Below are 72,089 nucleotides of genomic sequence, written 5' to 3'. Positions count from 1 at the left end.
GGCTGTTGTTCGCTGTGTCTCCTAGGTCTGTCCTGGGCGAAGTCTCTTCTTCCGGGAAGAGGTGCCAGGCTATGTGGGAAGATGGTGCACGTGTTCTCTCCGCTGGCGGACAGCTCTCAGACGGCGTCGTAAATCTACGCAGCTGGTTGAGATGTCGGCGTGCTACTGTGCCATGTATGTTGACGAGCCAAGAGCGCAGGCCTATGCGTCTGACAATTGTAGCTTCCTCCCAGCGTGGCTTTTTCAGAAACTGTCGGGCGAGGACGCGCTGCCCCTCATTAAGCGTGCCGCAGCGCGGAATTGCTTTTTCTTCCCGGAACGTCTCTGCCTTTGGCTCGGGGAGGATGGCTGTGAGCTGGGTTCGCATTTCACGCTCGAACATCATTTTCGAGGGGGTCTCGCCTGTTGTGCTCTGAACCGTCGTGTGCTGCTTGAAGAGAAAGCGCGCAAGGCGGCGCTGCAGCGAGCCTGCCTGATCTCTTTCAAGGGCGCGTTTTAGCTCGGCTACGTAGCGCTCGGCTTGTCCGTTTGTCGCTGGGTGGTAGGGGGCCGATGTAACTGATGAGATCCCGTTGTCGCGATAAAACTTGAGGATCTCCGCAGACACAAACGGTGTTCCGTTGTCCGACACTACCTTGCGCGGCAGGCCGAACGTTGCAAATAGTGATCGGAGGTTGTCAATGACTGCTGCCGAAGTCGTCTGTCCCATTTGCCTTATCTCAAGCCACTTTGTGTAGGCATCTACGACCACAAGGAAAGTGCAGCCCTCAATTGGTCCTGCAAAATCAATGTGCAGTGTGTGCCATGGTGTGTCTGACTTTTGCCATTCTGGGACAGGAGCTTTCGGCGGGGCGCTCCGGCTGCTCTGGCAAGGCTTGCATTCTCGCACCACTGTTTCGATGTCGTTGTCAATGCCAGGCCACCACATGTAGCTTCTGGCACACTTTTTCATTGCAACGATGCCCCGATGTCCGGCGTGGATGAGAGACATAGCTTGTGCGCGTAGTTCTCTCGGCATCACAACTCGGGACCCAAATATGATGCAGCCGCGATGGGCGCTCAACTCTGTAGCTCGCCTGCGGTAAGCGTCGAAGTTGTCCCCTTTGAGTTTATGCACGTTGCCTTGTTGAACAGCTGTGTAAACTAGCCGGAGAGCTGCGCACTTCTGCGTAGATGCTGCAACTGTGCCTGCTGTAAGCGGAGGTTCTGGCAGTGCTTCGAACATCAGAACGTCTCCTGGTGGAAATGGTTCGTCAAAAGTTGCGTCTAGTGGCAGACGGCTTAGCGCATCGGCGTTTTGATGTTTACCAACCATGTTCTGGCTCGGCGTCTGGTGTATGCCGCATATCATCACGCCTAGTGGAGAAAACCAGTTTCTCCCTAGAAGGCTTGATCCTGTGCCCTTCACAACAAGCAGAGGTAGCGTATGGGTCTGGCCGTTGTAGTTAACCTGCACGTTGGCAGAGCCCAATAGTGGCAGATTCTGTCCTGACCACGTTCGCAGGTGCGTGTCGTCTTGTTGCAGGGCGGGTGCGTCAGATGGCCATGAAGTTCGGAACGTGTCCTCACTGATCAGAGTACAGGCTGCGCCGGAGTCCACCTCGAACTTAATCAGCTGGTGATGTACGCTTACTTCTGTAAAAATCTTCGGTCGCGTGCCGAGATTCATGGTGTTCAGGTCGTACAACACAGATGGTGTTGCTGATGTTGTTCCATGGAGATCAGATAGCGGCGTATTCTCTGAGGCGTTGACGCTGTGATTAGGCTGGGAAGGTGACTTTATCTTGGCAAGTCTCCGTTTCGTAATGCATGCTCTTTCGATATGCCCTCGCTTGTGGCAAAAATTACACGTGGCTGACTGGAATCGACATCCCTGGGGGTTGTGTTGGTCGTCACACCGCCAGCAGCGTTGTGCCTTTTTGACCGATTTTACAACAACAGAAGGCTTGCGCACCTGGTTGCTTGTCTGGTGTACCGGCTCGGTGTTCCGGCGAATCCCTCTCTGCTGGTGACCGGCGCTCTCCGCTCGAACGGCGATGTCGTAAGCTTTGCTGAATGTGAGGTCCTTCTCAGCGAACAGGCGCTGCTGCAGTGACTCGTCACTCAGTCCGCACACAAATCTGTCGCGTAACATCACGTCCAAGGGAAGCATGGTGGTGTTAGCAGAAGAAGCTGCGTCTCCCTCCTGCCCGGTAGCTGTTGTCGACAGCGTTCCAAAATTGCAGTCGGCAGCGAGCTTCTTGAGCGCGGCTACGTAGGCGCTCACAGTTTCTCCTCCCAGTTGATCTCGTCGTTGGAAGCGAGCCCGGCTGTAGACCTCGGATGGCCTTGGGTCGTAGTGCTTTTGCAGCGCTTTTACGATGTCGTCGTAAGACACTGCCGCTGGTGTGCTTGGCTGAATAAGGGCGCAGACAGTATCGTAGGTCTGCTCCCCGCACAGCGTCAGCAGGTTGGCCCTCTTCAAGGCTGGGTCTGTGATGTTGTTAGCTTCAAAGTAGAACTGAAGGCGTCCAACCCACGATGACCACGATGAGCCGTTGAATTCTGGTATCTGATTGGGAAACCCTCGCGTAGCCATGGCTTGTCAATAGCGTTGCGTAGCGCGGGTCGAATCCACTTTCTCGTCGCCACTGTCGTGTCCGGTCGCTGTGTTGAATGCAGCGAAGACGCACACGGTACTTTAAGACTTCGTTTATTTAAAGCCGATGAGGGTGCGACCAGCGTCGACCGAGGCTGGAGCCGAACTGGCCGCCCGAAGAAAGGGGGGAGCGGAGAAGCGTCCACGGCAGGGAGTGGCTTCCCAGAACAGGAGGAGGGTGCGGGGGCGCACCGTGGGGGGGCATCCGGCGACAGCGTGCGACGAGGGGCAAGCGGTCGTTAGGAGGAGGATGCGAGTGGTCGTTAGGAGGAGGATTGAGTGGTCGTTAGGAGGGGAATGCGAGTGGTCGTTAGGAGGGGGCGCACACACACAAAAGCAATAAGGGGACGCAACAATAACTTCTTGTGGCTTTTTGCTATTGTTCGATTTGTTGCTTTCAATTCAGCGAGCGCCATATTGTTAAATCTACATAATGATAGAACAAATGATCAACAATATACGAAGGTATCGCATTTATTCGCATTACCTCCGAGGGGGACGCACCACACGAAGTGTTTGTGGAAAGCGTTACACTATATACAAATCTATTTACATATATATATTGAGGGCGTCATTGACAATCATTTCTATCAAAGTTGTTGTCCTACGCCAGTTTCCACATGTCTTTAGCGAATAGTTAACACTGCAGTCTCCGCCTCAATGGTGCACTTTGACGGTGCGCAGACGCCTGTTATTGGGAGCCTCTTGAAGTAACTGTGGGACACAACTCGCACAAATGCTTGATGTTTCGCACAGTCTAAATCCTTACAGTGTTGACATTTTCTTCTTTTATTTTGCTGTTTTCTCATGATGCCGTGTTTCCCCAATGCAATGTTGCCTCATAAGCTTTGCGACGTAGTAGTAGTGCAGAATCTTCCCGATAGCCTCATTTTTATGTTCATGGCAAGGGAACGTTACGTGAAAGGTGTCCGGAACATAGTCGAATGTGCACGAGAACACATCGCAGTAGTCCATACTCTTAAAAAGTCTCCTGTGCAGCGAAGCAGGTTAAACAGTTTGGTGTTCGAGTGCAGTAGTCCACCCCTTATTTTGCAAAGTGTCAAAGAGGCTTCTTTCATCGTTGGCACTGCAACAGAAAGAGATGCTCTATATTTACAGCGGGGAAATATAATATATATAATATAAAACTGTCATATAATATAAAACTGCGTTCACGACTTCCGCATCGTTGTGGTCGCTGCGTAGCACCTCATCGCACTCCCATTCTTTATTTTCAATCATGCCGTCCAACTTCTCTTTTAGCGTATCAAGCAACGATCGTTCCCAATTCCTCTTAAAAATGTCTCGGAAAGCAGAAAAATACAGCACCGGTCCTTCTCCGGCTTCGCAGTTGTAGAAACTTGGGCGGTTTCAGCAAGCTATAGAAGCTTAGCATCCGGTACAACTGCAAAAATGTAGGCATATCAAGATGGTCGTTTCTCACCTGGAGCTTGACGAGTTATTCAGAAGATTCGTTCAAGTTGATCTTGATTGAACTTCGCAGTGAGCACGTATCTGAACCTGCATTGACTGAGCAAATATTATGTGAGGGCTAATGTTGACAACATGGTAATTCGAAAACCTTCAGCAGTTGACTGAGTGAGGAACATATCTTTTGTTATCACTCCACTTCGGAGGTCACTTCCCACGCGTTCAGCCATTGCAACCAGCCCGTAATCAGAGAGAGGTCGCGACTTCCATTGCACACTCCTTCACTTGGATGCCGCCTATTCATTGCATCGAATTAGTTGTTCATTCCCTCTGTGAAGGCGATGGTCCCAGCAGCTTTAACAGCAATTAGCACTTTCATTTCGCTGTAATATTTCATCGCCGAGGCCATAGATCGGCTGAAGACTTGCGTTGTAAATTTTAGACGCATCAAATTGATGTGTGGTGGGTATATATGATGGTTTGTTATCTTAGCGCACACCTTGAGACCACCACTAGCATTCTTGCTGTCTTCCTTAAATACGGCCGTGTATTAGGTCCAGTATATCCACTCTTCACTGCCTTCCAATAGTCGCTGCTTCAGCAGCCTGTTTCTGACGCACTTGAAAAGGTGAGGCACGTCAGAAAAGACGTAGACTTTCCTCTGCTTATTTAATGGATGCTCAAAGAAGTGCTTGGGTGCCACAAGTTTTCCGTTTACAAAAAACTGGCTTCACATTTTCCTACTGGTGCTCGCTCCGTCGCATAGAATGCCGTCGACGATGGCGCCAGCCTCTTCCAGCATTACAATGGCTTGGGTAACCAGCTTGGTCAGAACTGTGCCTTTTGTCGCTTCTTTCAAGGGAAACGCGCCCACTGGCTGCGCATAGCTTTCTCCTAACGGACAAAACATGAAAACAAGCTCATGATTCGCCATCGCAGAACTCTTCCAACAATTTTCTCCATTGTCAACGAGGGCAGCTTACGTCAGGGTTGTGGAATTTACACATTTGTTTCTCACCTGTATTTCGTCAAAGAGGAGCATTCCATGTCTATAAAATTCTGACTGTCACGGCTCCGAAAGGAGCGCGAGGCACCTTCCCGAACCGAGGCAAAGGGTTGGAGCTTTGACGCCCAGCGGTAGCCGGTTTATGTTCAGCGTAGCGAATGAAGACAGAACCACGAAGTCAGCCTCCGAAAATAAGATATATTCCCTGTATCACTCGGAGGAGAATCAGACGCAAGCATTTACAAACAGTTAAGATAGCACAGCACAGGCTACTACTTGGTACACGTATCTATAAGTAACGGACAGGAAAGCTAGTAATTACCAATACAACAGTCAAATATGAACTATCGGGTTACATGCAGATTGCACACAGATATTTAAAATTAGAGAATAGGAGTGGAGGGAAAGTTCACAGTGAATTAGGAAACGGTCCAGCGAGCGCGGCGGCAGTCCATCACAAAGGCGACGCAGAAGGGGAGCTCTCGATGGTGACGGTCCTTCCGTATTCCTGTGGCGTTCTTCGTAGTCGATACACACAGGACGGGGCACGTAGGCTCCACTCCTTCCACTCTGCATGGCCGCCATGTTGAGGGTGAAAAAAAAAGTAGGACAACCAAAAAAAATGGTCACGTACCCCAACATCTTCGGTCCTGCAAGGGGGCACCTTGCAGGCGAGAAAAGTTACAATGATGAAAAGGAAGCCCAAAGCTTTGGGCCTGTTAGGGGTGAATTTGAGCTCGAAAACCTAACACATATAGGCAACAAGCCGGACTTCCCCGCCCGCGCACTGCGGGGGGTATGCCTAACTGGACGGAAACTAACACGCGAAGACAACGTGCACGTACTCGCGCGCTTGCAACGATCGACCAAGGCACAGACATACAGGATACATTGATATGCGATATCAACCAACTCTAGAAACTTACCGATGTAATTACCCGACATTCAGAACATATAAATGCGTACCACTTTTGTGAGACCATAGGAGAAAAGTTGCAAGAAACCTGTAAATGAAAGGAACATTGAAGCTTTTGAAGTCATGTTCAAAACCAGAACCCATTACCTCTCTTCCTTGAAGGAGACTGCACATGGGAGAAGAATCGGAACAAACTGAAAGACAGGTTTCTTAGGTTTTGTCATCTGCATGCAAAGCCCTCTTTTTCATTTTCTCGTTACTCAAGGACGACTACTGAAGTACATTCCGGCCGCAAAATTTACCAGGACCACTTGGAACTGTTTCTGGCCTTATTCGAGCACTTGGTGGGCATAACGACTACACCACTACTGAACAGTTTCGTGCTGCCTTCAAAGAAGTGATGGTGCAAAGCGAACTGGCTTATGTGTCAACAGGCAATTGTCTCAGCATGGACAGCGTCTCCATATTGTCATGTAACAGTGCCGCAGTTATTTCTGCTGAGCTCTTGAATATATCTGCACCAAATAGGCCTGTGTCCGGGCCTGTGTCAGCAGCTCGATCTCGTCGCATACGGAACTTGTAATCGTATGGAAGGAACTCCTCCCTGAACAAGCGTCGAAAATCAGCCATGTTGCCCGCTGTGTGGTGAACCAACCGGGCGGCTTGATCAACGAGTGCGACGGGGAGACCTCCTCAGAATCTCGCTCTCGCTCAGGTCACTCACTAGCTCGTACCGGCGCAGGGCCAGCAGAAAGTCATTTGCACTTTGCTTGTCGCTGTAGCCACTGTAATTCGGTATCGGCACTCCGATCCAAGGGCCGGGCGACGCGCCAGTGCAGCATCTGTTGGAGAGCGTTTGCGATGCTCTCTCCCTCCGCCGGACACACTGCGCGCTCTTCAGCCACCTGCCTGAGTGCGTGAGACGCATTTCCGGGCGTTGATAGAGCGGGGCCAACTGGCCGGCTTTTGTCTGAGGCGGAGAAAGGGTTGTCTTCACCAATTGGCGGTGGCTTGTAGTGCCGCTCGGGACCTCCCGGAGCAATGTGCGCTGCGTCACCCTCTGCCAACTAGCGGGGAGCGCTTGCCGCATCTGCGAGCGTTGACGCAGTTAGACCACCTGGCCTGAATGCGTGCGCACGAGTCGAAAGGAGCGAGTAGCCGGTGCCAACTGCCAATGGCTCGACGAGCAGTCCAGGATTTCCTGGGTGGAAACTAGGTTGGCGAACCGCATGTACGGACGCGCCTCAGACGTAGCGGAGCGTTTGGAAGCCATTGCCACCTGGCTTGGGCTTTCCTTGCTGGGGGGAGCTCCCGGCACGTAACCAGTTGCGCGATCCGCAACTGCAGGAGCGCTTGGGGACACGTTCAGCAGAATGGAACTCCTGTAGCCACAGCCATCTGGCTGCTCCAGCTCGGAGTGTTCACCAGGAACTCCTGGCGCAATATTTCGGACGCCAGCCGCGCCTGCGGCTTCACGCATAGCCCCCGACGGACCTTGCGCTACCGCTTTCGCGGTAGGTTCAGATGTGGCCGAGGAAACGATGCTCGACATCTTCCGAGCTTCGGGGCACACATCAGCCAACATCATTAGGTCCGGAAGCCCGTAGCGCGGGCTGGTCATGTTGTTCTTCGTGAACTAACACCCTACCTGGAACTCCAGAGGGGCCCCACGTTGGTGTGCCAAAATATGGGGTTTCTAGCTCGGTTTGGACCCTGCACTCGGGACCAACGCCACTCCGCTAGCTCGACCACACCTGTGGCCGCGAAGAACACCACCGAGGAATAGCCCGCAGGCAAAACCATTTATTGAGATTTCCCAGTTCTCACGGCCTCCCTCGGTCGCGCGCAAGCAGCAACGGCAGGCAACAGGCACAGGAAACAGGCACAGGAGAACTATTCGGGTCACCTGTGCCGCCGCTGGTGTCGCGTCCGCTGTCTCCGACGTGTCGCTCTCAACTCCCTTCTCTGTGTCCCGTGCGCGCGCCCCGCCGAAACCGAGATGGCGGGAAAGGGGGGGCTGCCCACGTGATGATGCGTAGACGCGGGCGCCTCCGCTCCACTCCCTCCGCTGCCGCGCCGAGGTCGGGCCGGCAGGGGAAGAGCCGCGGTAGGCCACGAGAGAGAGAAGGGTGCATCCGGCGGGTGAGGGGCAACATGGATGCCCACCAGTCTTATTAGAAAAAGTTGTTTCATAAAAGGTGTTGAACACACATTACACTAGTCATTAGAACAACTGCTTATGTAAATTTTCTGTGGATGATTTGTGGATGCAAACTAAAGCAATAAATCTGTGAACTTTGTGCTCGAAATACGTGTCACGTAAATGCCCTTTTCGAGAAAGTAATTTAAGATAATCGGCAATGTGTCTCGCAGCATTTGGTCTCCATAATTAGTGCGGCTACGTTGCACTGCCCAGTACCCACAATGTATAGCTGTATAATAGTGCTTGTTGGTTCGCAACTTTGCCAGAGTAATTAGCAGGTTTTTGTTTTGTTTCTTTTCATCTCTTAACTTTTTACAAAGGTGATAGTTATACATATTCTCCATGTTAATTAGATTCAATCTCTTGAGTAAGATATCTGCTGAGCAGTCTGGGGATAAATTCGTAATAATCCTGATTACTTTATTCTGCACTGCTGCCAGTTTCCTAACGTTGGTTGATGTTGTGTTGCCCCTTACTAAAAAACAGAAGTAAAAAAGCAATACTCCCCAGAAATGAGAACTTCTGCCGTAACTGTAAATTTTTATTCCCCACGGGCCTATCAGTACATCAGGAAAGTGTTTGATACGTGCCTCCCGCATCCCAGAGCTCTGTGAAAATGGTATCAGACTGTTAATGGCCAGGCGGGACTCTCAACAGAAGCTTTCAGTGTGCTAAAAATGAAGTGTGCAGAACGAGACAGTAAGCAAAGGGCATCAAAAAGTTTGCAGCCTCACGGTGAAAGGGCGATTTGGCAAAACATCCAGTAGAAGAAACGCAACTTTGAAGGATTTGTTCACTTCGGCAGTGGAACTGACAGTGATTCCTTGCCGCAAGCAAAGGCTGCATTTGTTGTAATGCCTGTTGCCCCTAGGGTACTTCATAGTTTGCCTAATTGGAACACAGAGAAGAGGAGGAATAAAAAGAACAGGAAACAGTAGCAGCATTTTTAGAACCCTGCCATATGCTAAAGCTTGTCACGAATGCACTGGCACACAAGAACGTTTAGTGATCAGCAAGGAAGGACGGTGTCCTGGGAGCACATTGAGCGGCTGCATACTGTGCAGCAGAAAGAAGGCCTACATTTGGCTAACAAGTTGCGCAGAGCTCATACTGAGGGGCAGCGGCAGCCCGTGAAAGTTACTTTCTGCACAAGTTATGGGCACTTCTGTTGCGACAGCACTAGCCTAGTGCAGGGAACTTCACCTAGAAGGTTCTTTTGGCGCACAGGCAAAAAATAATTTTTTGGCGAAAATAATGACACATTTGATGCCCTAAATTCTAGAAGCCCATATCAGAAAAGTTGCAAGAAACCTATGAATGAAAGGAACATTGAAGCTTTTGAAGTCATGTTCAAAACCACAACCCATTACCTCTCTTCCTTGAAGGAGACTGCTAATGGGAGAAGGATCGAAACAAACTGAAAGACAGGTTTGTTAGGTTTTATCATCTGCATGCAGAGCCTTATTACTCTTTTTCATTTTCTCGTTACTCAAAAACGACTACTGAAGTACATTCCGGCCACAAAATTTACCAGGACCACTTGGAACTGTTTCTGGCCTGATTCGAGTACTTGGTGGGCATAACGCCTACACCACTACTGAACAGTTTCGGGCTGCCTTCAAATAAGTGATTGTGCAAAGCGAACTGGCTCATGTGTCAACAGGCAATTGTCTCAGTATAGACAGCGTCTCCATATTGTCATGCAACAGTGCAGCAGTTATTTCTACTGAGCTCTTGGATATATATGCACCGAAGAGGCAAGCTCTAGACGGTGATGCTGTTTAGCAGTCTCAGATAGCAGCTGCCGACCATGATTACATCATAGCTAGAGGCTGCATCGGTGAAAGTAGAGGCCTAATTGTGACTTGGCCGCCTCTGTAGCTCATAAATCAGCACTGCACAAGTGCGGCACTCACAAACGAGGAAACGTTTTCTCACTAATTAAGAGGAAAAGCAGAGGAGGACTGAAATACGCATTGGAAAATGTGTTAGAGATCAGTTAAAAATTGGAGGCGCTGATCATCAGGACGGCAGTAAAGTTTCAGGTTCTTTTGACTTCTTTCCGTCCTTTGCCCTGCACCAGGGGTGCCCCGTCCGAGACGGCTTTTGTTGACTTGAAGGCTGAATGAAGTTCGAGCGGACAATACTTGGCAACAACTGAGACCTTGCAGGGGATATAAACTGAAGCTTTATGTACAAGTATTTACATATATATAAAAGTTGAGCAGTGAGCACAACCGCATGGAACTAGCAAACATTTAGGGGAGGCCCCTACTCGGCATAGCCGAAGATGCGTTACATCTCTCTACGTAGCCCAGAACCCTTTTCCCGGGCTCCGGGAACCTGTTTTAAAGACACATGGGCCCAGCCCACATTCATCGGCATCCAATCGTGTCAAATTCTTAATACGATTGGTAATTAGCCGTGTGGCCCGACCTCCAGTTTCCATAAGGCACATAATCCCCCCTCAAATGTACATAGTGCAAAAAGGACATCATTTTCCCTTAAAACATCGTACATTCCGAGAATGGACACGCATACGGATTAGCTGCCTGGGTTACGTGCCACGCCTCACACTTCCACTGTATTAGACAAACTCTCTCCCCAATGGAAAGAAAGGCAAAATACTTAAACACAACATAGCAAAACACTTCCAGTGTATTGGACCAACTCTCTCCCCTATGGAAGAAAAAGCAAAACACGTAAAAACAGCATAGCAAGACACTTCCGCGGGCGCTGTTCTCCCCAGAACCCGTGGCCTTGACGGTTCTCGGAATTAGGGCAATTATCGGACCCAAACGCGAGCCAAGACTGTCGCGCACAACAGGGAACACCGAGCCGCGTCCTGCGAGTCCGATTACCCTGGACTGCCGACCCAGCAGCCGTCCCCCGCCATCCGGGCGGCGCCATAACTCAACTGGCCGTCAATGTCCTTAATTAAGCAGGTGGCTGCGCCCGCTCTGTCCGGTGGCGTCTTCTGCGCAGTCTGAAGGACCTCTGCACGCCGGGACTTGGGCAGTAAAAGCTGCATTACCGGCTGCCCCACTATCCTATCCGTGTGGTAGAGAAGCCCATCGACTACCGTCATACCTCCCTTGCCGGCCTGCGCATCTTTCCATGCCTTCTGTAAAGTCTCATCTGGCCAATTGCTCCTCCCTGAACACCCCTGCCATGCTTATCGCATTCCCTGGCGTTACTGTGGGTCCAGCAACTTCACTTTCCTCAGAGCCCACTCCCTCATCGCGTAGAGAAGTCTGGGCGATTAGCTTACCGCCTGTCTCTCCCGCGGCTTGCTCTGTATCACCTGGCTGTATGAAGTCTGCGGTTCCCCTTTCATCTGAAGCTATAATCCCTTGGGATTTTCCTTCCAGCTGGAGGGACTCCCATGCCTACTCCGACAGCAGGCAATCGGTTTGCGTGACCAACTTTTCAGTGAGGGCGCAGAGCACAGGTACGGCTTCCATTAGGTCAGCGAAAACTCCAGTGTTCTTGTGCATAGTCATTGGCAATACCGCCAGCTTGACTTCCACTTTTTCTCCGAATGCGGAAATCAAATTTATTTTCCCCTGGGGCTTCGTCAGCCCGGTTGGTACGACACTTTCCCTCACAACCGTAATTTCGGCGCCTGTGTCAAGGATAGCGTTTATTTCCTTACCCTTGCAACGGAGTGCCACGGCTGTCAGCTCACTACGCCCGCCTCCTACACACCCCATAGAAACCCGAGGGGACAGGCTATTTGCGTTCTCACTTAGTGCCTTCGGGGTAGTCTGGCTTGAGCTATGCGACAGTTCGATTTCAGATCTCCTGTTGAGCCGCACCTCAAGCAGCTGATGAAGCGCGACTTCGCGTTCGGCACCTGATCCTTTAGCGTCAACGGTTTACCCCCCTTCTTGACTGGCGCGATACCTCGAGCGCTGGGACCCTCGAAATTTTTCTGCTCGGACTTTTTGCCGGCGCTGTTCTTACCCTTCGCCTCCACAAACGTTTGAAGGAGCGCGGCCATCTCGGGCGCCTTCACCAACTTCTTCCCTTCTTGAAGGATTATGTACTTTAGGGCTTCCTCCGACCGGTTGCTCTTTACCTGATCCGCCACATGTAACGCGGTTAGTCCCTCTAGGGTTTTGACTCCTCTCGACTTAAGATACAAGGGGAGGTAACTCTGGATGCGCGTTACAAACGTCCGTCACCCTTCGTTCGCTCTCTTGTGCGAGCCTCGGAAGCGGCGGAGGTATTCTCAAGCGGAAAGCCTCAGCTCTTCCAGCACCGCCCTTTTTAGCGCGGCGTAATCTTCTTCGTCGCAATCTTTGTGCTGAGATGGCGTCAGCCGAGTTGAGAGAAACTGGACTTTTTCCACTATTAGCGGGAAGATGATCTGCCCCTATCGGTCTCTTGGGACGTCGTACGCCTGGAGCGTGTTCTCCGTGAACTCAAACCACACTGGAACCTCGGCGTCCGCCGGAAATTTTGGGAGGGCTCCTGCGAGTAGCTTCGAGAAGCGCCTCAACTTCCCGTGCGCGTCCCATGCCTCTGGCGAGCCCGAGCTCTCTCCGCTGCATAGCCTGCAGTTTTGCAAGCTCAATTAATTGCTCTACGAGCAGTAACTGTCTATCCAACGTCTGGTCCCTCGACACAACCAGCTCCACCGGAACATCTCTCGTTCCGGCGCCCTCATCGTACTCTTCGTCACTCATTTCATGGGGTTTTTGTCTATCGGGATTTAAGTGACCGAAGCTTGTTTCCATGCACGCTGGAAGCCTTACTCGGACAGCGGCGTTCGCACCAATGCGAAGAACGAAGAGTACTCACCCCTTTGAAGCAGAGCACTGCTGTCCCCCGTAGATCGTTGCTGTCCCTCCAGGAGTTGGCCGCCTGCGAACAGCTGTCCCTTGCCGCCTGGTGGCGTCAACTGTTGCCCCTCAACTGGTGCCTTCGTCAGTTGACTTCCGATGACCAGACCTGGCTTCCTCGACGGCTGCCGTTTCTCTCCGCCTGCACCTTGTCCTCCCGAACCGCCTACGTTCGACTGGTTGATGCCTGGACGTCTCCCCTTCCTTGCGTTCTCTTTTTCCTCTGCTTCCTTCTGATTGCAACAGTATCCTGTCGACTGCGCCAGTAAAGCTTCAGGTTCTTTTGACTTCTTTCCTTCCTTGGCTCTGCACCAGGGGCGCCCGGTTGAAGACGGCTTTTGTTGACTTGAAGGCTGAATGAAGTTCTAGCGGACAATACTTGGCAACAACTGAGAACTTGCAGGGGATATAAACTGAAGCTTTATGTACAAGTATTTACATATATATACAAGTTCAGCAGTGAGCACAACATGGAACTGGCTAACATTTAGAAGAGGCCCGTACTCGGCATAGCCGAAGACGCATTGCATCTATCTCCGTAGCCCAGAACCCTTTTCCCGGGCCTTCCTTGCCTTCTCTTTATCCTGTGCTTCTTTCTGATAGCAGCAGTATGCCACCGACTGCGCCAGTAAACTTTCAGCTTCTGTAACTCTACCTTCCCTTGCAGCAGGGGTGCTCCGTGGGAGACGGCTTTTGATGACTTGAAGGGTGAATGAAGTTCTAGCAGACAATGCATGGCAACAACTGAGACCTCGCAGGGGATATATACTGGAGCTTTATGTACAAGTATATATATGTTGTGAAGAAGAAGATGGACCCCTTCTGCTTCAGATAGTGCCAGAAGGAATCTGACACTGAAGCCACCTTCACTGGGGACAGTGGAGGGTACGTTTTTGTAAGCCCTTTCGAAAGGGCATTATTTGACAGAGTGCCTGTCAGGCTCCTCTGTGCCAGTGTTTCGCTGCCCCACAGGGACACCGCCAACTGCTTACAAAAGGTGGAGTCCATGGCAGACCCCAGCAGCCGCTCTCATGTGCAGCTACTTAATTGCCGTGGCCAACATGTACCTCTCCTGCTTCATTTAGGACCCCAACAGTTGGGTCAATCTCTTGTGCTGCCGGCCCAAGAGCTTTTGACCGTCTTGCCACCGGCTGTAGGCTGGAGCCGGCAGCAAAAGGCGCCTCTCATCCAGGGTCGCTTACAGCTGGCTGCGGCAGAGGTGAAGCTGTGCCGGCATGCTGGCTCGGAGTCCCAGGAGCAAGACTAGGGACTGCTGCCTGTAGCGGAGGTGAAGCAGACACAGTCTGTGGAGGACTGCTGCTGCTGCTGGCACACTGGCTAAGGGTCTCAGAAGCACGGTCGGGGACTGCTGCTTCAGGTAGCCTTGGCTGCACACAGTTCGCACTTAGTTGCCCATGGCCGGATTCCAATACGCCAGAATCCTTATCAAAAATTTTGGCACAGAGGGCCTTCTGTAGCTCCTTGTTGAGGCTCTCGAGCTCTTTAACTCGTGCCTCCAACTCTGCAACCTTGGACTGAAGGTTCATTTTCCTTGTGCCCTCAGTACCTTCGTTGTCGTTTGTGTCCTCCATCAGTTCATCTTCAGCCCTTCTTTTTGCCAGGGCCCTAGCCCTGGACTGAAGGTTCATCTTGGTCTTTTTCCGCGGCGGGCCTTCCTTGGAGGAACACTTGCGCCAGGCCATGCGCTTGTTCTGGCTCCACGTCCTCATTCCTTCTGCAGAGTCTGTCATGTGTACAATGGTGGCCTTGTAAAACCCGCCCCGGGTGGTGCTGTCGCCTTCCCAAAAAAGCTCATACGGCTTCTCTCTTTCGAAGTCGTCTATGTCATTGGGAGAGAAATTCCTAACATCGGCGTCCGATACGACGTACCGCTTATTCTCCCCTTCGTACTGTACAAGCACGAACATCGTGTTGCTTCAACAAAGTGCGTGCTCACCTCAGTACCTCTGGCCTACGCTAAGGAGCCATTTCCGTCCAGTTGAATTGTAGTTGCGCCGGTAAAGGAGGTGAATCCGAATCATGTAGTGGGAAGCTTGGCGGCGAACGGCGCGTGAAGGGGTAACTTGCGAATGGTTGGAGAGGTAGTCAATAAGAGAGGCGATCCATGGGTCCTTTCGGTGTTCGGCGGGCATGTCACTGACGTCGAGCGTAAACACCACGGGGTCCAAGGCAGAGAGGCTGGCAAGGTCGGCTGGAAGCGGCGAGCGAGACAAAGCGTCGGCGTCGGTATGCTTGCGACCAGATCGGTAAACGACACGGATATCATATTCTTGGAGGCGAAGAGCCCATCGTGCCAACCGGCCGGATGGATCTTTGAGCGATGAAAGCCAGCAGAGCGCATGATGGTCAGTGACTACATCAAAAGGACGGCCGTAAAGGTAAGGTCGAAACTTTGTGAGTGCCCAGACAACGGCCAAGCACTCCTTTTCCGTTACTGAGTAGTTAGTTTCAGCTTTCGTGAGAGTACGGCTGGCATAAGCGACCACGTATTCGCCGAAGCCAGAGGGGCGCTGAGCAAGCACAGCGCCGAGGCCGACACCACTGGCGTCTACGTGCACTTCGGTGGGCGCCTGGGGGTCAAAATGGCGCAGGATGGGTGGAGCTGTGAGGAGGCGGCGCAAGGTATTGTAGGCGGTGTCGTATGCTGGTGACCACAGCGAAAAGTCTGAGTTATGGCCAACGAGCTGAGTCAGCGGGGCGGCAATGGAAGCAAAGTTCCGTATAAAACGCCGGAAGTATGAACACAAGCCCAAGAAGCTCCTGAGTTGCTTAATGGTAGTAGGTTTCGGGAAGGCAGTCACAGCTCGAAGTTTGGCGGGATCAGGGTGGATACCCTCCTTGGACACAACGTGGCCTAAAATATTCAGCTCACGAGCAGCGAAACGACACTTCTTCAAGTTGAGATGCAGACCGGCATTCGCAAGACATGTCAAGACCTGCTTCAGGCGAGAGAGGTGGGTCGCAAAGTCCGGCGAGAACACCACGATGTCGTCAAGGTAACACAGGCACGTCTTCCACTTCAGGCCACGCAGAATAGTGTCCATCATACGCTCGAATGTAGCAGGAGCATTACACAGACCGAAAGGCATGACGGTAAATTCAAAGAGGCCTTCGGGGGTGACAAATGCGGTTTTAGGGCGATCTTCCGCAGCCATGGGTACCTGCCAGTAACCGGAGCGTAAATCGAGCGAAGAAAAGAGTTCAGCGCCTTGTAAACAGTCCAATGCATCATCTATACGCGGTAGAGGGTACACATCTTTCCGCGTGACTTTATTAGGCGACGGTAGTCAACGCAGAAGCGAATAGAACCGTCTTTCTTCCTCACCAGGACTACAGGAGAGGCCCACGGACTGCTAGAAGGCTCGATCACGCCATTCTGAAGCATAGTATCAACTTGGTCTTCAATAACTCGGCGCTCGATGGCAGAGACACGATATGGGCGCTGACGCAGAGGAGCATGAGAACCGGTGTCAATGTGGTGGGCGACAGTTGATGTGCGGCTCAAAGCAGGCTGATGAAAGTCGAATGAAGAACGGAACTGATGAAGCAGTGCGACAAGTTCAGTGCGTTGAGGACCAGGAAGATTGGCGTCGATGGAGCGGAGGAAAACGTCAGGAGACGACTGGTCCGGCGCAAGAACAGGTGGTGTGAGCGCAGCCAAGTCACCAGGCTGCGAAGCGGTGGTTGCGTCAGCGGTGAGAATGGAATCAATGAGCTGTACGGTGCCGAGGCATTCGCCACGACGCAGGGAGACGGGAAAGGAGAACGTATTAGAAAGCCAGAGCGCGGTGAGGCCAGCCGATATAGAAAGTACGGCATAAGGCAGGGGAAGACTTTTGCGGTTTAGAAAGATGGGCGAGGGTGTGAAAAGGACATCGGCACTGCGGGGAAAATCGCAAGCGGTGGGCACAAGGACGAAAGAGCACGCAGGGAGGTCAATATCTTCGGCAACGACGACTTTCGGAGAAGGAACGTTCGGCAACGGTACGTCAAGCGCAAAAAACTCCAGTTCGGCACGAGCACAGTTGATCACCGCATTATTTCGCGACAGAAAATCCCAGCCCAAGATAAGATCATGAGAGCAGGAAGACAAAAAGAGGAACTCTATTGCGTACACAACTTCCTGAATGACGACTCGTGCTGTGCACACCGCTATAGGGTTGACAGGCTGGGCACTTGCCGTGCAAAGTGAGAATCCGGAAATAGGTGTCGTTACTTTGCGCAATGAACGGCAAAGACTGGCAGCCATGGCAGAAACAGCAGCGCAGGTGTCGACCAGAGCCAGTACTATAACGCCGTCAACAGAAACTTCAAGTAGATTCGCGGGAGATACGTGAGGCCTTTGACAGTTCGCTCGTTGCGCAGTTCTCGCCTCAGGAACTGCGGCAATCAGTTTTCCTCTTGTGCCAGATTGGGACGCCGTCGCAGAGGAGATAGGGAGCGGCGACACGGCGAGGGTGAGCGGCGAGGAGAAAAGGAGCGGTCATTCGCGACGGAACTTGCAGATGTATCGGCGGCTGCGTACTGATTTCGGGGCGGCTGCCAGGAAGCTGACATGCGGCGCGGTACAAAAACGTCGTGAGTGCGATTTCTGCAGTACCTGGCAACATGGCCAGCAAACCCACAGGAATAACAGATGGGACGGTTGTCACTTGTTCGCCATGGATTGCGGCGCTGCGGAGGAGGTGGAATAACAGGCTGTGGCGCCGGAAGAAATTGCTGTACAGGTCCTGGAGGTGTAGCGTAGACCAAAGGGTAGCTAGCTGGCTGTGGTCGGGCAGCGACGGCAGCGTAGGTCAGCGGGGCGACAGGAGCGGGCGTCATTGGTGAAGCGGCAGGGACGTCGGCGTATGCGAGGGGCTCAACGGCTGGTGCGGGCTGAGGCATTGGAGCTGGTGGAGCGACAGAGGGAAGGGCCTCTGCCACGCGGTCGGCAATGACCTGTCGAAGGGGCGCCAAATTTTGGGACAGCTCGCAGTTCGTCGGAAGTAAAGATATCTGGCGAGCAACTTCGTCCCGGATGATGTCTGAGCTGCTGCAGCAGCGTGGAGCTCCCAGATGTAGAGAGACCAGAAAGTGGTTCCACAGGCCCGGAAGGTGGTGGAGTGATGAGGCGCTGCTTGCGCAACTCATTGTAGCTCTGGCAAAGGTTGACAACTTGGGAAACAGTCGTCAAATCCCGGGACGTTAACATTTGAAAGGCGTCATGTTCGATGCCCTTCAGGATGTCCTTGATCTTGTCTTTTTCGGACATCTGTGCGTTGACGCGACTGCAGAGATGGATCACATCTTCAATATAACTTGTGAATGTTTCGCCGAGCCGCTGTGATCGATCGTGCAGGCGTTGTTCGGCGCGGAGCTTGCGTACAGCGGAACGACCACACACGGTGATAAGGTTATCCTTGAATGTGTCCCATGTCGTGATATCGGCTTCGTGGTTACGATACCACAAGTTGGCAACGCCGGTCAAATAAAAGATGACATTTGTTAGCTTAGTGACGTCGTCCCACTTATTGTAGGAACTCATTCGCTCGTATGAAGCAAGCCAGTCATCGCAGTCTGTGTCGTCGGTGCCGCTAAAGAGCGCAGGGTCGCGCAGGCGTAAGGAGCCAGAGCAGAAAACCGGCTGGGGCATCGGGGCGGCCGGTGGGTGTTCGTCTACGGCCATACGAGCTCGTCTTGCCATACGTGAGGCAAGGAGATCAGGCAGCACCTCCACCAAATGTAGAAGAAGGACGTCGGGGACGGCGTCGAGGTCGGCGATGGAGCGGGGCGACCAAGACCGACGCGATCTGCGCGATGTCAATCCCACAACCGCTTCTTCTTCATCGGCGTCCAGCGAAGGGGTCCATCTTCTTCACAATATATATATATATATTGTTACGGCTATAATCTTTATAGCCGGGGTGTTCTAGCTGGTTCAACAGGCCAGCGGCGAGAGGTTCGATCGGCGAGCGGGAATCAGCGTCCAGCGGGGCACAACACTCTCAACTTCTTCTTCCTTTGTTCTCCGGCCTTGCCCTTCCTGCGTTTCTCCAATCCCGTAACACTTCCCCCGTCGCAGGCGAAGCCCGCTGGGCGAGTCAGGCATCGGCACGTGGATGACAAAGTTTCAGCCGCGCGACATGGGTGAGTTCTGTGCGGGCAGAACGTCGGCCGCTTGCGGTGACGCGCGCAATCCTATAAGTGAGGTCACTGAGTCGCTCCAAGATGACATAGGGACCGGTATAGTTCGCGAGCAGTTTCTGGCTTAAGCCACGCTTCCTGAGTGGACGCCAAACCCAGACCAACTCGCCAGGGAGGTAGGTGACTCGGCGATGATGGTCGTCGTAGCGGGCTTTGGAGCGGTCCTGTGAGGCGAGAGTTCTCAGGCGGGCTAGTTGGCGGGCTTCTTCAGCATTGCAGAGGATCTCAGCGATGCCAGGGTCATCGTCGGTGGAGAACGGAAGTATAGTGTCCAGGGTGTGTCGTGGAGAGCGGGCATAGAGGAGGAAGAACGGACTGTAACCCGTAGTTTCGTGTTGAGCGGTGTTGTATGCGTATGTGATAAAAGGTAGGATGGAGTCCCAGTCTTTGTGGTCAGGAGCGACGTACATGGAAAGCATGTTGGTGAGTGTCCGGTTGGTTCGCTCCGTTAAACCATTGGTTTGTGGATGATAGGGGGTAGAATGTCTGAACTGCACTGTGCACAATCGAAGGAGTGCTTCAACAATATCGGCGGTGAACTGGCGGCCACGGTCGCTGATTACGACTCGCGGGGGTCCATGGCGCAGGACCACAGAATGCAGCAGAAAGACAGAGACGTTAAATGCAGTAGCCGAGGGGAGAGCAGCTGTCTCACAGTAACGAGTGTGGTAATCTGTACAGACGACAATCCAACGGTTGCAGCCATGGGACTTGGGAAAAGGTCCCAAGAGGTCTATCCCAACCTTCTCAAAAGGAAATCTGGGAGGCGTCACCGGGTGAAGAAGACCAGGAGGAGGACCGGTGGAACGTTTGTGACTCGCACACTGTGCACAACTAGCCACATACTTCTCAGTCGTATCGCGCATACGTGGCCAGTAAAAGCGCTCTTGGATGCGGTGGAGTGTCCTCGCAGAACCCAGGTGTCCCGAAGTGGGATCGTCATGCATGACACGCAAAACAGATGAGCGTAGACTTTCAGGCACAACCAGAAGGAAACGGAGACCAGTTGCGGAGTAGACCTTCTTGTAGAGAAGACCATCGCGTACACAGAATGCACAGGAGGTTGTAGGGTCCTGCGCAGCGGTAAAGAATGACGTGAGATGCTGATCCTTCCGTTGCTCCTCGCGGAATGTACGGGCATCGGGGAATTTAGGTTCTACGGATGCGATGTAGTGGTCAAAGTCGTCGGCGTCACATTCCGTCGTTGCAAGCGGCAACCGAGAGAGACAGTCTGTGTCAGCGTGTCGGCGTCCACTCTTGTACGACACTGTATAATCAAACTCTTGCAAACGGATTGCCCACCGTGCAAGACGGCCAGATGGGTCACGGAGGTTGATCAGCCAACAGAGGGAATGGTGGTCGGTAACCACTGTGAAAGGTCGCCCATAGAGGTAGCAGCGAAACCGCTGAACGGCAAAAACTACCGCAAGGCACTCCTGTTCAGTAATGGTATAGTTACGCTCAGATTTGCTCAGGCAACGGCTGGCATAAGCAATGACGTGTTCCTTGTCGCCATAACGCTGAATTAACACGGCACCAATGCCAACACCACTGGCATCAGTATGCACTTCTGTTGGGGCAGAAGGATTGAAATGGCGGAGAATTGGATGCGATGTGAGGAGAAGCTTAAGCTGACGAAAAGAAGAATCGCACTCAGATGTCAAATCATAGGGAGCGTCTTTGTGGAGCAAGCTCGTGAGCGGGTGAGCGATGTCAGCGAAACGGGGAATAAAGCGGCGAAAATACGAACAAAGTCCGAGGAAGCTGCGAAGTTCCTTTGCAGTCTGAGGTGTTGGAAATGATGCTACAGCCGCGGTCTTCTGCGGGTCAGGGCGGACACCTTCACTGTCGACGAGGTGTCCGAGCACCAACGTCTGACGTTCACCGAAACGACATTTCTTCGAATTAAGCACCAGACCAGCGCGTTTCAGGCAATCCAGCACAAGGGCGAGGCGTTCGTTGTGCTCATTGAATGTCCGGCCAAAAATGACGACATCATCGAGATAGCACATACAAATATGCCATTTCAAGCCCCGTAAGATCGCGTCCATAAATCGCTCAAACGTTGCAGGAGCATTGCAGAGCCCAAAAGGCATTACGTTAAATTCAAAAAGGCCGTCCGGTGTGATAAAAGCGGTCTTCTCTTTGTCCTCGGGATGCATAGGGATCTGCCAGTAGCCCGACCGTAGGTCAACGGATGAGAAGTACGATGCAGAGAACAGGCAGTCAATGGCATCATCAATCCGAGGAAGCGGGTACACGTCTTTCTTTGTTACAGCATTCAGGCGGCGATAGTCCACACAAAAGCGCCATGTACCATCTTTCTTTTTGACCAGAATGACAGGAGCGGCCCAAGGACTGCAGGACTCTTGTATAACACCCTTTTGCAGCATATCCCGAACTTCTTGATTGATGACCTGTCGTTCTGTTGGGGACACTCTGTACGGCTTCTGTCGTACAGAGTGTACGACAGAAGCCGTACAGCCAGCTGTCTGTTGAACCAGCTAGAACACCCCGGCTATAAAGATTATAGCCGTAACAATATATATATATATATATATATATATATATATATATATATATATATATATATATATATATATATATATATATATATATATGCGAAATTAAGAAACGCTTCTTTTAAGTAAACATTTATTGGGAGTCGACGTTTCGGACCGAGCCTGTCGTTTTTCAAGACTGAAGTTACATGGTTCTTGCTTCTCTTCTTAAAGGGTCTTCATATGTACAGGTGTTCGACACATGAGCCAAAACAAGCAGACGATGCAGGAGGAAAAATGGCTCAAGGGACAGAAAAAAAGAAAAAAATAACAAAAATACACCAACGGAACAGGGAGGGGGAAGAGTAAATGTCGTCGCCCGCCACCCACGTATGCGGTCGCGGGGAGATAAGACGAAAATATAGGAGAAGAAAAGAGAGAAAAAAAAAGCCGGAGGGGAGAATGCACCGCGAACCTGAGTCCCAATACAGCGGGCACCTAGTAAAATGTATGGAGAGACAGTGCCCGAAGCACAGCATAGATTTGAGATGCACTCAAATGTTGTCCAATTAAGCGAGTAAACAAAATACAAAGAAACAAAGAGGGGGGGGGGGGGGCGGGGAACTTCCGCCAGGTGTAACTCCTTTGGCAGGATGAGTCAAGGCGGGCAGAGTGGATTTTAACTAGACACACGTGGGGTGTAGATACGCTCACATGCGGACACGCACAGAAGCAACAACAACAAAAAAAAGGAAAGGAAAAGAAAAGGCCGGAAACGGAGGCGACTTTGGGGAAGAATTGTCGCGTGGGGCCACTGCGAATGGCGGGAGTGCTTAAGGTTCTTTGCGCCGCTCTCGTCAAGATGGTCGAACGGGGGAAGGTAAGAGCGCTGTGTGCGATGAAGACATCGGTGTAAGCGTATGGGGGAAAGGAACGGCCGAGGTTTGTCAAGCCGGCACTGCAAGGTTAGTGCTGGATTTGCAAGGGGCGTATTGAAGACAAAGCGCCCAGGTTCTCATTAATGCCTTGGGCGATTGTTACAAACTTATAAATAAAGTACGACTCGCGTTGCTCCCGTTCCCGGGTGTTGTTGAACCGACCCCGCAAGACTGTTAATTTAAATACTTCAAATGGGTGTTTTTTTGTCATTAATGTGTTTTCACAAAGGGAGGTTAGGTAGAGACAGGGCATGAGCGCGGTGGTCATTAAAGCGAATTCGTAGAGGGTTAACCGTTTGTCCAATGTACTGCATACTGCACACACCACATTCTAGGAGATGGATAACGTTGGAGGAGTCACAATTAAAGTCGCCGTTGATTTCCCATTTAAAGAGTGAGGCTGTGCTTATTGCACAGCTTGTTGTTTGCATATGTTTGCAGACCTGGGATCTACTTTTGGCGCAGGGTCGGCAACCCAACCCCAAGTGGTTACGTGTTTTTGAGTGTACGAGAATGTTTTGAATGTTTTTCGGTCGCTGTAGACTACGTGAGGGGGAGTAGTGAAAATTTTGGCGAGGCGCTCGCTTTGTTCGAGAATGTTGAAATGTTTTTTTAAGGATTTTGTTTATGTTGGGGGATTATTTGTGAAGGTGAGTACCAAGTTTGCCCGGTGATCTGTTTCTTCACTGCGTCGACGTCCATCTAGTATTTCCTCTCGGTTGAGTTTAGATGCCCTTTGAATTGCATCGTCGACAATGGCGGGGGGATATCTTTGCTTGGTGAGGACTTCTCGCATGCGATTGGAACTCGTCACGAAGTCTTGATCTTGTGAACAGATTCTTTTAAATAGATGTGCCTGAGAGTATGGGATACTTGTTTTGGAGTGACGAGGATGACAACTTTTAAAGTGTAAGTATTGTTGACGGTCCGTCGGTTTTCTATATACGCTGGTGTTAAGTGAGCCTTCCTTTACCAAAATCTCGACATCTAGGAAGTTAATTGTGGTGTGGGAGTATGCGTGAGTGAACGATATGTTGGGGTCGACAAGGTTGAATTGTTCAACAAAGTGTAGGAGTTCTTGCTCTGTGTCAGTCCAAATTAAAAAAATGCCATCCAAATAGCGTTTATATAGGATGGACTTGATGAGAGAATTTTGCAAAAATTTAGATTCAATACTATGCATGAAGATGATGGCGTAGGTGGGGGCCATCCTTGTACCCATGGCTGTGCCATTAATTTGTAAGTAGTGTTGATCGTTAAATTCAAAGTTGTATTCGAGTACGATTTTCGCAAGTATTTCTAGAACACGTGGGGCAGGGGACTCCTCTTTTCTATCTTGCTTGTATGCTTCGGTCAGAGATCTGATGCCACCGGAATGGGGAATGTTAGTGTAGACTGAGATTACATCTAATGTTACCAGAAAGGCTCCTTCCGGAAGTTTAAGGCCTGCTATTTCGCGAAGGAAATGGTTTGTGTCTCGTATGTAGGATGGGTGTGTTGTTGGAATACGCCTGATTAATGTGTCAATGTAGCTGGAAAATGGTTCTGTAATCGTGCCAATGCCAGATACTATAGGAAGGCCAGGGTTATCCTTTTTGTGGATTTTCGGTAGTAAGTAGAATCGACCTGGCGACGGGTGTGGTGCGGTGAGGGCTTTAGATAACCTTAGGGTTATGTCCCCTTTTTGCGCAAGCTGATCCAGAGTCTCTGCTATATATTGTTGGTATTGTGGGGTTGGGTCTTCTTCATGGGTCTTCTTCAGCCGCTCCCTCATCTCTTAAGGTTATACTCTATAAAACACTTATACGTCCTAAACTAGAATACGCAACATCAATATGGGACCCTACACATGATAACCTTGTATATTCCTTGGAACTAGTCCAAAATAATTCCGTTCGCTTCATTCTTTCAAATTACAACCGTACGGCAACATCGCAGCCATGAAATCTAACGTGTCACTCCCACCGTTACAATATCGCCGTAAAGTTGCATATCATCACGTCACGCTTCACGACTATTTCATATCACCCCCAGAATACATTTCACGTCGCATCGATCACCGCCACAAGGTTGGCATCCCAACATGCCACACCAAATCTTCTTTTCAGTCATATCTTCCTCGCACATCTGTGGAATGGAACCGCCTTCCCCCCGATATTGCAGCCATTGCAGATAACAAAACCTTTCACGACGCAATAGCTAACATTGTTTATTCTGAAAGAAGTTTATTCATGTGTTATATCTGTTTCCACTGTGTTATGTACATTCATTTGATGTTATTTACGCTTTGTGAATGTTGTTTGTTTTAATTTGGAGAAAATTTATTCTGTACTACCTGTTTTCACTGTATTGTATTCATTGTTCTTTATCCTAATTAACTCACTCCCCTCTGTAATGCCTATGGCCCTGAGGGTACAATAAATAAATAAATAAAGAAGTTGATACAAGCAAGTGTTAGAGAGCTGTCTCAAGCCTTCCTCAATGTATGCTTCACTATCCATGACTACTATACCGCCTGCTTTATCTGCTGGCTTTATGGTTACATCTGTTCATGTGCTGAGAGCCTTCAATGCTCCCGTTCTTTTTTGGACAGGTTCGGTCTCCCTGGAGGGTGGCTTTTGTAAGCGCGAATTATGTCGTTCTGGACCGCATTAATATACATGTCCAAGTGTTTGTTTCTTCCCATGTTAGGAGTCCAGTGTTGGTTTGTAACGCAGAATTTTCTGCTGTCCGCACTGAAACTGGCCTCACAGATTGAAACTGGCCTCACAGTCTGCCAAGCTAGCTGCCTATTTAACTTATGTACGACCAACATTAGAATATGTCTGCATTATATGGGATCCTGTAGAAAGTGGCTTAATAAAAAAACTTGAAAGTGTGCAAAGAGCACCAGCTCGATTCATAATGTCCAGATATGCGCGTACTGATGCTGTAACAAAGATGTTGTGTCTTCTCAATTTGCCACCTCTAGCCGAACGTCGCCGAGTAACCAGACTGAAATTTTTATTTCAGCTCTCAAGAAATTCCTTCAATATCAATAGCTCCCATTACTTGGTCCGAAAACAACTTAAACATCTCAGAGCAAGCAATGAATACTGTTACCAAACCCCGAACCCACGCATTAATGTGTACGCTAATTCTTATTTTCCGAGGACGATAACAGAATGGAATAATTTACCAGAATCTCTCTTACAGTCCAGTACATTAACAACTTTCGAAAAATCTATATCCATTTCGCACTAAAAAAGTTTTTTTTCGTGTCATACGCCTAATCAACTCGCCTAAGGTGCAGGCCGAGATTGTAGATTTTTTTGTTATTTTTCCTTTTCTGTGTGAAATAACTGGTTTTCAAGTGAATATTTACTAACACTGCTTCTGTATAAAAAGTGAAACATTACGCGGTAAGAAATGATTGTATAGAAGATTCACTTTGTATTTTTGTATAATCGACAAAACCTTTTTGCTTTTCAAGTGTCACGCCCCACCACTGTAACGGCCCCACGGCCAACAGTATTTTCAAATAAATAAATAAATAAAAAGTTGGGGCCTATCACAAAAGTATTCTTTGAGTCGCAACATTCGTGCCAAATTGTCCAAATCTTTTAAAACTGAGAATTCATTGTATTTACTTGTGGTGGGGCAGAACGTAAGGCCTCGAGAAAGAACTGATCTCTCGTCAATTGTTAAGGCGCTGGATGATAGATTAATAATGCTATCCTGGAAACCAGAGCTTGTAGCAGCGGGTTCATCATTAGTGGCTGCTCCCGTTCCAAAGCGTTCTGCTTGTGTTGTCGGTATTAATGTCGTTTGTGTCGTTGCGTTGAATTTGTTGTTGGGGCTTGGCATAACAATGGGATGATTATTAGTAGCTACCTCCGTTCCGGATTCTTCGCGTGCTGCTGGGTTCGTCCACGCGAGGTGTGGAATCCCGTCCCTAATGAATTTTTTCCGTTTTATTTCGCGTACCTTGCTGGTTCTCTTTTCCTGAAAGAGTGTAAGTTCGGTGGCCTCAGGCGCGGTTAGGGGAATGTGTTGACGAGCTCGACTCTCTATTTTTCTTCAGAGCCCCCAAAACCCTCTCAAAATGGCCAACCGTAACTCCAAGCAAATCCAAAGAGGCACATTCTAGTACACGATTCCAATTATCCTTTTCCGCATCACGCAGGTTACCCATTGATGGTGTTATTGAAATTTGTAAACCTTTTGGTGCGATTTTGGTTTGCATATAGATCTTTAGGCTATGGATATGGAGTTCGTGCCTTATTCGTTTATCCACGATTTTTCTCAACTTTAAAAATTTGGAATTATTTGAGGAAGGCTGTCGGTAGGCTGAGAAAGAGAGAGTCGGCGTACTCACGAGGCCTGGTTGTCAGTGTTGACCAACGCGTTGTGCGGAACCACAGCGCTTTCGGAGATCGTAACGAGACAGAGCGGTGCTTGGGATTTCCGGTTTCGAGCTGATGGCGGCACCCATGTGGCCTCCCACCGTGGAAGGCGTTTGTCGCTGTGCCTGGTCTGGATGGCCTGAGGCTGCGCCGGGGCTTGCTGGAGTCCTCGTGCTGTTTTCGGTGGGTTTCTGTGCTGTGCTTCGGGAGGTTGGTGGATCCAGGTGGTTAGCCTTGGATGGAGGTTGCTGCTGGTGGGGTCCGGTGCGTAGGACTCTTGTTAACTCCGGTCTCTCGGTGGTTCTGTTTCGTCTCGGTTCCCTGGAGGAGGTAGAGGTTATCATGTTGCTATCCACATTGGGAAAAGGTGGTGGCCGCGTTGGTGTTGGGAGTAGGGCTCGGCGGTGGGTCACGGATGATGTCGTACTCTCTCCATCGCGCGAAAGCCTTGGGTGCTGTAGTGGTATCTTGGCCCGACACCCAGGTGTTCGATGCTCCTCCACCTGTCGATGCATCTGAGGTGTGGTTGGGGAGTTTTCACCTTGTCTGTCCTTTTTCTGGCCGCTGGTGAGGATCTCCGAGTAGCTAGGAGCAGCTCGAGTGGGATACTCCATGGTGGGGTCGGTATACTCATCTGTTGTCATTAGATGGTCCTGCCACTCTGTCAGGCGATGCCGATGGTAGTCGAGGAGCAGGTTGTAAATCTGCCACGCCTACACCGAAACTCCACGGAAACTTGGATGCACTCCATCTGCAGCGAGTACACTGGTTGGGGGGAAAACCTCCAGAGAGTGGTTAAGAAAAAACACATTGTGTTCTCGATGACAAAGTTCAACCAGTTGGCGATTGAAGCTCTCTGCCCGGCGATTGAATCTGTCCACTGACCGTCAGTTGCTAGAGCGTCGCCGGCGGTTTGGGACGCGTGGCAGAACCAACGTTGCGTAGATAACGTGCACTTGAGGCCGTTCCGTGCGGATGATGTTAAAGGCCTCGGCGTACCGCTCAATTGCAGTCCGGATGTCGTCGCTGTTTAGGTCATTGGGCCCCAAATATAGTATAAATCCGCTCACCGATGGAGGCATTAAGTCCAGCAGGTTCCGAATGTCGTTGATCTTCGCACCAGGCTGAGTGATGAATGCCGGGGAGCACCGATTCGAGGGGTCGAAATGGTTAAAGAGGTGTTTAGTCTGGGAATCTCCAATTACTGCCCATGTTGGCGGATGAAGGGGATATTTCCAAAAAACTGTTTTAGAAGGGTTGCTAGCAGCCATCGAGGAGATGTAGCACAATAAGATAAACGTACTTGGTTGCTAAAAATAAGATGCGAAATTAAGAAACGCTTCTTTTAAGTAAACATTTATTGGGAGTCGACGTTTCGGAGAGAGCCTGTCCTTTTTCAAGACTGAAGTTACATGGTTGTTGCTTCTCTTCTTAAAGGGTCATCATCTGTACAGGTGTTCGACACATGAGCCAAAACAAGCAGACGATGCAGGAGGAAGAATGGCTCAAGGGACATAAAAAAAAATTAACAAAAATACACAAACGGAACAGGGAGGGGAAAGAGTAAATGTCGTCGCCCGCCACCCACGTATGCGGTCGCGGGGAGAAAAGACGAAAAAAAAAGAAGAAAAGAGAGAGAAAAAAAAGCGGGAGGGGAGAATGGACGGCGAACCTGAGTCCCAATACAGCGGGCAGCTAGTGAAATGTATGGAGAGAGACAATGCCCGAAGCACAGAAGAGATTTCAGATGCACTCATATGTTGTCCACTTAAGCGAGTAAATATGTCGTGCTCTTTTACTTTAGCGACCCCGGGTTTCTCGTCGAAGAGTCTCTCGGTACCTCTTAAATATGTCCCGAATGGCACTTTGGTCCCTCTACCGCATGTGCGCGGTCATGTCAGCAGAGAGTATCTCTGTTCCTGGCTGGGAACTCGTTTGGCGAGGTGCACATCCAACTTCCCCGAACGCTTCGTCCTCCTCAAACATGACGATAAGCGCCATTACCCTACTCTGATATGCGCGGAGTTTCCCGGCATGAACGAGCCTTTTATCCCCTTCAGGCAATTGTACAAAGTAGGAATGGTCGCGGTACTTGCCGGTGACCGTACCTGGCCCCTTTCATCTTATGAACATTTTCCTTACGCGCTGGTCGTCAAACACGAGCATCGCTTCCCCAACCTCGAAGCTTTTGATGGAAGCACGCTGGTTATACTGGCGGGCATACAGCTTCTGCTGCTTTTCACTGATCAGCTCCGCCGCTTCCGCCGCTTGCCGTAAGTGCGCTTGCCGCTGTCTCAAGTATTCTGCGGGGGACGCAGCTAATGCTGGTGGCAAGTTCGTATCGCCTGTCGAAGAGCGCTTCAATATAGATAACGGGCCCGTCGGTTGCCGCCCGTAGAGCAGCTGGAAAGGGGCTACCCCCGTCGTGTCATTGGGCACCTCCCTATAGCCCACAGGAGGAAAGGGATGTACAGGGTCCGTCAAAAGTTCCAAGGCCACAGAGTTTGCTTTTGAGCAGCATAGTCGGGCTGTTCAGATACCCTCGAAGCTCAAAATATCTGTAGAGAATAGAAGAAGGATCGTTCTACCATCTGAGAACCTCGATAGCTCTATCGGAATCTTAAGTGGCAGGATATACCGATGAAAAGCGGACCCTGTGGCCTGGGAACTTTTGACGGACCCTGTACCTGTCCCAATTCCTGCCCTCCTTCTGTATAACATGATACAACATGCTCTTAAAAGTCCTATTGAAGAACTCCACTGCCCCGTTACTTTCCGGGTGGCCCGGGGTTGAAAATCTCGGCGAATAGCCCAATTTTGCCAAAAACCCTTTCGTGAGCTCCGCGGTTTAATTCGTGCCGCAGTCCGACGCGACTACTTCCGGCACACCGGTCATGCTGAACACCGTCAGGAGGGCGTCGCAGGCCGCCCTGGCTCTGAGGGAGCGTAGACAAATTACTTCAGGCCAGCGAGTGCACAGATCGATGACGCACAACGCGTACCTATGAACTCTCCCTGACGGAGGTCCAAGCGGTCCGATTACATTATTATTCACCTGCTCGAAGCGATAGGGGGGCCTTACCAACGGTTGAATGGGCACGTTGTCCGCCCTGCGTAGGTCTGATCGCGTCTAACTGTGTCAACTATCGCAGTGTAGCCTTACGTCTTCGTGCAGCCTCTGCCAGAAAAAGGCATACTTCATTCCAGCCTTTGTTTTCCGAAACCCCAAGTGGCCTCCCCAGCTTGACTCATTGGCAGTCTGAAGGACATCTGCACGCCGGGACTTGGGCAGTAAAAGCTGCATTACCGGCTGCCCCACAATCCTATCCGTGTTGTAGAGAAGCCCGTCGACTACCGTCATACCTCCCTTGCCGGCCTGCGCATCTTTCCATGCCTTTTGCAAAGTCTCATCTTGCCTTTGCTCCTCCCTGAACACCTCCGCCATGATTTTCGCATTCCCTGGCGTTACTGTGGGTCCAGCGACTTCACTCTCCTCAGAGCCTACTCTCTCATCGCGTAGAGAAGTCTGGGCGATCAGCTTACCACCTGTATCTCCAGCGGCTTGCTCTGTATCACGCGACTGTGAAGTCTGCGGTTCCCTTCACCTGAAGCTATAATCCCTTGGGATTTTCCTTCCAACTGGAGGAACTCACATGCCTCCTGCGACAGTAGGCAATCGGTTTGCGTGTCCAACTTTTCAGTGAGGGCGCAGAGCACAGGTACGGCTTCCATTACGTCAACGAAAACTCCTGTGTCCTTCTGCATAGTCATTGGCAATACCGCCAGCTTGGCTTCCACCTTTTCTCCGAGTGGGGAAATCAAATTTATTTTCCCGTCAGGCTCCGTCAGCCCGGGTGGTACGACACTTTCCCTCACAACCGTAATTTCCGCGCCTGCGCCTAGGATAGCGTTTATTTCCTTACCCTTGCAACGGAGTGCCACGGCTGTCAGCTCACTACGCCCGCCTCCTACACACCCCATAGCTACACGAGCGGACAGGCTATTTGCGTTCTCACAGAGTGCCTTCGGGATGGTCTGGCTTGAGCTGTGCGGACAGTTCGATTTCACATGTCCTGCTGAGCCGCACCTGAAGCAGCTGATGGAGCGCGGCTTAGCGTTCGGCACCTGATCCTTTAGCCTCAACGGTTTACCCCTTTCCTTGACTGGCGCGATACCTCGAGCGCTGGGACCCTCGAAATTGTTCTGCTCGGACTTTCTGCCGGCGCTGTTCTTACCCTCCGCCTCCACAAACGTTTGAAGGAGCGCGGCCATCGCGGGCACCTTCACCCACTTTTTCTCATCTTGAAGGATTATGTACTTTAGCGCTTCCTCCGACAGGTGGCCCTTTACCTGATCCGCCACCAGTGACGCTGTTAGTCCGTCTAGGGTTTTGACTCTCGGTTCAAGATACAAGTGGAGGGAACTCTGGATGCGCGTTACAAACATCCGCCACCCTTCGTTCGCTCTCTTGTGCGAGCCTCGGATGCGGCTGAGGTATTCTCCCACCGGAAGCCTCAGAATGATAGTGGGACCTCAGTGAACGCTAGTATTCGGTTCGCCACCGGTTCCACAGGCCTTTAGTCAGGCGTTGTCTGTGCCTCCAACGACGAGTTAGTACGTTGGAGCTGGCAGCCGTGGGATGTGCACCGCAGGTTGGTAAAGCGGTCAAGCGCTTTCCGACAACAAAGTGTGCCGGCGTCAGTGGCTCCGGTTCTTCCGCGTCAGAGGGGATCGCAGTGAGAGGCCGAGAGTTTATCATGGCTTCGATATCCGCCAGAATGGTGCAGAGCTCTTCGAAGTTCACGTAGCTGCACCCCAGCACCTTCTTCAATGCAGTTTTCACCGAGCGCACTAAAAGCCTCCCCGCCAAGCTGCCGTTTCCACATTGAATTTCCGTTCAATCTCTTGCTGGGACAAATAGTCTAGTACTTCTTGATGGCGTCCAAAGTTTCTTCAGCTCCGCTGCAGCGCGGTGGAAAGTCTTAGCATTGTCGGAATACAGCGTGCAGCAGATGCCGCGTCTCGCTACGAAGCGACGGAACGCCATGAGGAAACTGCCAGTTGAGAGATCGCTCACAATCTCTAGATGTACTGCTCTTGTCACTGCGCAGGCCAGAAGCAAAATGTACGACTTTCTGATCTTGTCTTCCGTCTTTTTAAATGTGGTCCCGCGGAGTCAAGACCTGTGACCGCAAATGGAGCTGCTTCTGACACCCTGTCTCGTGACAGTGGCGCTACAGGCTCCGTGGCACTTTTGCGGCTCATTTTTCTGCAGGTCATACAATGGCTCAGGACTTTCTTTACGACTTGTCGCCCAGATATTATCCAAAACTTCTCTCACAGCTGAGTCAAGGTGTCAAGGCATCCCGCATGTAGCAGCCATTGATGAGTGCTTTGGATCAGGAGGTCGACGAGAGGGTGACAAGCAGGCAGAACTACGGAATGAGCGGTATCATAGCTGACGTTGGAGTGTTGCAAACGCCCCTGCAGTCGCAGCAGTCCAGTGTCATCCAGAAACACGTTTAAACTCCTCAGTTCTGGACGTCCTTGAAACCGACTGCTCTTGTCTGTTAGGCCTTTCGCTTCGCCAAAAGCTTCTCTTTGAACTGCCTGGAGCAAGAAATGCTGTGCCTGCCTGATTTCGTCAGCGCTGAGCGGGCCCTCCAGACGTACTTTCCGAGCGCAGTTGTGCACAAACCTACGCACCTAAGCTGTGACTCGTTGCAAGCGCTTCAAATTACTGAAGCGCTTGATTTCAATTAATGGTGGCGGGGCTTGTGCTGCAACAAGGCTGACCGCTAACTTTGTGTGTCTTCTTTCGTCGTCGACTGCCTCCGTAGGGATATCAGCCGGTGTGTCAAGCCAGGTTGCCGGTGACTGCGTAGGCCACTTGGGTCCTTTCCACCATTTTTCACAGCTTTTGAGTGCATCTGGAGAAATTCTTCGAGTTAGGAAACCTGCTGGGTTGTGGATTCCAGGGCAGTGTCTCCAGTCGATTGGGCTTGTCTTTTCTTGGATTTCTCCAACTCGGCTAGCCGCAAAGGGCTTCCACTGAGCGGCTGATCCTTTTATCCAAATAGTGCAATCATGGAGCCTGTCCACAAAGTCACTTCGTCGAGGTTCAAACCCAGAGATTCCTTCAGACATGCGCACATCCTCGCACCTATCAAAGCACCAAGAAGCTCTAACCGTGGCAGGGACAGCGTCCTGATCGGTGCGACGCGCGTTTTGGCCATGACCAGAGAAACCATTGTTTTCCCATTGCTCTCGCTTCTCAGGTAGGCGACTGCTCCATAGACTTGAGGGCTTCCATCCATGAATATGCGAAGTTGAGGGGTGCCGTTGGCACTGCTGTCATACCGTCGAGGTGGGGAAATGTCCTTAAGGTGATGCACCGAATCGATCCAATTCTTCCATTTTTCACTCACGCCGTGCGGCAATGCCTCATCCCAGCCCAACCCAAGCATCCAAAGTTCTTGAAACAGCATTTTCGCCGTTATTGTCACTGAACTTAAGAGCCGAGTGGATCAAATATTCTCGCTGAGGATTGCAGCACGAAGCGTTTGGTGTTTCTATTGACCGTGAGAAGCCCCAGCGCTGCTTTTGAGGGAATACTTCAGCTCGTCGTTTTCTCTGTTCCACTCGAGCCCCAGTACTCTTGGTTGGGACGCTTTCTTTGACAAGTAGCTCGGAATATTGGGAAGAAACTTCGGCACAGCGTCGGGCGTCAAATCTGGTTTCCCGCATGGTATATCGACTTCTTCTCCCTTCATAACGTGTACGTAATCTCTGAGAATGCACGATGGCTCGAAGTGCAGTTGATGTACCGAGCACGTTTCATCCAGGGCCCTGTCTCTCCGGTGCAAATTCCGCTCCCAGACCTTCCTGCGCGCTTCATCTTTTGGAACAGCGAAAAGCGACGGCTGCTCACCCTTATTGCAAAGGTAGCCTATTGTGCACCCAGGTGCAAAGCATTGCCGTTGCCGCCGACGATTCGGCATTTCTTCACTGCCGGACGGCCAGCGACAATTATAGCACGAGAAAGGGATCACATGAAAAACTATATACGAGCCGCGTAGCACGCAACCGTATCAATGCACGCGTACGCGTCACTGACTAGCAGCCGACAAAGAAAAGCGCGCCTTTTCCCCGCCAGCCCATGCTGCAGCAGCGCCGCCGCACGACTCCAGTTTCTTTCGACGCGCGCCGCGACACGCCAATGCATGGTGAGTGACGGCGCCTGAACACACTACCTCATATTCTAGAATACTATAGGTGTGGTTGTGGCTTTCGCGTGCCGCCGCCGAGCGTTGCAGTTTTAGCACGGCTGGTAGCTAGCTCTCGAACACGGCAAGCGTGCGGCGGGCAGGAAATTCGACATGACCGAGAAGTGCGCCCCATGATGGTGCAACCAAAAGGATGCATTGAGGAACACAAGCTGCAAAAAGTGCGCTTTCCGAGGCAAGCCGTGCGAGTTTCCCGAACTGGAAGAAGAGCTGCTCTACAACATGATGGAAGTGCGGAACAACGGCTACGCGTTGACAGCGGACCTGCTGCGCGCCTTCTTTCGGCATTGGCGTGCACCAGAGCACAGCACCAGCTCAGAGTCAAAATACTCCGCGAGTCACAAATGAACCTAGAATAAATGCCGCTTGTTCTTTGATTGGTGCTTTTACTTTATAAAGAACATTTTTTTTCGCACATCGCGCGTATGGGCCGCATCCTCAAAATTGGCCCTCGAATCTGGGAAAAAAAGTGCGGCCCTTACACACTTTTATGCGGTACCTTCTGCAGTGTGGTATTTATCTTTTCCTCGGTGGCGCTTACATGTGTTGGGGTGAGGAAATACGCGTCACCCCATTTAGCTGTTAAATACTGCCAGCTTTACAAATCCGCTTTACAAATCAGCCAACCCTTGCATTGAAATTCGTTTTTATGTCTTTTGTATTTCGGTTGATTCATCGAACTAGTGCTGTAGCGTCAGACGGGAGAATAAACAGAATGCAACCTGCTCTAAATGTGTATGTTCTCGCAGAAGTCTTCAAAACACGGAAAAAGAGAAGCTTAATTTTTTTTTCTAAGTGGAGGCGTGGACTGCACTGAGAACGACACTGTGCAGGTCTCTCCGTCGACAGCAGAATGCACATCACCTCAGGGCTACAAGTTTAGACCGCTAAGAGATAAGCTTTTCGTGGTTTCCATGTTCGCAAATTATTTGTGTACACCTCCAGCTATGAGTGAAGCGCATTTTTCTATCTACTTAAAGGCCTACTTGACCGAAATTTTTCAAACCGTAAAAAGGTTGTTTTTTCATAGTCTACTAGGCATAGTATTATTATAGGCATAGTATTATGCTACCCACAAAACATTACTCTCCAGTTTCAAGCAGTTACGGTGAAAAAGGCACGCAAAAATCGGAGTTTTCAATACCGAAACTGGCAAAACGGGCGCCATTGCCGCCCGCCGGAAGTGACGCATGTTTGAGACTGTACTCCGGACGGGTTCGGAGCGTCTGCTCGTTGCGGCTCGAGCAACGCGCTGGTAGCGGTAGCGCGTGCAGCCCTTTGTGCGATAAATACTGGTTATATGTGAAAACACACATCTTGAAACGGATGAAACGGCCTACAAAAAGTTTTAAACGTGTTTTATTTGCTGTAGTAGACTAGAAAAGTCCTGGCTCAACCTCAGTGAAGATGATCGCGCCGCAATGCTTGTGAGCGCTGTTTGCCTGGCAGTATTCGATTACAGCTTGTGCAAAGTTCTGATATAGCAGAGGAAGGAAGCATATTCAAATGGAGGCCAAGTAGAAGTGCTTGTATTATGAAGTCGGCTTTTTTGAGCGGGCACGCGCGTGCCAACAGCACATGTGCGCTCTGCTGTGCGTGCAATATGGTTGTTCTCTATCAATGATAAAAAAAATGACCTGCCTTCTCCTTTTCCTACTCATTTTTCTCCCCCGTCGAAAGGTATTCCTGCCTGTGCACAGAAATTTGGAACAGGTGCTGTGAACGCCAGTTAAATCAATAAAAACAGATGGATCTGTAAAAGGAGAGCTGAAGAGAATTAAGTGCTGCGTTAAGCGAAAGAATATGCCTGAAGCAAAATTTGTGTTGCAAAATAAATATATATTTTTTTCTTCGAGGACCGTGGCATCAGTGCGGTGCCGATGGTGGGCTGGTTCATCTTTGCGCGCCTCGGCCGGGCAAGCCACTGCGCGTTGCGAAATACATGTCGATTCAAATGAACAAAAACTTATGCGTTGCGTTCATTACAGTATTTACCAAGGACCACTTAAAGCCCGTGTACTGCAGGGACGGAGAGCTTTTTCTAATCTTTTCAAACCACACAGCTGGGCAGAACGATGTGGTTGCCGAACCCCAGTCGACCGTATACGCCCACCGCGCAAATTACCGTAGTTGTCGCTAACCAAACATATAAATTTGATATTTATATGTCATGGTATTTATATGTTATGGATCACCAACTAGCCCGCACCCTTACCCTACTGAATAAAATCAAAATTCTTTGAAAAGATTATCATTCAAATAACATGCGTGCAGTTCTCTGGGGACTTGGAGACGCGTTTCGAATGGTAACGCTGAAGCTTCCTGTAATCGACCTCAAGTGTGAATGGCGTGAGGCAGTAAGAAAGTCCACGTTTTCAGTAACGCTTGTGTGGCCTTCCAGGATTCTCAGCCCGGCCTGCAAATCTTCCGAGGCAGCAGATACACTCGGCGCACGACGGCATTATTGCGCATTGGGCAGAGCTGTACCTGCAATAAACGGGCGTGCATATGTTGATTCCTTTTCAAACGAAGCAGACTTCTCCTAGACTTCTGCCTGGTGTAAATAACGTGCCGTCAAAAGGGCGTTGCTCGATGAGCAAAGCCGTCCACTTTAACTTCTGGACCGGCTTAGCTAGCTTGTGACAAGCGATTCCCCCCTCCTCTTTATTCTCCCGATTAGAGACGCCTCGAAGCCTTCGGTTCGTGGCATGCTTTGCCGATCGGGCCAGAAAGACGTAGGTGCTCTGATGCATGATGTAGACCGGGACAGGTCTATTGACAAAGCACAACCCACAAAAGGGGTTAGCGCGAGGCAGAAGCGTCAGTCACCCACCATTATCTTTTTTGAAGAAGAGAGGGGAATTCACGTTAAAACCTGAGCTCCAGACAGCTGACACCAGCTTTCGAGATCGGGGGTGAAGGGCAGTGGCCGAGAGGTATACATGGTGCTTTCCGCATTCCTCGTATTCCCTTCCGCGCCCATGCACTTCGTCTACATGATGCCAGCAGTTTATTTTTCTCGGATACCATCGAGCTTCGCGGTGCAAACAGCCAGAAACGCGCCAGAAGAAGAGCTTACAAGGGGCGCGCACTCACTTCAGAACGCCTGAAACTGGCGAGCCGGCGATGCCGGTGTCTCAAATTTACGTCATTTCCGGTCAGGTTTGTTAGTTGTTCAGCACACCGCTAGGGGTCTGCGTCGTCTGCTACAGAGGTTTTTGAACGCTTCTAACTAAAATTTTTGACGCTGCAAAGCCCTAATATTAAATATAAATATTGTTAACAACATGCACACTATATCGAGCGCAAAATTAGCCGAAGTAAAGTTTTGGTCAAGTAGGCCTTTAATCCTATTGTCACGCGCTACACTCCACACTGAAGAACACCCTGGAAGTGCTTCGTTGGACATGCTGCGCGCCACAAACTTGGCACACGAAAAGCATCATGCATGAACCTAGTTGGACTATGTGCACTACAACGAAACACTGCAAGTGCATACCTTAGAAGTGCACTGAAGAGGAATCCAAGCTCGTCTTTTTGCCGCGGGAAGCCGATCTACACGTTCCGAGCATTCTTAGAAAATTGTAATTATTGCCCTGTACGGCCGATCTCCTTAATTTAAATCGGATTAAAATCCGGCTAGCGCCTTTTTTCTTTAATTCCCCGCAGACGGTGGGAGCAGTGGACGAACGCATGGAGTGCCTTTAAGGCAGTCGCTTGACGGCTTCGCTTTCGCTGTTAGTTTGCTTTTCTTAGGTTTCAGTGATTAAATAGATCTAGTCAGAGACTACAAAGCTGCAAATTATGCCCACGGAAATAAAAATACGCGTGGACTCTTTGCTTTCGCCGGTCACTACGTATCACTCCGCCGATGGCAGGGCGGCAAGCCGCCACGGGACTGGGTGAAAGGTTGGTGAACTCCTCCCACCCTCTGCGGGCAATTCAAAAAGACAAGACGGGAGTTGGGACATTTAATGGGATTTAAATTAGGGAAATCGGTCGCACAGGGCAAATTCGATGTTATAAGAAAGGTCGGAAGTGTGTATTGAGTTCCGGCGGTAAAAATACGGGTACAGATTCCTCTTCAGTGCTCCTTTAACAGAGAAAGCAGGTGTAGTTCCAATGCCTTTACATAACCATTATCAAAATGAAAGCTGTAATGCTGCAGCACATGATCTGACGTTCGCTCCATCAGCACAATCCCGGCCTGGCCTGATCCAAGGTGTCTTATCATGTTTCCTAAGGGGAGTGGGTTAGCGAATGACAGTGTCATAATATTGCTTACTAAGCTCAGCGCACAGGCAAAGGCAAATAACGCTAAAGAACCCAACCTGGGGCTCTTTAACATGCACTGACATCGCATAGCACACGACCCTCTAGCATTACGCCTTCATCGAAATGCAACCGCCGCGGTCAAGAATGAACCCCCGTCTTTAGGGTCAACAGCCGAGCACCATAACCACTCAGCCACTGCGGCCAAAAGTAATCCCACAGTCTATAACACATTTCATTTTATGCCGATGATCTTCAAACAGCATGTGCGTCCTCCATTATATCAAGGTGCGAGAGACAACTACAGATGACCCTAAACAAACTATTAACTTGGGCAGACAGGAATAGGTTCAAGTTTTCCCACAGAAATCGGTAGCTGAAACAGGGCCTACAGACCGACCCCATCCTGTACTTCAAGGAAACCAGTTACCAGCAAAACAGGAAGAGAAATTTCTAAGCTGAACTTTCGACAAAAAGCTCACATTCGTTTCTCAAATAAACACCCTCAAAAAGAATCAAATCAAATCAGTTTATTTTGCCACCTAGACATTTCCAGATGGAGGGGAGCTGCAAGAAAAAGCTGCCCATTGACAGCCTGACTGGCCCGCAGCACCCAGTTTGGCACAGCGGCAGCATCTGTTACCAGCACACACGCACATGTAAAATGATAAATCATGTGCAGTATAGCATACAATCCAATAATCTAAGTCATGATTGGTAACTTCGAGCCAGAACAATAATATTTAAATAATATTGCAAACCGAGCAAAACACGAAAAAAAAGGAAATAAACGCAGACATACACGCTGACCAGGAAAACATTCAAATATCACAAATGAAATAAAACAAGAAAATTGTATGTATTCATGGATATGTTACAGCACTCATGGAGTTCACAGCTAGGTAGGAATGTGTTGTGTTCGTGAGTTTCGGTTTAAAGTGTGGAGTGCGCGAGTTTCGGTTTCAGCACCGCAAGAACCCACCGCTAGAGATCCCAGCGGCAGCGCATGCGCCGAGAGCACAGCCTCCTCTCCTGTAACTTACCCATGTATCCTCGCAGTGTATCTCCAATAAAGGAACGTACCAGACGCATGTAACACTGGCGACGAGGGAAGCGAAAACCCACTGAAGAAACGGGTGGAGTCAACTGGCGATGGCATCCTTGCAAACCTCCATCGAGCCTTTCTCGGGGAAGTCCTGGACATCATGGATCCAACGCCTTGGATTTTACTTCGTGGCAAATTCCATCACAGACAACGAAAAAAAGCGAGCCTTGCTCCTGACCCTCTGCGGCCCGGAGACATTCGAAACCGTCCGCGCGCTGGTCGCACCTAAGAGCCCAGGAGAAGTGCCATACGACGAGGTCGTCCAAACCTTGGCTACGCATTGTGACCCACGCCCATCCGAGCTCTACTGTCGCTGCAAATTCCAGAGACGGGACCAACAACCAGGTGAGTCCATTGCTGGCTATGTTGCCGCTTTACGGAAACTCGCCGCGGATTGTAACTTCGGCGTAGGAGCGCCGCCGCCCGCCGCGGAGGCGACGGCCGCCGCCGTGAGCACCGCGCTCCCCCTGGATATCATGTTACGCGACCGTTTCGTCTGCGGCATCCGCAACGAGCTTCTTCAACAGCGTCTGTTCGCCGAAAGAGAGCTTACATTCCAGAAGGCTTTCGACCTCGCCGAGAGGGCGGAGAGCGCTGCCCTGCAGCAACAGAGCATAAAGCTGAAAACAGAAAATCTGTAAGTGCACAAGAGAAGCCAGAAGAAAGAAGGTGCAAAGGGGGAACAGCAGCCTCCGCGCAAGGCGCGCTGCTACAGATGCGAAGGCCCGCACGACCCGGGTGAGTGCAAGTTTCGCAATGCTGCATGTAACTTTTGCAAGAAAATTGGGCACATCGAAAGAGCTTGCATCACAAAGAAAAACTCAAAACTGCAACTCATCATCTCGAGCTTAAGCCTGCAAGCCAGAATACAAACATGGCACATTCGCCAAAGAGGTCAGCACAGGATCTATATACAGTCAAGAGCTTACAGGCATGCCCAAAGTTCATGTTACCGCTACGCGTCCATGGCCAGATGTTGGATTTCGAGGTTTACTCTGGTGCAGCATATTCGCTAATCAGCAAGGAAACCTACGAGCGCAACTGGCCCACAAAACCTCCTCTGCTGGTGCAATCAGACTTGAACCTTCACAAGTGGTCAGGAGAGCAATTGAGTCTCGTTGGCACTATGGAAGTACAAGTTGGGCACAAGTCGAAGGATTACGTTCTTCCACTGCATGTCATGGAAGGCAACGGGTGCAGCCTTCTGGGCCGTAACTGGTTCAACGCGCTAAAAATACATCTACAAGGCGTAAACCAAATGCAAGACGCCACGCGAACCGAACACACAGTGCTGTGTCACCTGCTTGAAAAGCATGAACGTGTTTTTGCTGAAGACGTTTTAAGCTACGCGGGACCACCAGTCAACATATAGTTAGACCCAAACGTCCTACCACGCTTTTGCAAAGCTCGACCGGTTCCCTTTGCTCTTAGACCAGCTGTCAAGGAAGAGTTGAATCGTTTAGAGCAACAAGGCATTTTGCAACGAGTTCAGCATTCCTACTGGGCGACACCCTTGGTGCTTGTTCGGAAAAAGTGTGGATTGTTAAGGCTCCGTGGCGACTACAGAAGCACTGTAAATGCAGCGTCCGTGAAAACGGCTTATCCGCTTCCAACCACTGAAGAGGTGATGTCTACTCTCAGGGGTGGAACGATATTCTCAACGCTTGATCTGTTTCAAGCCTATCAGCAACTGCCAGTCACTGAAAACACAGCAAAAGTACTGACTGTGAACACAATGAATGGACTGTACGCGGTCAAAAGACTTCCATTTGGAATCTCAGCAGCACCGGCGATATTCCAGCGAATCATGCAGACAACTCTCGCCGGAATTCCGGGCACCAGCCTGTACCTTGACGACATAATTGTCTGCAGCGAAACGTCGCAACAACACAATGAACTTATGGGCCAAGTACTTTCAAGACTGGCAGTACGGGTCTGCGCCTTCAGAAGGCCAAATGTCGGTTTGGGGTCTGCAATGTGGAGTTCCTAGGACACTGCATTGAGATAAAGAAGGTGTGCATACAACTGGAGCTAAGGTTAAGGCTATCATGGATGCACCACAGCCGAAAACTAAATTTGAGCTCCAAAATTCTTAGGGCTGCTTGCTTTTTAGGACCACTTCCTAAAGGACAGAGCGACAGAGGCCTCACCATTGTACACGCTTTTGCACAAAGAAGTGCAATGGAAATGGAGGACGGAGCACCAAAACGCATTCGAAGAACTAAAGAAGCTTATTCGAGACTCCACTGTGCTTGTTCATTACGACGAACGGAAGCCTCTTCTCCTATCGTGCGACGCTTTACCCTACGGAGTCGGCGCCGTGTTGTCACAGATGGATGAGGGCGGAAGAGAAGCACCCATTGCTTTCGCGTCTCGAACGCTTGGCAAAGCAGAAAGGAATTATGCACAACTAGATCGAGAAGGACTTGCAGTAATATTCGCTGTCAACCATTTCCAGAAATACATAACGGGAAGACGTGTGACGACCATCAAAGATCACTAGCCATTACTCAGTATTCTAGGACCGAAGAAGCCACTTCCACAAGTCCTATCGCCTCGCATGACGAGGTGGTGCCTTAAGCTGTCCGCATACCACTACGAGCTTGTTTAGAGGCAAGGCAGGCGCAACCAGAACGCAGACGCGTTAAGCAGACCGCCACTACAAGGAGATGAGGACGAGCCATCCCCTCCAGGCGACGTGCTGATGCTGGAATGTGCAATTGATCCCCAACTCTACCCACAATGCATTGCAGAGCTAACGCGCGAGGACAACATTCTGTCAGCTGTTTTTGGAGCAGCCCAGCATGGAATACTGCGATCATTGAAAGGCGATGATTTCCGACCTTATGTGAAGCAGGCACCCGAGTTGTCTACGCCTCACGGATATTCTGCAAGGACCACCACAGAGGCCACCGAGGCGTAGTCGTCCCCCGGACCGTTACGAAAACCGGTAGTGACTCAGTCTGAGTGGGGAGGGATGTGTGGTCTTCGTGAGTTTGTGGGTTTCTACGTTGACACAGGCCACCACCCACCGCGGGTTCGAGCTTCGCGCGAGCCAAGGGCCCCGATCAGCCGTCACCACACACACCCTGGGACACCGATGCAGCGCACTCAACCTCCGCTGGGAGGAGAGCGATTCGCCGCAAAGAAATAGGCCTCCAAGCTCACAAAGGAGACGTTTATTCACGTCGTCCTCCAGCTGATACACACACACTCAATAGTCACCCCGTCCCGGGGCGCGCGAGGAGCAAGGCTCCGCTGCGCGCACGAGGCGACTCGAGCAATGCGCGCCGCTAGCACGCCGCTGCAGGAGAATGTCCCCGCGGCAGTGCTGTGATCTCTCTCTCGTGTCGACCGTTGGGCCGGTTGCGAGAGAGAGTGGGCAATCAACGCAAGGTACGCCTGTCGGAGGTCGCTGGACCCCGCTGGACAGGCTCGAGCGGCTGCAGGTCAGAGGACACGTGCGGGCGAGCTCGAGTATGCGCTGGTCCGAACGGCAGAGGCCGGCACGGACAAACACAGTAACGTACGCACCTTACGCTGTCTCGGAGGGATCTCTCTCTCTGGGCCCCGCTCGGACGGTCGCGCGGCGCGCGGCCGCCCAAAGCGGGTCCCAAATTCCCGCCAAAAGGCGCCAATGGCAAAGGCCCTTGGGGAGCCGGGGCGGAGCTATGGCTAAATGACAGTGATTAGTCACCCAGCCGCCTCTCCACCGCCTGAGGCGGGAGCAAGGGAAAGAGGAGAAACAACGCGGGAGGCCGGCACAGCCGCGCAAAGGCGACGGCGGAAAGCCAGGATTCCCCCAAGTGTCGGTTTGATGTGTGGAGTGCGCGAGTTTCGGTTTCAGCATCGCAAGAACCCACCGCCAGAGATCCCAGCGGCAGCGCATGCGCCGAGAGCACAGCCTCCTCTCCTGTAACTTACCCATGTATCCTCTCAGTGTGTCTCCAGTAAAGGAACGTACCAGACGCATGTAACAGCTATGCCCTGGAGGACCACTCCGCTCGTTTAATGAGGGTAATAGTTGACAAGTATGTGGATGTGAGAATTCATCATGTTGCCAGGTCGATCACACATAGGCTACATCATGAAAGGGTTCGACAGAAGCACACGAAGTTAACAAAGTTCAAGGGCCTGTAGCAAGGTTTTCTGTCTCTCATAAACTGTATTCTACCTACTGTAAGGGAAAATTTTATTGTCATTAGTTTTCAGCACTTTTTATTACCATAAGAAGCTGCCACGATGATATCACAGTGGGCCACCTCGGAGTCATTGCACCTAGGATAAAATACGTAGGCGCTAATTTTGGCCCAAGATGTTCGCACAGGTGACGAAATACGTGCTCTCTTGCCGTGACTGCCAGACGCGGAAAGCATCACCTGGCAAGCCAATCGGGTTTCTCCAGCCTATTCCACTGGCAGCGAGGTCATTTCAGCAGGTGGGAACGGATTTTTTTGGGACCCTTTACGAAGAGTCAATCTGGGGACCACTACATCCTCGTGATGACTGATTGCAACACCAAGTGGGTTGAGGCAGTAGCATCTCCGGCGGCCACAGCTGCTGAAGCCGCGCAGGGTTTTCTACGAGAGATAGTCCTACTCCACGGAGCACCAGCCCGCATCACTACAGACCGCGGACAGCACTTTGTCGCTTCGCTAACTTAGGAGATATTTAGAGACATGGGAACCGACCATGCCAAAACTACAGCGGACCACCCACAAACTAACGGTTTGTGCGAGCGCTTTAACCGCATGCTGGCCGACATGCTCAACATGTACGTTTCCTCACATCATCGGGACTGGGACGAATCCCTGCCTTATGTCCTGTCCAGCTATAACTCGTCGCAGCACGAAACGACAGGCTTCTATCCGTTTTTCCTTCTTAACGCACACGAGCCAACACTTCCTGTCGAGCTAGGCCTGGGCTCCGCACACGCTGAGGGCGGCGGAATGGATGCTCAAGATGTCGTACAGAGGCTTCAACAGGCGCGCGAGGTAGTAGCTCAGCGCGGGAAGGAGCAGCAGCAAAGGAAAAAAAAAGCATACCATTCCGGGCGACGCGAAGCTGTATTCTATCCGGGAGACCTCGCGTACCTATGGACGCCTCCTTGAGCGAAAGGGAAGACCACCAAACTGCTCCACCGGTACCACGGGCCGTTCCGTCTGCTTTGGAAAGTACCCGAGAACTGGGAAGCCATCGATAGCACCGGCCGCAAGCGAGACGTCGTTAACGTTGAACGTCCGAAGCACTGACACACTCGTCTTGTTTCCGATGAGGACGCCGACGACGTGTCAGCAAACAGTGACTGTGGTGTGGATGGTGTGCTGCCATATGTACGATCTCAGCGATTCCTGGGTGTTGTAATCGACTATAATCTGTCATGGTCACCTCAGATCAAAAAACTCCGCGAGATGATTACTGCAGCATCGCAAGTGTTCAGGTTCATCGCGGGAACAAGGTGGTGTAGCAACTGCCGATCAATGCTTCTGCTTGAAAAAGCCTACATTGAAGGAACCTTGCGCTACTGTCTACCAGTGCTTCAAAGATCATCTACATCAAGCAATAAGACTCTCAATGCCGCACGGAACAACTGCCTGCGAATATGTCTTGGCCTCCCAAAGGGTTCCTCTGCATCAGGAACAGTAGCGGAGGCAGGATGTCTCCCACTAGAGGTGATTGCCGCCCAGGAAACTAGGCGTACCTATCTCCGCCGTGTCCTGCAAGGGAAGAAGCACTTCCTACACCGTGTACACCTAACTTACAGCAACTCTAGCTTCGGCCAGGGAGTGCAGCTCCTGCCCCTTCCTACTATGAGTCAGCCACAGAAACTACTACCTCTGGCCTTTCCTCCATGGACACTCTCTCCTCCATGGACACTCTCTCCTCTAAAGGTGAGGAAGTCTGTTCCAGGTGTGAATGCAAAGAGCCGCATGCCACAGGCAGCGCTTCTGCAAGCTACTCTCGCCTACTTAATCGAGCACACCCATATCTTCACCGATGGTTCAACTACTAAAGAAACCTCTTCTTGTGGCCTTTATGTGCCCTCAACAGGCCATGACCTTTCTTACAGGCTGCAGCGGAGGACATCCTCTACGACAGCTGAGCTTCGCGGCACTAAGGAAGCTTGAAACTTGGGAAAAAACCCACCTAGGCGCAAATGATTTCACGACACAAAAAGAGACGAGGAGACAACGGACAGGCGTCAACTTCCAACTATTTATTGCTCGAAAAAAACACATACATTTATAGTCTCAGGCAACGCCCACATCTACACACCACGTGCCTTATCGCAGCCCTGACTTATCACCTAGCACGAACATTATTGCTCAGAAAATCGTACTCCGCCGCATACAACCTAACTGATGTGTCACTCACGCACAAGGCTGCCTTTTTCTTTATGTGAAAGGCTTCCAATAAAAGCCTCGCCTGCTTGAATTTGCTCTTGCCCAAAATCCTCGCCTTTTCCAGTCGAGGTGCACACTTGCACGTGTTAACGTGGCTCACCAAAGTGGCGTATTTGTCTTTATTATTCACTACCTTTTTGTCATGTTCCCCAAGGCGTTTGTTGATGCACCTCCCCGTTTGCCCTATATAGGACATACCACAGGTCAGGGGTATCTCGTACACCACTCCTTCCATGCAGCGTATGAAGGTGCGCTGATGTTTTATGCTGCACCCAGGGCGCTCAGGGCCACAAATCCGGGGTATAAGATTGCACAACTTGTTTGGGGCTGAAAAAACGAGCCGTACCTTGTGCCTGTTAGCCACATTCTTCAAATTGTGTGACACTTTGTGCACATAAGGCATGACTTCAGGTTTTACCGCAGGGCCCCTTTCTTCAAGATTCTTCGGACTGGTGCAGCGTTTTGTTTAACGCATGAGCTCCCAAGGGAGAGGAAACTACAATTTTTAGACCTAAGCTTGGCGTTCCGGGAGGACCATTTATGTTGGGTTTTTTTTCCTCGTACTAGCAAGGAACTGCTGCCCTTCAATACGGCGCACTCAAAAATTGTGAAGCGCGCCATCGCCTCGTTATGCTTTGAGTCCTCGCTTTCGAAGTCCTGTCCACACCAAATGCACGATAGCTTAAGAAATCAGATTGAACGCCTTTTGGCTGCTGGCTTCCCCTCGGTGGTATTGACTGCTGTCGCTGAAACCCTCCTCCAATAAAGTTTTTTTTTTGTTTCTCCAACGAAAGTCGTCGTCATCATCCTTCGCGCTAATGCCAGTCAGAAGACCGGTTCGTAACGGCAACGAGACGGCCTGACCTCGCTAAGCGAGAAGCGAGAACGGTAGGCGAGAAGGAAAGAAAGAACCTCTACTGAAAGGAAAGTGTTAATAAAGAGAAAATGCCAAGAAAATTCGTCTACTGGCCAGTTTTGGCCAGTAGACGAGCAGCGCTGTGTGTGTCTCATGCACTTTCTTGCCTCTGTTTAGCTTGCGCTGTTCTGCCTTGGGTTGGGTTTTGACGAGTGGGTAAGGAACAACCCTGAAACGCATGAAAAAATGAGACATCAGCACCAAAATAGCAACAATGGGAACCTGTAATGGCTTCGCATTCCACTCTTAAAATGCGTTAAGTGCCCTTCACGGTTTTTTTGTTATAGTTTAGGACCATCATCTACAGCAGACTTGCCTGTATGATGAAGAGTCACTTATCCTTGCAGATGCCAGGGTTCTCCAAGAGGTCTTTCACATGGCCACCAAAAACAAGACAGAAGAATAATTCGTGTATATTGCGAGTATCTTCGTAAAGGGTACCGAGGAAACGTATGTCCTGCGTTAATGACGCTGTCGCCGCCAGCAGAGGTTGGGAGTCATCCTCCAAAACATTGCCCCACTAAAAGAGGTAGCCACCTTAAAGTGGTAACTGCCAGATGCTCTCTGACCGTGCTCGTGTCGGCTTATCCAATATTTCGATGATATCTTGAGATGGAGGATGATGGCACCGTTGAGGTAGACAAATATGTTGAAAAAAAATGGGGAGGTATGATGAACTGTATGTTCACGGAAGCACATGAAAACAGACACACAGAAGACAGCTCCAACCAAATGAAAGATGATAAACTTGCCGGTTGACCCTGAGGTGGGGATAGAGAAAAGGGGTTGCGCCATGCGGTTTTCCAGAGGCTTGTCTATAAAAAAACTGCACAAAGGTTTTCAAGAGAATGGCTGGACTTGGCAGGTTATCATCAGGAGCCCAGGAGTTTCCTCCGCGGGCTACGCATGAACGCGCCAATTACCTGTGATACCACTGTGGCCAAGGACGTAGGCAGGCTTAAGTTGGACGATGTTGCACGGAAGAGCACTTTCTCAGACATGCGCTATCGTAATATACGCGTGAAGTTGACACACCGGCGGTAGCCCATTAAGACGTCAGCGAATCGCGTGACGAAGTTTCCTTAGCACAGGCAGGTAGGAGCAGTGGTGTGACTAATTGGTGCGCGAAACAGAAATCATTTCCAGGTCAGTAACTTATGGGGGTTATTCTTGCAATAACGCTCAAAGGGCTAGAAGCAGTTGTCGCTCTCTAGCACCAGCGTGCCAGCCCTAGCAGTCAGAGCTGTGACCCCTGTTGGGTCTGGGGCATCCCACCGCTGCCACCACTGTTGGGACTGGGAGTACGAGCCAGGAAACGGTCGAGGCGACGGTGAGTCAAATAACTTTTATGTACAGTATGTACAAGGGCTTTTACATGATACAAGGGCCAAGAGCACCACGGGCTAGCACAAAGAAGAAGGGCGGCCCCGGCGGCGAGCGTAGCTCCGGCGTGATGGCTCTTCTGCTGCCCGTCTGCTGCTCGGGTTCAGCGCGGCTCCGTTTTTATAGCCGCTGGTAACGGTTACGGCAGCCAGCCGTTCAAACCCTCCAATCACTGGCCACCGTTCAAATTAGACCAATGGTCGAGAGCCGGCGAGCGTCGGAGGAGTTCGCACCGACGGAGAGGAGGAGAGGAGGAAGGGTCCGTGTCGGCGCCGCGGCGGCGGGATGAGTCACGCTGCATGTCGCGACTTGTCCGAGAAAGTCTGGGCCTGCTTTGAGCGACGGCGGGCGCGCAACGCTGGTTTAGACAGGCCCGCCAGCGAAATGTGGGCTCTGGCACTACAGCACCACCGCCGCCAGACAATGCGCCGCGAAGACGAGCTACTTCCGCGTGGCTCGGATGTGGGGCGCGCTCGTACGCCAGGCTCCTCCAAGTTCTCGTCCGGTGTTCAGCCGCAGGTAGCTCCAGGCTCCTTTCCGAGAACGGATCCCGCTCGTCAGGACAGGATCACTGCTCCGCAGCTTTGTCGCCCAGGTGACTGGATCAGCTTCGCTCGGTCCTTCGGAAGATCTTTCTTCTCAGCATCGGTCGTTGTTCGTTCTGCATGTTGCCAAGAACCGACCGACAACAGGCAACACCCAACACGAGCAAGTGCCCTCCGTCACCCGTCAAAACACCAGACTTCAAAGTCACAAAACTCTGCTAGCTATATTTCGGTCCCGTTTTTGTTCCCTCTTCTACAAGAGACACATGTGGGATACAATAACTCTAAAGTAATTAACTCAAAATGTCAAACAGGAAATACACGGAATGAAATGAATGCAAAATAAATTTGCTCTCTTGAGATCACTCGGCCTGAAGAGCACTCAGCTGAGGCCACAAATGAGGACATAAATTTTTCCCGATCTACGAGCGAACTTAACAGCTGTTCGCGAAGAGACAAAATGTAGGTCACGAGGAGGCGACGCCAGCCCTGCTTGGAACACACGGCTTAGTGCGTCTACGTTCGCGTTTTCCTCGCTTCTAACGGACGGTAAACGACACCCGCTACAGCGGAAACTAGTGACTCTGCCTCTTTCGCTGTGCTGCGCTTTTCTCTCTCTCTCTTTACTACCGTGGTAGCTAACGTCTCTGCCTCTTTCACGGTAGACGCGCTTTTCTTTCTCTCTCTACCACCGCGGTAGCTAATGTCTCTGCCTCTTTTGCGGTATACGCGCTTTTCTTTCTCTCTGTACTTCTCTTTCCAGTTTCTACGGGAGCTACAGTACGAGAGCGATTCGCTTTCATAGACTGGCAACTTGTCCCTTTCTTTGCGCTTCGCGCACCAGTCGCGACGTCCCATAGCGAGTGCGCAACGCTTCCGATGGGACCGTTCTTTCTTTCTCTCTGTTCGTGGGGGCAAGTCAGACCTTGCACGAGTCTTGACTTTCTCGCGCATTCGTTTGCCTTTCCGCTCGGTGTGTAGTTCGCCTCTACACGGCCTTTTGATTTTACGCCTACTAAGTGGCGTCATTTCGAATCGCGGCTTTCTATCGCGATAACTGTGCTTGGCTGAGCGCTTAGACGGTTTCTTCTTGGCAATTTTCTTGCCCCTGTCACTGCGGCCTCGTACAATCTTTCGCTCTTTGAGCCGTACACGCGCTTTCCTTCCGCGCGCGTGCCGCTTTCTATGGGAGCGCGGTTTCTCCCGTGAATGCAGCGGAAAGCGAGAGCCCGCATGAGAGCACGTGCCTTTGCGCGTCTGGCTCTCTCTGTGCTGGCGGCAAGATTCACACTTGTCCCGCTCCTTAATTTTTCGCCTCCCGGGCAGCGCTCTCTTGAATCTCGGTTTGGTGCCTTGGTGCACTTTTCCGCGCGAATGTTTGCACGATTCGTTTTTGCAGTTTATTCTACTGCCCAGACCTATGTGCCCCGACACACTTATGCGCTTCGCTTTGCGCGATAGTAATGCCTCGCACATTTCTTTAGCTCTGGTTCTGACGCTAGTTCCAGGGCTGACAACGTGACTGACTTTACTGAAGTCATTTTGCCGGCGACGCTGGCGCTTCCGATGGTGGAAACCCGTTTTCGCGCGGTTGCCCTTTCTCTCTTTTGGGCGGCGCCTGTCTTTCTTCTGCCTGCCTTTCATCTTTCGGCGGCACCACTCTTCTGCCTGCCTTCCATCGTCTTTCGGTGGCAGCTCTCTCTCTTGAGCTTGCCTTTACTGTCCTTTCGGCGGCAGCACTGCTTGTCTATGACCTTGTGGTGATAGCTCTCTTTTCGGAACTGGCTGTTACTTTCCTTCCGATTGCAGCTTTCTTTATTGTACTTTCCTTTCATTTTCTCCTGAGGAAGCACATGCTGCTTTCGTCGCCTAGGTTCCTGTTCTCTGACAATGTCACTATGATTCTCAGCCGATTCACGTGCGCTACCTCGATCAGACCTGTCTTTGGCGCCTTCACCAAGTTCCTCAAAGCTGCGCTGTTCCTGCTCAGCGTCTCTGAGTGCGCATTCGGCCTCATCTTTCTCGGACGGGTTGACGTCTACCGCCGCTATGTTGTCTGGAACGTTCTGTTCTCCACTGTCGTCCAGCGCCTTAGCTTCTTCAGGCGCAGACGAACCAGTGTTTTCTCCTGACATTAGTGTTGACACGCAGCTCGCGTCGTGCTCCTGGCGCGTTTCAGCTGATAGCGGATGAGGGTCGGCTCTGCACTCAGTTGCGGTGTTCCCGCTACTGCAGCTGCTTTCTGGAAAGTCGCAAAGCTCAGAGCAGAGCGAAAGCACGGGACTCGTTTCGCATCGCTCGCTGCAAACACTAGCGCACAACTCCGCGTCCGCAAACTCTATATGCGTCCGCATCCGTTGATCGTAAGTGTCGGGTTTCTGCATTTCTGCCGAACGCGCTGCACAACACGGTGTGCCGACCTCATCTACTTCGCTTGCGTCGGCGCAGGCGTTTTCATTCATGTCCAGACGGACGTACTCTCTGCCCTGTTCGGCAACTTCTCCTGCTTTCGACACGCTAGGAGATTCGCTTTCCGGTAACTCCGCCACAATTTCAATGGGCGAGACCTCTGTAAAGGCATCGTCCGATGCTGTGACTACCTTATCCGATGGTAGAGAGGTTTCCTCAGGTGACGAATGCGAGGCAACTTCCACTGTTACAGCAGTTACATCTGCCAAGTACGGACTACGTTCCTCTGTGCCGCATTGGCAGTGCTGCTTCACAGCGACGCACTCTGCCTCTGTGTCCCGATCTTCCGAACCTTCAGCACTTTCGAGCCACTCTAAAATGTCGGCTTTAAACTGGTAGGGAAAATCGTAAAACGATGGGGTGCTATTCTCTCACAGGTACCTTTGGCAAAGGTCCCGCGGTGACACGTTATATCTTGTTAGTAAAAAGCATTTCAGTTCATCGTAGTCCTCCAAGCCGCCGTCCAACAGGCGCTTGACAACGTCATACGCTTCGCTGGAAAGCAGGGCTACCAACTTCTGTGCCCAACCATTCCGCTCAACGCGCTTTCTCTCGCAGACGCGCTCGAACTCCGCCAAATATTTCGCCATATCTTCGGCGATCACGAAGGGCTGTGGCCTGTCTCTCGGCTGCCGACTATTAGTCTCATTCAGAACGGATAATGTTTCATTTCTCTCGAAATCGATCTCATGCGCTTCAAGCTCGAGGCCCCTCAGTTTCCTGACGCGAGCACGGCGTTTTGTCTCAAGCTGCTTCTGTTTTTCGGCCTCCTCGCGCTCACGGCGTTCTGTGATCTCTTCCCAGGCCTCATTAGCTTCCTCAGCCGTTACATTCTCCTTCCGCATGACCTCAAGAATCGCATGCTTTTGTTTTGCGGGGCCCAAATCAATGCCCAACTCTTCACAAATTTCGATGAGTTCCTTCACTTTGAAGTTCTCCATCGCGCACAATAGCCTCTTGTAGTTTGCCCTTTTCTTAGAATTCCCTTGCCGTTCACTACTATAGCGCTACTAGCATGACACGCGCAAGTAATTCTTTCCAAAAATGCCTCGTTTACTCCCTCGAGATCTGCACCAGCTTTCGTTTCAAAGCGCTCCGACTTGGCTCGAAACAGCAAAGCTTTCTACAGTGCTATACACACAGCCCTACTCTAGACTACAATCACGTGTGCTAGAGCAGTCTGGCGAATTGAGGGGAAAACATCAGGCACTCACCGCGCCGAGGTAGCTGACGCCGGTCGATCCCGCAGCTGCCATCCAATGTTGGGACTGGGAGTACGAGCCAGGAAACGGTCGAGGCGACGGTGAGTCAAATAACTTTTATGTACAGTATGTACAAGGGCTTTTACATGATACAAGGGCCAAGAGCACCACGGGCTAGCACAAAGAAGAAGGGCGGCCCCGGCGGCGAGCGTAGCTCCGGCGTGATGGCTCTTCTGCTGCCCGTCTGCTGCTCGGGTTCAGCGCGGCTCCGTTTTTATAGCCGCTGGTAACGGTTACGGCAGCCAGCCGTTCAAACCCTCCAATCACTGGCCACCGTTCAAATTAGACCAATGGTCGAGAGCCGGCGAGCGTCGGAGGAGTTCGCACCGACGGAGAGGAGGAAGGGTCCGTGTCGGCGCCGCGGCGGCGGGATGAGTCACGCTGCATGTCGCGACTTGTCCGAGAAAGTCTGGGCCTGCTTTGAGCGACGGCGGGCGCGCAACGCTGGTGTAGACAGGCCCGCCAGCGAAATGTGGGCTCTGGCACTACACCCCCAACCCGCGGTGCGGTGAGTCGCAACCACGGCGGGTTCGGGCCGGAGGGGACAAACACGAGTATGCTACTCGGAGGAGCGTTTATTGCTCCCGAGCAATACAATGCAGCAGCAACAATACAACCGCCGTAACGAGGGAGAGGGTTCCGCTCGCGTACGGGGGTGAAAAACACAAAGGGCAGAACGCACGCAAAAATGTGGGGGAAGAAGGCTCCACTCACCTCGCGTGGTTCCTCGCTCACGGCCCGCGGCGGTCAAGTCACACACGGTGGCCGGGCGATAAGGGCAGCGGTCTCCGTGGCAGATCTCTGATCCGTGCGTGTGCACTGCTCCCGCCAGAAGACAAGCGAGCCTCGGGAGAAACGTGTCTCCTCCCGGGCTGTGGAGAGGTCTCTCCGTTGTAAGAGAGGAAAGAGGGAAAGTCTTCGCGGCGGCGTCGCGGTGGGAAGCGAAGGAAGCGGGGGTGGCGTGAGTGCCCTCCCTCGCAAAACCTCCCGAACGGCGCGCGCATAGCATCGCGTGATAATTACGCGCGGCCGTTACAATGGGGCAGGGGATTCATGTGTATCCCCACAATCTGTATGTAGTTTCCTGCGAATGATGCGTATAAAAGACGGTGAGAGCCTTGAGCACTGGTAAGGAAGACGGAGGCGCAGCGCTTTCTGAAAGAACAGCACAACTTTTTCTATTTGCCACGGAATATCTGTCGATGTTGGTGTGCAAGCGAAGTTCTGAAAAACCACGGCGACTTCGTACATTCACCGTGTTAGCGCCCGTCTTATTTCACACAATTCTACGTTCTACAGGTTGGTGGTTATACGAGTACACTTCTTAGTGATTGTCGAGGTATTGTGGTCCTGCCGTGCACCCACCGTTCTCTTCCCTTGGCGCCGGCGTGGCGACGAAGGGGGCGGAAAGGAGCCACCCATTCATGTCTTTCTCCCACAATGGGACACGACCCCAGCGAGGGGATCATCCCTTCTGCTGGCGTGACAAGGAGTGTTGACCAGCCGTCTTGTCTGAGGGTACACAGGGAGGAACAAAGACCCTTCCCCGAACCGAGTAATAAAGGCCTGCATTCCCCTCTGAGAGCTCCGAGAATATTCCAAAGGCTGATACACCGTGTAATCGGGGACGCCAGATGGCATTGCATTGAGACCGCATTGACTTATTGCATGAGTCACCGCATTGAGAAACGCCGAGAAATCGTCCCGATGATGGCAGGGGGAAAGTGTGCTGGCTGCCGGCTCGTGACTGTTGTGGGGAGCTGAGGACAGTCCGGAGGAAACAGGCAATTGAACAGGTTGGGTGGCGTGTCTGCGGGCATTCAGGGCCGAATTACCTGGCCGAAGCAGGCGTTCCATCGCAGAAAGCCCGCAGCCTTCGTGCCATTTCCGCCGCATCAACAGCTTCGACTAATACGAACCGGCCCGCAGCGTGGGAACGGTACCACCAATGCGCGAATGAATATAAGGAAAAATTAGCCTCCGCCAAAAAGAAGTTTTTTTCTACCGATCTACATTCTATCCTCAAATCCAACCCGAATAAATTCTGGCGCATTCTTTCCCCTAAATTACGAACGAACCGAATTGAACTTTTAGACGCTGATCGTGATCCAATAGACAGTAAAGAGTGCGCAACAATTCTAAATAAATATTTTTGTTCAGTCTTCTCCCCTGCTGCTTGCAGTCCGAATATTTCCCCTCCCACCTCAACAATGCCCATGCCTCAAATCACAGTCACCACGACAGGAATAGAAAATCTAATCAGTTCTCTTAAGACTTCTTCATCATCTGGCTGTGACCACATAAACAGTAAACTCCTGAAAAACACTAGTCTAGTCTCAAGCCAGATACTGCACCTAATATTTACACAATCATTAGAATCCGGAGAAATCCCCGACGACTGGAAGATAGCCGAAATCATACCAATCTTTAAGAAAGGTGACCGCACAAATCCTTCTAACTATCGCCCTATTTCTTTAACGAGCATTCCTTCGAAATTACTTGAACATGTTATAGCGTCCAATCTAATGAACCATCTGGATTCAGTTAACTTCTTTTATCCTCACCAACACGGTTTCCGTAAACACTACTCCTGTGAAACGCAATTGGCTGAATTCACACATGACATACTTCGCTTAATGGACGACAACTTTCAAATCGACGCCATCTTTTTAGATTTTTCAAAGGCCTTCGACCGTGTTCCGCACTCACACCTGCTCACAAAACTTTCTTCCCTAGGCATTCCTGACAATCTTATCTCCTGGATTGAGACATTTCTTAACGGACGCATGCAGTTTACCTCAAGCAATGGTTACCACTCACCCCTCACTAATGTTACATCAGGCGTCCCCCAGGGCGCAGGCTTATCACCATTGCTATTCCTAATTTACATAAACGATCTTCCAGTTAACATAAACGCCAAGCTACGACTATTTGCAGACGACTGTGTCATATACAGCCCCATTCGTCATCCCACTGACAGTCACCTCCTGCAAAAAGACATTGATGCAATAGCTACATGGTGCAACCGATGGCTCATGCCCTTAAACCTTGAAAAATGTCAACTCTTGTCATTCTCTCGCAAGCGCACTGTAATCCAGCACACTTACAGCATTAACACGGTTCCGATTGCTACAACAACATCCTACAAGTACCTTGGTTTGCATCTGACATCGACACTATCTTGGGTAACTCACGTCCAAACGATATGTTCCGATGCCTCTCGTGTCCTAGGTTATCTCCGGCGAAACCTGAAATCAGCATCTCCAGACGTTAAAAAACTGGCTTATCAAACATTCGTCCGCCCCAAACTTGAATTCGCATCATCTATCTGGCATCCATCCCAAGCATACCTTTCCGCCGAAATCGAGGCCATCCAAAATCGCGCCGTCAGGTTTATCACCTCTGAATATTCCAAAGAAGTTAGTATCACTGCACTCAAACGCTCTCTTTCCCTCCCATCACTTGAATCACGCCGCATAATTTCACGTCTTTGCCTGCTTCATAACTTCTTCCATCATCCAGCCTCAAGACACCCACTTCTAAAATCCCCGATAAGAACTTCAAGTCGCCTCAGCCATAGCCACCTCATAGCCGGTATCAAGACCCGTACATTAGCAATGAATAGTTCATTTTTTCCCAATGCAATAACACTCTGGAATGCCCTACCTAACGACATAGTTTTATGCAACGATTCAAAATCTTTTCGTACAGAACTGGCCCGTCATCTTCAGAATAAGTGAACTCCTTGTCATTTTTTAACACGTGTTGATCACTGACTTTCATCTGTGCTCGCTGCCGCAAGCGAATTTTTTTCTTTTGTATGTATTCACTGCACATGTAAACCCTTTATCTTTTTTCTTTATTTTTTTTCTCTTTAGCTTTTGAAGTTTGTTGTGTGTGTTCATTGTGCGTGTGTTTTTTATGCTTCTTTTATATGAATTGTAGCCCCCTCCTTATGTAATGCCCTTGGGCCTTTAAGGATGAAATAAATGAAATGAAATGAAACAGCGCAGAAAGCAGAGATAGAGAATCAGTGTAAAAATTAACAGGCGTAGAGGGAGGGTTGTGAATAGCATAAACAACAGCAGAATGAAAGGCTACAAGCTCAGCGGCATAGGCGCTAGAGGGTGGTTTTAAAGAGAGACGATGTACATGGACAATATTTTGTGTTGAGCTAAGAACAACAAATGTTGCACCAGTTGAGCGAGGAGTGAAAGACCCATCAGTGTAAATATGCAGGGCACGTTGACAAGAAAAGAATACAGCTTCTTGAGAACTAAGTTGAACAAAAGAAAATTTAAATTTTAATGAGGGATGGTCTGACCAGGGATGAAATAAAGGTTGAATGTGAGAGGGATCATAAAAAGCATTGCCGTAACGTGAAAAGCATAAACTCTAAACATAACTGGTCCAGATAGATAGGCAGAGGAAGAACGTTCGCAAGAACATGAAGAGCAGCGGTTCGCGTAGTATGATAGGCACCAGTAAGAGCCAGAAGGGGAATTCGTTGAAGCGATAAAACACGATCTCTTAGCCGAGAAAGGGGGCAATGAAACCACCAAGCTGGGGCGGCATAGGTAATTGTAGGGAGAATAACCTGATGATAAATTTGGCGCATATGAGAAGGAGAAACACGAAAATGGAAATGGAACCAATTAAGGAGCTTGGTGGTAGATGCAAGAATTTTCATTGCAAATAATTAACATGGGGAATAAAGCTTAAGTAAGAGTCAAAGACAACACCTAATAATTTAATACTCGGTTCACACTTGAGACTAAGTGTCTAGTCGAATAGTCGGCTTACGCTTGTGTAACGTCGGAGCTCCATTAAAAAACAAAACATAAGAACACTTTTCTGGGTTTAACTGAACGCGGGACGTTGTACACCAGTTTTGGATTAAAGTTACATTTGAGCCCAGCGCTGACAACTCCCGGCTAGTTTTGCCAGGGATGAGGACATTGGTGTCATCTACATATGCCTGAATGTGGATAGGTGAGGGCACAGGAAGGTTTAGGAGATCATATAGCAAAATGTTTCAAAGCAGTGGCGAAAGTGGTGAACCCTGCGGACTGCCGAGGGAAGAAGGCACAGAAAGAGTACAAGAAGGAGATTGATAGGTCAAATGGCGGTTATGAAGGAAAGACTCCAGAAGGGAATATAGATTTCGAGGGCAACGATGTTTTCGTAAAAAATGTAAAACCAGAGGGTGCCAAACACTATCAAATGCTCCTCTGAAATGCAGAGAAATTAGAACCACAGGAATTTTTTGTTGTTTATAACCATGTAAGAACTCCCGCAAATGATATAGAGCCTGAACAGAACTGCGACCATGCGTGAAACCATACTGATTTCTATGAAGTAATTTATTTTGGCGCAGGAAGTAATACAGCCGACCATATAGTAAACGCGCGAGCACCTTACCGAAAGACGAATTAAAGGGACACTGAGGAGAGCACTATTAATATTTTTTTTATAGTAAAATCCGATAGTTCGGCATGTCATGGCTTTGTTGCCACTTGGCCGGCAGCGAAAGATGCATTTATTTCTAAGAAATTTGGATTCGAAGTTGAAAAAGTTTTTCCCGCCGCTCTGATTCAAACTTGGGATTCGTCTATGACGACACAGGACTAAGAGACGTGAAACATGACGTGCACATGACGTAACGCAGACTCCGTGATTTCTGGCTGCCAGCAGTGCGGCCTAGCAGCAGCCGAAAAGAAAGCTACCGCCGGCCGCACGTTGAAAGCATCTATCGGCTATTGCGGCCGTCGCTACAGTCGCTTCGATTACGTTTGCACTGGCGTTTTGCCAGCGTTACGATGGATCTCGTTCTCGAAGTCGTCAACGAAGTTCTCGCAAATAGACACCTTTAGCATACCGTGTACCTTGTTACCGCTAGCGGAATACCGGGAGCCCGCCTACCGCCGGAAAACAGGCCCCGATTTGTCCCGATGCTTCAGGAGCGCCCGTAGCAGACGGGCACGTGGCGCCATCTGGCGACGTCAAGGAGATTTGCGCATGCATTGGCTGCGCCTCAGTGATGCATGGTTTCTCGGTTCTTGGTGTTGCTAGAGCCATTCGTTCTAGCAACACTGTTTTGTCCTATGATCTCATCACGCTTGTACTTGCGAGTTTGGCCTGTGACGGCGATACCTGTATTTTGGTTCTTGCTCTTTTCTACGTTACAAGAGCTTTGTTGTCAGTATGAGTGGCGTTTTTGTAATCAGGAGCTGGTATTCTGTCGATACAAGCCAACTTCAATTTCTCCTCAGTGTCCCTTTAATACAGATCGGTCGGTAAGCATTTGGAAGGTGCTTTGGTCTATTCGGTTTGCGAATAAAAGTAATTCTGCCAATTCTCCATGCCTGCGGAAAGTAACCCAAGTGCAAGGCAGAATTAAAGAGGGAGACGAAAAACAAGGGATGAGCGTAAAACAAGGCGATAACAAAACGGGGAGAGATAAGAGCACGCCCTGCAGAAGACGACAAATGTAATGAATTGATGACAGCTTCGATCTCCGCAGCAGTGAACGGTAAATCTTGGACTGAGTTATTGTAAGGCTGCGCAGTAATGTCCCGAACATGAGTACGAAAAGGGAGATCACGGGAAGAATCATCTGTAGCGACGTGAGTACGAAGGAGCAACTGTATAGCGTCACGAAGCGTTTCAGTATATGTGCCATCAGCGTACCGTAGAGGAGGGATAATGGAAGGGCACCTGAGCTTGCCAAAAGCATGTTTATATGCTTACCAAAGAGATATTTACGTGTAGCTGTGGAGCAGATCTTTTTTGACGCCAGGTACTCTTCCCCCGCCCCGGATGACGGCCCGTGCAACGCGCTCTTCACAGCGGCGGAACTGAACGACGCGCTGCACCACTGCACCCGCCGCTCATCGCCCGGGCCAGACGGGGTTGCGTACCAGATGCTGCGCAACCTGGACGCGGAACAACGTCAAGTCCTCCTGCGGCAGCCCAACCTGGTTTGGGAACGCGGGGTGCTACCTGAGGAGTGGCGCACAGCGGTCGTCTGCCCGATACCGAAGCCAGGCCGCCCACCCACGGAGCTCAGCGGATACCGGCCAGTGGCGCTAACGTCGGCGGCATGCAAGCTGATGGAGCATATTGCGCTCCAACGCCTGCATGCGCGGGCCGCAGAGGCAGACTTGTTCGACGAGCGTCAGACAGGGTTTCGCAGGATGCGCTGCGCGGCAGATTCAATCGCGGACGTTGTCTCCGCACTCGAGCACGCCGTGGCGGCGCGGCAGGTAGCACTGCTCTTGCTGCTCGACCTGTCGAGTGCGTTTGACAACGTCCACCGTGCGGTAATTCTCGCGAGGCTGGAAGAGGCGGGCGTGGCCGGTCGTCAGTTGGGTTATGTGCAGGGGTTCCTCAACGCGCGCACTATTCGCGTGCGCGTGGGAGCGGCTCTCTCTCAGCCCCGCCCGGTGGATCTAGGCGTGCCGCAGGGGTCGGTGTTGTCCCCGTTCCTATTCAATGTGGCGATGTCGGCGGTGCCGGGCTGTCTGCCCACAGGCAACCGGCACCGCGTGTACATCTCCATATACGCGGACGACATCGCTCTGTGGTGCTTGGGACCTCCGGGCGAGGCTTCCCGCGTGAGAGACTGTCTCCAGGGGTCCCTTGACGCTATCGGCGACCGGTTGCGGGGCCTCGGCCTGGCGCTTTGCGCGGAGAAGACTGCAGCCATGGCCTGCGCAGCTCGCAGATGCGCCCGCCTGGCGCCGCTGACGTTGGCTGGGACGCCGCTGCCGTGGAAGAGCTCCGTGCGGTACCTCGGTCTGGAAATCGACCAGCGCCTCTCCTTCCGCCCCGCGGCGACCAGGGCCTGCCAGCAGATGAAGAGGACTACAGCCGCTGTGCACAAGCTCACCGCCCGGGGCCAGGGGATTTCTCAGCAGGTTGCGCTGCGCCTCTACAACGCCGCAGCCTTAGGGGCGATACTCTACGCGCTGCCTCTCGTCACGGTGCGCAAACCATCATGGAAGGCACTGGAGGTGCAGCATCGCAAAGCGCTGCGGACCTGCCTCGGTCTACCCGGAAACTCGCAATGCGAGGCGACACTGGCCGAGGCGGGCGCGTGGCCGCTGCAGCTACAGGCCACGCAGCGCTCGCTGCACCAGATTGACCGCCTTCACCGCGCACCAGACGGCGCGGAACTCCTGCAGCGCCTTCGTCACTACCCGCGCTCAAGAATGGGCGCGGCACTGCAGGAATATGACCAGCTGACGCGCGCCACGCCCCCCTACGGCCTCTGCTCCCCCTGGCCCCTCACGACGGAGGTACAGCGAGAGATCGTCGGCATCGCGGGAAAACGCAGCACACCACTATGTGCAGTGCAGCAGCTAGCCGGAGTCGTCATCACCGAGCAACTGCGCGACCATCTGCTTGTGTTCACTGACGGCTCCGTGGTGAGCGAAAACTGCTCGCTCGCCGCAGCGGCCACCATCCCCGCCCTGCAGCTGCACCGCCAGCAAAGAGTGGCTTACCTGGGCTCTTCGACCACGGCGGAGCTACTGGGTCTTCGCCTGGGCTTGGACCTGGTGCTCACCCTTACTCCGCCGCCACCCAGGTGTGCTCTGCTGTGTGATTCCCGTGCCGCCCTCAGCCGCCTGCAGACTCCCGCCCGTGGCACCCCGTTGCTGTGCGCGTTACGCGAGCGCATTGAGCGCCTCGCGGAGCGCAGATGCAGTATTCGCGTGCAGTGGGTGCCCGGTCACTGCGGCATCCGCGGCAACGAGCAAGCCGACGAGCTCGCCACCGCCGCACATCAGCTTCCTCCCAGCGACGAACCGCTCGCCCTGGAAGACGTGCGTGCGGTGATCTACGACCACCTCCGTCAGCAACACCCGGACACTCGCATCGCGCGAGGAGAGCGCATTTCTCTCGTCGACGCGCGCTCACTGTCGCGCCTCCAGCGGGCGATGATCATCCGAGTGCGCGTCGGCTGCGTGTGGCCCGGGGAAAGACGGGTGCGCCACGGACTTTCGTCGAGCGACGCGTGCGCTGAATGCGGCGCAGTGGAGATATTGGAGCACATGCTCCTTCGCTGTACCGCTTCTGCAGTGCCGCGTCGCGAGATGCTCGCGGCCTACAGGGCGCTGGGAATCATCCTGGACAGTCTCGAAGCGCTCCTGTGGCCGCGCGGCAGTGCGCGCACCCGTGACAGAACAATGGTGAGCCTCTGTGTGTTCATCGAGCAGGCGGACTTGACTCCCCGCTTGCTCTACGCCAGGTAGTGCACGCGTGACACGAACGCTCCGTGGGTGCTACCTCGGACGGTATACGCGGCCGGGCGCCCCACCCCGGCCGCTAGTGCAGTGTGCCGCGCGCGCGATTAATCCGAGACAGGACGCTACGTGCGCGCGGGTATGTACATACAGTTTACTTCTTTTGTAAGTGATTGTGCGCAGTGGTCGCTCGCGCGCACTTATTTTCGGACAATGCTTGGACATTAGCGCGCGAGCGGCGCGAACTTGATTACTTTTGTATTTTGTAAATAGTGTACAAGGCTCTACCCTGTCCTTTCTCGCTGTCGCTCCCCTCTATACTTCTCCTCACTATCCTCTTCCTTTCCCTTTCGTTTCCGCCGGCTGCAGCTCGGGTGCTTAAGATATTAGATAGCAATTGCCGCGGCCGGCAACACTCTTTTGCTTCACTTTTTATTTTTTAAATAAACCACTACCACCACCACCACCACCACCACCACCTCTCCATGCTGAAATCAGCCGTCCACCAAATGGAACCCTCGGGAAAATGTGGTTTAACCAACCGGAAGTTTTTCTTGTAAAGTGACATAAAGATGGCGTTAAATTTTGAGAGGGCATGATCAAGAGCACACGCCGAATGAAACTGATAATTGTAAAAAGATTTGGACCAAGGCAGCGAAGTTAACTGGGCAGTTAAGCGGCTGGAGCTGGGTCTGCTGAGCCGCTTGAACGGCGACAACGGTTGGGAAAGAAAAGAGTATGTAATAAATCTGTGTTCGGAAAGAGATAAATCAGGAATGACTTCCCAGGAGTAGCCCTTTGCAAGCAAACAGGTGAAGCGAAACTAATGTCAATCCAAAGTCAAAATGTCAATGTCAAAGTTGTGAGTCAGCGCTCGTCCGTGTGGTTTCCTTCATCTTTGTCTTCCGTCCCTTTCGCGCTGTTTTTTCCACCCAAAATAATGTCAATCCAACTGGAAGCGTATGGAGTTTCATAAGTTGGTAAAGAGTCCGGATTATTCAGAAGAACCAGGGCATTAGAAGCCGCAAAAGCTTGAACATGAGTTCCTCTAGCATCAGTGGTATTGCCACCCCATAAAATGTTTTTTGCATTAAAATCACCGCAAATGATAATTTTGTCAGTGGGTGAAGTCTGGTTACAAGTGGTGAGCAAAGCCAGAGATACTGTGGTATCCGCACGAGGCGGTACATATACTGCTACAAAACGGAAGTGATCAGTCGATGTCGAACATAAGATGGAAACAACTTCAGGAGAAATTAAAGTAGGGAAGATATCAAAGGTAGGATTGTGTAGCAATATGACACACCGAGGGTTTTCGGGAGACAGGATTTTGTAAAAAGTGGAGGGAATTCCTACAAATTCGTTATGGGTAGTAATATATGGATCTCCGACAGTGGTGATTGTGATATTATTGTCCAAAATATATTTAACCATCGGGGCAGTCGCACACCGGGTGTGATCCAAATTGACTTGGAGAAAATTGATGTGGTCGGGCGGAGGACACGGGGTTACATGAGGAGCGCTACGAGCCATAATTAGTGCGGGAACGGATTCTCTCCGTACGTTCACGCAAGAGTGAACAAGAGACATGCCCCGCAGGATGATCGGACGGGCGACCGGCGGCCGCGCAAGGAGCGCACTTCCGTTGAGGATCCTGGATGGAAGTTGGGCAGGCCGCCAAGGCATGTGACCCCGCACAGCGGGTGCAACAAGCCTTTGAAGGATAATTTTTCAACTGGCAAGCCGTCAAAGCGTGGCCATATTGAGCGCAATAAGTGCAGAGCGGCACATGCAGGTCTTCGCGCACCTCCACTGAAGTCCACCCGAGGGTCACGCGACGTGCCTCGCATAAACGGACGAAAGCAGGAGAATCCACCTCGAGGACGTGGACGAACTGTCCGGATCTTTGGGGAAATTAAAGTCTGACCTTACAGGAGGATGGGTCCAGATGAAGATTAGGGTTCCGGCGGTTGAGTGCCATAACTAGGTCCTGCGGCCGCACGTCGGGGTCGACCCCTGCCAGGCGAATGAGCGGGTTCCTGTGTCGCGGGACACGGACCTTGATCGCGGTTCTAGTGGCTTCGATGCGGGTAATGGCGGCCTTGAGGCAGTCCAGGTCAGCAGGGTCACTGGAGGCAACCGTGAGGGCACGAGAGGAAGGCCGAAGGGCAACAGTACCGATTCACTCGGCCTCGGGATCGATGTTTGCCCTCATCAATGCAGCCACCTCACGGCCGACGTCTGCTGAGGCCGCAAGGGAAGTTAAAAACATCTGATGCGGCAGGGGGTTTGATCGGGTGTTCCCAGCAGGTGGAAGCTGTGGCTGGCCAGGGGTCGCGTCCAGGGCTGAAATTCCGATGTCCCTCTGAACCGGAACCGGAGCACCACGCAGGGCATCTGCGAAAGTCCGGGGGACCATTGCCTCCTGCCTCAGGTCGCTAAGTTCCGCCTCAGCCGCGGTGACCCTAGCAGACATCTCCGCAAGCTGTACTTTAACGGCGTCCAGCTCGCACTCTCTGGCTTCAAATGAGGTCTGCAGCGTCCTTGAAAAATTGGTCTCGGCGACCGCGCACGCCAAAAAATGTGCCGTTTGGCGGTACAGGTCGCAAACCAGAGACAGTAGGACTGCGCGAGCTGCAGGGCCTATCTTATTGTCTTTGTCCAAGATCGCTGTCATTAGCTGTTCGTGAGCCCGCATGGCAACAGCGTCCGTGCCCAACTTCAAGCGGGCGGGTTGAGGCGACTCCGGAAGCCTTGCTGGCTGCGAGAGACCAGGCGACTTCAAGACCTGGGAGACTCCAGGTTCTACGGGGGCACAGGAGGCGCCTCCGGAATGGTGTGCAAGGGCAGGATCCTGAAGCACGCCAGCGTGCAAAGGGATGTCCGTGTGGTGGTCCGAGGACTTGTCTGAGGTAGATCCAGGATTTGCCGCACACGAAGAAGAGCCGCTCGGGGGTGGCGGGCCATCTGGAGTAACCCGATCGGCCATGGCCAACTGGCAGCTGGTAGGCCTAACCACCCAGCCGCCAGAGACCACAAGCCGACGAAACTGCGAAAAGAAAACACGGACCTCAAAGGAGGAGGCCACTCGGGGTGTCCCCGACGTCTTACAGGGCCCCTCCGAGTAACAGGATGTGCCAAGAGGACGTGAAACTGCAAAAAAGGCAGACGTGCAAGAGCAGCGGCCATCCACATCTCACCCCGGGCGCTGCTGGCTTGGTCCTTGTCTTCAGATGTTCTGAGCATCTCGTTGCGTGGCCCCCACCCCGGCGACGGCCACCCGGCCGTTCTAAAACAAAGCTAATGCTGCAGGCAGAGGGCATGCGGTTCCAAAAAGTAAAAGTAGTAAAGGCAGCGAGGGGTGCCAAAATGGGACCCGCTCCGCGGACAGTGCGTGCGCGTCGCGCACCCCGGCGCATTGTCAGGGGTCAGTTTTATGGCTTTTCGAAAGCGGTGTCGAACAGTGACAAAAAAGGCTTCAAAGGACGCTTGAGGAGGGAAGCTCGCGTGGAAGGCCGCTGGGTGCACATGCGAACAATCGTGCTGCAGGATGGAGGTTAATGAGCTGTGCTTGCTGTGCTTCTGGCCAGCGGGCTTAGATGCCACCCTGTTGTGTTTGGAGCCACAGCTGGCGTAAGTTGTCCTTGTGTGTATTTTGTTGCCTTGTCAGTGTGATTTTAGAGTTGATGGATAAGAGCAAAAGCACGATTGGCTTCATGAAAGGCATGCGGTCCTCGTGAGCAAACAAGCCCGTGGGTACCGGCGTGTAATTGGTCTCTTCAATTTGAGAGCGAATGCTCTGAGGGGGAAATTGATTTAAGGAGGCGTGTTGGTGCGAAAAAGAGGAGACTTGGGCATAGGGCTCTTGGTGGAGAGTCGGAGTCGCGAGAGACGGACAGGGGGTAGCTTTGCGCCGGCCACGTTCCGAAGAAAGAGGAGCCGCTTCGCGTAGCGCGAGCTAAGTCGGTCAGGCAGGACAGAGTTTCGTAGCGGCGAGCTGTGGCCTGACGCTCCGGACTGTTCTTGATGCTAGTCGGTGTATAAACAGTATAAATAGTTTGTAAATAAACCAAGCTGTACATTTCTCTAAAGCAATTCGTCTACGCCTCATCTCCCTGCTCCAACGCGTCGTGCCAAAAACGAACCTCCATCTCCACCCGAAGAGGAGGCCTCAAGTCTAACTGGCGCAGTCGGCAAGATTCGGCGGCGGCTTTCTGCAGGAGGTGAGCGATTTCAACGGTAGTAGACAGAAGATTTTAAGCGCGTCCAACATCTATGAAGAGGATCCAGGATCTGCACCTTCAAGCGAACGGGGCTGCAACGGAAGATCCTGCGAGCGCGATTCTAAGTGGAAGACCTGAACATACAACCCCGAGCATCCAGGCTCCAAGCAACGACATAGACTGGGCTGCTGAGGATGTTACGTGTGGCGAACTGGCCTGCGGAGGACAGAACTTGGACAGACATCGCTGAGATGTCAGGCAAAATGTGGAAAGCACCGAGGCAAAAGTGGGTCTCTTCCCTGTTCCTTTTCCAGTAGAGTATAGTGGTCACCACACGAGAGACGGCGAGCCAAAGCGCTGACCAGACATCAGTAAGGGATGAAACTGGAGGATATTCAGTGTCGCAGGAAAATAAATCTGCTGTGAGCGCACCAATTCACAATGTTCCGCCGATCGAGAAGGAAAACAGTGATGCTGTCCTTCTAAGACAGCATCCTCGACATCATAAAATTGGAACTTGAAATTGAGCTCCAGAGATTAAAACAGAGGGGTCAAAGCCACAGCGAGCTGGGAGCTCGAGATTGTAGGAGTAAATATGCCGAAGAGTAGAGGGCGGTCCTTGCTCCCACATGTCTCGTGTCTCCAAAATATTTTGGAGACACGAAATTATATGCATATGCTACCATCTCTGCTCTGGATACTTTATTTTTGAATTAGTTAACGCACACAGACTTTGTTGAGTGTCCGTGCATAGATGGTTCACGGTATCACGCGTCGGCGGCAGAAAATTTTGAATTCTTAATTAGTGGATCTCATTGTCTTAGCGAATTTCAAGTTATTTAAGAGGAAATGCTGAACAAAATGACCAATTCTGTCATGGGGCTTTTTTTTTAATGTGGCCCACGGGTAAGGGATTTAGCAGCGGCGCCGGCAGCCTAGTCGTCATCCGCGATGTAGGCCAGTTGGCGTGCGCCTCTATATGACACGCCTTGAAGAAACCCGCAGAGAGACTATTAGCTCGTGCCTCCGGTGCCTGGCTGCTGTAGGGTGTCAACTGATCTCATGCGTGACCCCATGCATCGACCATGCGAGGCGTGGCGAAAGGCGACATGCCGGCGCCTAAGCGTCTCGGTCACTTGTGCTACCGCGCCCGAGGAGGCCGTAAAATCGGAGGTTAACTCGGTACCAGCATCTTCACACAAACGGTCGCTGCATACGCTTTTGAACGCTCTCTCTCAGTGCTTCCTCCTTCCACTTGCGTTCGTTGTTGTGAGCAGAATAAAGCAGTCTGCTTGGCATATTGGCATTACCTGCGGCGCTTCGCCAGAAAATAACCTATCCCAGAGTTAATGCTCGGTGCGCGCGTGCATGGGACACTATCATGCCAAAAACACCGAAAGTAAGGTACGCTCAAAAGTTTAGAGACGAATGGCTTAAAGACCCGGACTTCAGCAGTTGGCTCTTCTGCAAGACCAACTGTAATGGGCGGAAGGTTGCCGAATGAAAATTCTACCGCTGCCAGCTGGGATCTAAATACAACACTCTTAAAAAAGCCAGGAAAAAGGTAGTAAGTGCCGCAGTTATATGACTATGTTTTACTACTTTTTACCAGCTATTTACTACCCCCTTCAAGGTATAGGTAGTAAAAGTAGCCCTTGCTTTTTACTGTCTATGGTGATTTATGCACAGCACGCTCTGGAAGCTAGGTCTGGATTCCGGAATTATCGAAATTGACTGTGAAGCTTTTTTATTTTTCGAGTACGCATAAATTTGACAAGCCCCGCTAGCACATCGTACGATGAATCTAGCAACATATGCGAGTTCCTATAAAAATGCTACTAGCTTCCAATTAGTAACTCCAGGTAGCAGCCGTTATTAACTGAATGGGTTAGTAACTGTAACTAACCTTCCCGTTACTAACTGCAGTCACTAACAGGGCAGTAACATATGCGACAACCCGTTATAACCGCAATGTGAAGTACTACTACCTTTTTTCTAAGAGTGAATGACTTGAAGGTGCACGAAGATGCAAAAAAGTACCAGAATGCTGCTAGCATATTGGGCCCGTCGAAAAAGCAGATTACCTTTCCGAAAAGAACTTAAAGCGATGAAGCGAGTCCAGCAGATGGTAGGGCGGCGTTGTTCATAGCTGAACATTGCAGCATTATGACTGCCGACCATCTGGCAGAATTCATCAAAAAATCATCCCCAGACAATGCGGCTGCGAAAGGCCACCGAATGAAGAGGACCAAAATGTTCTGCCGTGCTTAAAAAATTTCTTCTGCACCCGCACTTTAAAGAGGACCTTTGATCTGACACTGGCAACAGCAAATACAGCATCATTGTTGACGAATCAACTGACATATCAGTAACAAAGTATTTGTCAGTATGTGTCGTTTACCATAGTGAAGCGATGCCAATTGTAACATTCCTGTCCCTGTGCGTGCTACGTGGCACAATAGACGTGGCATTGCTTAGAGCATAAAATGTGCACGGGGCGATCAGTGTCTGAAATTGGAAAATCTTGTTGGTATCGGAACAGACAACGCGAGCGTAATGACAGGCACAAACAACGGCGTCTATCAACAGCTCAAGGCTCATGCTCCCCATTTGGTTTTGATTCGTTGTGTCTGCTATTAGCTCCAACTGGTGACATCAGCCCCTGTGGGAGGACTCCCAAGAAGCTTTGAGTTTGATTGCCGGTGTGAGACACGATGGCAGAAGCCGAACGCTTCGTCGCATTCGGCAAGGAGTTGGGTTTGGAGGGAGCAGAATTCCACGAGTCTCTGAAGGAAGACAGAGCGGCGGAACACGAGCGGCGTAAGCTGGAAGGCCAGCGAGAGAAACAGCGAGATGTGCGGGAGAAGGAGTGTTCTGAGCGAAAGCTCCAGGAAATTGAGAAAGAGATGGCACTCCTTCAATTAAGGGCGAGTGCCAACATTAACGGCAGTTCGTTCAGCGAACCGAGCTCGTCGACGATAGCAACCCGAGCACTCAGAGAGTTCGTCCACACAAGTTCATGGCCCATTTAATGAAAAAGCTGCTGACCTGGACGAGTATCTGACGCTGTTTGAGCGTGTGGCGGAAGCCCAGCAGTGGCCACGGGAGGAGTAGGAGACTGCGCTGAGCCCCACGGAAGAAGCCTTAAATATGTTTAGCCGAATGCCAGCTTCTGATTCGAATGACTACGATAAGGTCAAGCATGCGCTCCTGCTCAGATTTCGGTTGACTGAAGAGGGATTCCGCCAGAAGTTTAGGAACTAAATGCCCAACGACCACGATACTCCCACGCAGTTTGTATCTCGACTAGGGAACTACTAGAGTAGATGGATAAAACTGTCGAAAACAGAGAAGTCATGCGAGGGGATGAAGGGGCTGGTTTTAGCCGAGCAGTTAGAAAACTGTGCGCCTGCAATGGTCACGTTAATTAGAGAAAAGCGGACCACGGACCTCATGGAATTGGTTCAGCGAGCAAATGAACACACGATTGCCCGAGGAACTGTCAGCTTCGGCCGAAGAGACTCCAAGAAGGACAGTCTTATCGCAGGCAAGATGGCCGAACAGCCGCGTGGCCCGGGAACGCTTTCACGCTGCGACATCTGTTCGCGACATGGGCATATTGCGGTACAGTGCAGGGCGAACCGTACCCTCCAGTGCAAAAGAATCAAACGCCACCTACCTCCAGGAACATGTCTGCATGTATCCAGGATGGCCATTTAGAATTGAAGGATGTACAACTCGTCCAGTTGTGAACATGACTACGTTCGCAGACGTGTCCGACTTGCCGGTCGTAGAAGGCCTGATCAGTGGAAGAAAGGGCCGAGTTCTGAGGGATACAGGTTGCAACATGGCGATCGTCAACCGCAGCTTCGTGAAGGACGAAGAAACGACCGGCACCTACCGGATCGTCTACTTGGTAGACCGCTCTGCTAAGTTACTGCTCAAGGCCCGCACACATATCGGCACGCCATACTACAAGGGGGAAGTTATAGCGGGTTGCATGGAGGAGCCCCTTTTCGACCCTGTTCTCGGAAACACTGAAGGAGTACGACGTCCAGGAGCACCAGACACTGAGTGGAAGCCCAAGGACTCGGAAAAGGCAGAGGCTCCTCCAAGTCAGCATCACGACCCATGCAACAAAGGCGCTGACCAGGTTACCATGCCCACGGCGGCGGTCACGACCCGCCAGCAGGCGGCGCGACAGTCCAAAGGGGGATTCCGTAAGCTGCGGGCGCCTACTACTCTCCCTGAAGTCAGCCCTGACTAAATGAGGCAAGACCAATGGGACGAGAGCAGCCTTCTAGTTTGCTTCGAGGCTGAAAAGTGGAAAAAGAGGGTAAGGTGCAAGGGAGCCGGTTCATTCAAATTCTGTCTTCATGACGGCCTGTTATACCGAGAGTACGTTTCGGACACCGGAAAGAAGACGACCCAGCTCGTAGTGCCCTAGAAGCACCGCGAGAAGGTTCTCCGCTTGGCACATGGGGGGCTGATGGCAGGGCACCTCGGTAGAAGGAAAACAACGGATCGCATTCTTGCAGACTTCCTTTGGCTTGGATTACATGGAGACGTGGGCAGGCTTGTCGCATCGTGCGACATATGCCAGAAAACCGTAGCGCGCGGCACAGTGCGGAAGGTTCCCTTGGAGCGGGTGCCTCTCGTTGACACCCCCTTCACCAAAGTCGCGGTCGATATAGTGGAACCTCTCAAGCCTACCACACGCCGAGGCAACTACTACATTCTGACGCTGGTGGATTACGCTACCCGATTTCCAGAGGCAGTAGCCCTACCAAGTATTGAGACAGAGCGAGTTGCCGAGGCACTTCTACACATATTTGCGCGGGTTGGCGTACCGCATGAGCATGACTTCACGGTCACGAACATACGTGGAAAAGATAATCTCGGTGCTGATTACCTCAGCCGGGTTTCAGAGCCCAGCGCTTGCCAACAAGTTGATATTGATCTCTAGAGAACAAGACGTTTTCGATTTAATTTGTATAAGGAGTCAGTTCTTCAATGAGTGTCTATTTAATACTTGTGCGCGCTTGTATTCCGCAGCATTATCTCAGTAGATTTATGCTTGTATTTCGCAGTATTATCTTAGTGTGTCTGTGCTATGATTTCAGTGGAATGCTCTTGTGTCGCATACTGCGAAGCATACACGACTTCTGTTTTTGCAGTGTGGAATGTGTGGAAAACCGCTTTACCCTCACCCGCTGGGGGGCGCCCAGCGCTTCCCTTCTGTCGCTCGGAGCCCGCCGCTGGCCTTCCCTCATCATACCTCGGTTTACCCCGGAACGACAACGATGGCAGAGAAGGGGTGGAGAGACCCCCTTCATCTCGTGTACGGGCGGGCCTCCTTTCCCACCCCTCCCGGATTCGGCGGCCGCGCAGGCCGCGCGCACGGTACGGACATAGCGGGGAGTTGACAGCGAGACGTCGGAGACAGCGGACGCGACACCAGCGGCAGCCCAGGTGACCATACTAACCCGAACTGTTCTATGCCTGTTTCCTGTGCCTGCTGCCTGCCTTTGCTGCTTGCGCGCGACTGAGAGAAGCCATTGGGAGATCCCAATAAATGGTTTTGCCTGCAGGCTATTCCTCGCTGGCGTTGTTCCTCGTGGCCACAGGTGTGGTCGAGCTAGGGGAGTCTCGTTGGCCCTGACTGCAGGGTCTAAACCGCGCTAGAAACCCCACAAATGTTATCAGCAATAACATTCTTTACGGGGGGGGGGGGGGGGGGGGGGGGGGGACAAAATTCGCACCACTTGCGATTTTCACCACCGGCAGTTGAGCCCGGCGACGGAGACTCCGTTCTAAGCATCCCTAAGCACATCCCCACATCCCCCCCTCCTTTTCGCTGCCTGGTCTCCGACGTGAGACAGCAGTTGTCTGGCCAGTGACCCC

General features: G+C 51.4%; 2 pseudogenes; one reads left to right on the top strand and one right to left on the bottom strand.

The window, feature by feature from the left end:
- Positions 1-12,064: 12,064 nt before the first annotated feature.
- Positions 12,065-14,969, bottom strand: LOC149325928 (uncharacterized; annotated as a pseudogene).
- Positions 14,970-39,782: 24,813 nt separating this feature from the next.
- On the top strand, positions 39,783-45,838 carry LOC149325927 (uncharacterized; annotated as a pseudogene).
- Positions 45,839-72,089: the final 26,251 nt, after the last annotated feature.

The sequence above is a fragment of the Amblyomma mixtum genome, chromosome 10 (genome assembly GCF_055824585.1).
Source record: "Amblyomma mixtum isolate Tamu chromosome 10, ASM5582458v1, whole genome shotgun sequence".
Lineage (NCBI taxonomy): Eukaryota > Metazoa > Arthropoda > Arachnida > Ixodida > Ixodidae > Amblyomma > Amblyomma mixtum.
This window is presented reverse-complemented; position numbering and strand designations above follow the sequence as displayed.